The sequence below is a fragment of the Oncorhynchus clarkii genome, chromosome 16 (assembly GCF_045791955.1).
Source record: "Oncorhynchus clarkii lewisi isolate Uvic-CL-2024 chromosome 16, UVic_Ocla_1.0, whole genome shotgun sequence".
In the NCBI taxonomy this organism is placed as follows: Eukaryota; Metazoa; Chordata; class Actinopteri; order Salmoniformes; family Salmonidae; genus Oncorhynchus; species Oncorhynchus clarkii.
The window spans coordinates 22,832,934-22,905,022 of NC_092162.1; the positions used below are offsets into that span (position 1 = coordinate 22,832,934).

General features: G+C 43.3%; 2 protein-coding genes across 2 annotated transcripts; one reads left to right on the plus strand and one right to left on the minus strand.

The window, feature by feature from the left end:
- Positions 1 to 7,603: 7,603 nt before the first annotated feature.
- Positions 7,604 to 39,659, minus strand: LOC139367524 (protein phosphatase 1 regulatory subunit 1B-like). The gene is made up of 5 exons (XM_071105769.1): positions 39,241 to 39,659; positions 11,256 to 11,339; positions 9,975 to 10,047; positions 9,252 to 9,383; positions 7,604 to 8,856 (listed from the first exon to the last, which is right to left on the minus strand). Exons 1-5 carry the CDS (start codon positions 39,337 to 39,339, stop codon positions 8,717 to 8,719), a joined length of 528 nt encoding a protein of 175 aa, XP_070961870.1. The 5' UTR covers positions 39,340 to 39,659; the 3' UTR covers positions 7,604 to 8,716.
- Positions 39,660 to 47,543: 7,884 nt separating this feature from the next.
- LOC139367525 (neuronal differentiation 2) lies at positions 47,544 to 51,188 on the plus strand. Its single transcript, XM_071105771.1, has 2 exons — positions 47,544 to 47,770; positions 49,762 to 51,188. The coding sequence occupies exons 1-2, from the start codon at positions 47,544 to 47,546 to the stop codon at positions 50,849 to 50,851; spliced, it is 1,317 nt and encodes a 438-aa protein (XP_070961872.1). The 3' UTR covers positions 50,852 to 51,188.
- Positions 51,189 to 72,089: the final 20,901 nt, after the last annotated feature.

The following is a 72,089-nucleotide window of genomic DNA, read 5'->3' on the forward strand; positions in this document are numbered from 1 at the left end:
TCTATAGTGAAAAAGTATTTGTATGTTCTATCTATTATGGATCCCCATTAACTGCACCCAAGGCAGCAGCTACTCCTCCTGGGGTCCAGCAACATTAAGGAAGTTATGTACAATTTAGAATATTACATGACATGTCATAACACTGTGGGGTGCAATGCACATTTCTGTTGACCACTTAAATGCTTAGACAAAGCATAGAACTGGCTCTGCATCCTCACTGCCAGAGCCGCCCTGGCTCTGCATCCTCACTGACAGGGGCGGCAGGGTAGCCTAGTGGTTAGAGTGTTGCACTAATAACCGGAAGGTTGCAAGTTCAAATTCCCGAGCTGACAAGGTACAAATCTGTCCTTCTGCCCCTGAACAGGCAGTTAAACCACTGTTCCTAGGCCATCACTGAAAATAAGCTAATGTTCTTAACTGACTTGCCTAGTAAAATAAAACAGAGAAGATACACTGTCTTCTATCAAAGACTCCCCCCCCCAATGACGTAGCCAGAAATGTGTTAGTTGGGTGGGCCTGCAGAAATGTGTGTGGCTTTTATAGCTATCTACACATTTTGCCATTTAGGCTGAAATATAATGTTGCCATTTTTAAGCAAATGTCCTGCAATTCTACACATTTTTCCATGGGGCAGAGTGGAAAATGTACAGTTTTATTGCTCATCTCATGCTATTCTACACAATTTGCCATGAGGCTGAGTGAACATTTAGCATTTATAAAGCTAATTAAAGCTAAAATATACAGTAGGTGTGTTGACTGTGATACAGGCACTGGATTATGAGCTGTCTTGTTTGCTAAATGAACAAATGAAGTAGTCAGTGGCATGGTGCATATAGCCATAGGAGCACAGTGACATATGCCTTTCAGTTAGTTATTTTTGGCAACCCATCCAGTGAGAGTGAATGTCATTCCAGGTCATCTGTTCTGTTACATTTCATCAAGTCTGACTAACCCAGTGCACTGCTTGCTATGAATTCTATCTGATGGCTTTTAAATGTCTAGGTAAAAATACAAATAATGTCCTATTTGGAAAACTGACAAGTAAAGAGCATAACAGATGTCCAACTGAAAGTATTCATTATATTAAATATGTCCGCCGCATTTAACCCAACCCCTCTGAATGAAAGAGCTGCCTTCATTGAGATCCACAGCACTCAGGGAACAGTGGGTTATGCACCTTGCTCAGGAAAATAACGACAGATTCTTACCTTGTCAGCTCGGGGATTTGATCCAGCAACCTTCCGGTTCCTGGACCAATGCTCTAACCACTAGGCTAGTGTGTGTGCATGGAAGCTGCCACTTACCTGTCCTGTGGGTGCGAGATGAGGCTGAGGCTGTGCCAATGAATGCTATAGCTCCGACATCTCTCCCAGTCCTCCTGAACACTGCAGTCCAGCTCGGTCACCCGCACACTGCCCCCTGCCTTACCCATCAGCATGCTGACGCTCTGCATTCTCCCACTTCGTCTATCTGTCTGTCTCTGTCTGCCGGTCTGTCTGTCCGTCCGTCTCTGTCTGTCTGTCACAATGTCTGTCTGTCGCTCAGTCTGTTCGTCTGTCCTTCCTTACGTCTGTCTGTCTCTTTGTCTCTGTCTGTCGGTCTTTCCCTAGTTCTTGCTGGCCGGCTGGCTATATACCAATAAAATGCAAATTAATTACTTAAAAATAATACAATGTGATTTTCTGGATTTTGTTTTAGATTCCGTCTCTCACAGTTGAAGTGTACCTATGATGAAAAATGACAGACCTCTACATGCTTTGTAGGTAGGAAAACCTGCAAAATCGTCAGTGTATCAAATACTTGTTCTCCCCACTGTAGATGTGTGGATGGAGAACTTTGTCAGCTGTGTGTGTGTGTGTGTGCTAGCTATGAGTACTGAGAGGACTATATACCCCTCTGCTGCTATTTTAGAGGGGCACAATGCACACCCTGGGATTGGTGACACTGTACACCAATTTAAAAAGTTGGAACTCACACACCAGAGATAATAAGAGAGATGTCGGGGAAAGGGGAAACCAGCAAAGACGGAGATCTCGCTGTCATACGCACGCACACATGCACACACACACACACACACACACACACACACACACACACACACACACACACACACATGGGATGACAATGGGGGAGACCAAATCCTTCCAAAATACCCTCCAGCCACAGTACATTACAACTCTGCATTAGTGCCCTGTGGTATACGGTCTAATATACCACAGCTGTCAGCCAATCAGCCAACCAACCACCCAGTTTATAACAGACCGTATACCACAGGTATGACAAAACATGTATTTTTACTGCTCTAATTACATTGGTAACCAGTGTATGAAGCAATAAGACACTTTTGGGGTTTGTGGTTTATGGCCACTATACCACAGCTAAGGGCTGTTTCCAGGCACTCCGGGTTGCATTGTTCATAAGAACAGCCTTTAGCCATGGTATATTGACCATATACCACACCTCCTCGGGACTTATTGCTTAAAAATCCTATATATATATATAAATTGTTTTAATGGTCTGGCTCCCTAGTGGTTAGGGGCTCTACACACAGCGCCTAGTCTGCCTATAGGAAGAGGAGGCTCTGTGCACACGCACACACACACACAGAGCCAGGTACGAGTTGGGTTCCCCTTAGGACAGAGGGAGATGGAGAGATAGACAGTGAGCGGTAGGGAGGTAGAGAAAGGAGGAAGATAAGAAACAGGCAGACAATGATAATAGAGCAGAAATGGACAGATGAAAAAAAGAGGGCAGATAAAGAAATAATGGACGTTAATTAGACTCAATGACCTGAAAGCAGACGTCAAATTCATTTCTGAAAGGGATTGTGCAGCTCAATGACTTTGAAGTTACTTTGAGATGATTTGGGTATGAAACGTAACACATTCTCACTGGTGGGACATTGACTTAGTGCTTTTTGAATATTAGTTTTCCTAAATATTATCAGTTGCTGGCAGTTACTTGTTTTGCAAAACCAATTGCAGTCTCTCCCTGACTATAGGTAAGGAAACAAATCTGTAAATGTGTAATTTGGCTGAATTATTCCTTTAATATCAGGGATTGGCCAGATTCCAATCACATAGGCTGCTTTATACACGTGCAAGTTCAAGGTAAGGTTTTATTAGTCATAGTGTATGAGAGGCAGGCAGCCCAATTATTATATTTTACCACACTAACTGGTATTTTGACAAATCATATCAGATCTTTTTCAGAGCCGATCTGATTGGTCAAAAGGCCGATTTGTGAAAAAACATGTGAGAATTGGGCAGCCTGCGTGAACGCAGCCCTGGTGTCCCAGGTCTGAATCACTCCCTGATAAGAGAGAATAATGTCCCAGGCTGAAGTTTCCCCCATGTACAGATCTAGGATCAGCTTCCCCTCCACTATTCCTAACCTTAACCATTAGTGAAGTAAATGCAAAACTGACCCAAGATCAGTGTATAGGGGCAACTTCACCCTACACCGAAAAATCAGATGCAGAGACTTGAGAAGAGGGGGAGTAAAGTGTCAATTATTTGTCCTGCTACTAATGTAGACTGACATCTAGTGGCCAACAGTAGTATAATACAGACTGTGCTGGGAATGTAAAGCACCCACACCCACACACATTATAGTAACATAGAAATTGTATTGTTAACAGACATTGGAGTATCCATATACTTTAAATATGCAGACATGGTTAAACAAAACATGACTTTCACTTTTCTTCAGTACCATGCACAACACGCTAGGCTACATGCTAACTGTGCACAGAGCATGCACTGTGAGTTCAGTACCCCTTTCAACAAAGTTTAAAAAAAAATAAAGAATACAACTTCTACATATCAAAGCAGATGAAACTAGCCCTCAATGTAATGGTCGCGATCCAGGCCATGTTTATTGCATATGCACTGTGCAGAAAATCAGAACTCACAAAGCCTGGAGAAGGGTCTTTCTTGAATTGCGTCAGGCATATGTGTCCCCCGCGTTTGCAACCATGAAAAACACTTTAAAAATGTCAAATAGTTACACATCATACATGTTTTTTTTTGTTTATCACGAGCTGTTTATCAATGATAAACATATACTGCATTCGGAAAGTATTCAGACCCCTTGACTTTTTCCACAGTGTTATGTTACAGCCTTATTCTAAAATGGATTAAATAAAAACAATTCCTCTTCAAACTACACACAATACTCCATAATGACACAGCGAAAACAGGTTTTAGACATTTTTGCAAATGTATAATTAAAAAAACAGAAATACCATATTTAAATAAGTTTTTGGACTCTTTGCCATGAGACTCGAAATTGAGCTCAAGTGCATCCTGTTTCCATTGATCATCCTTGAGATGCTCCTTGATTGAGTCAATCCTTGATTGAGTCAACCTGTGGTAAATTCAATTGATGATTTGGAAAGGCACACACTTGTCAATATAAGGTCCCACATTTGAGAGTGCATGTCAGAGCAAAACAGATCTGGGGAAGGGTACCAAAATATGTCTGCAGTATTGAAGCTCACTAAGATTGGCCTCCATCATTCTTTTTTTTTGGTCCTTTTTCTCCCCAATTTCATGGTATCCAATTGTTTTTTTAGTTGCTACTATGTTGTCTCATCGCTACAACTCCCGTACGGGCTCGGGAGAGACGAAGGTTGAAAGTCATGCGTCCTCCGATACACAACCCAACCAAGCCGCACTGCTTCTTAACACAGCGCGCATTCAACCAGGAATCCAGCCAGTTACGACAGAGTCTGGGCGCGAACCCAGGGTCTCTGGTGGCACAGCTGGCGCTGCAGTACAGCGCCCTTAACCACTGCACCACCCGGGAGGCTGGCCTCCATCATTCTTAAAGAAGTTTGGAACCACCAAGGCTCTTCCTAGAGCTGGCCGCTCGGCCAAACTGAGTAATCTGGGGAGGAAGGTCTTGGTCAGGGAGGTGACCACCGGTAACTCTGACAGAGCTCCAGAGTTCCTCCGTGGAGATGGGAGAACCATCCAGACGGACAACTATCTCTACAGCACTCCACCAATCAGGCCTTTATGGTAGAGTGGCCAGACGGAAGCCACTCCTCAGTAAAAAGCCGATGACAGCCCGCTTGGAGTTGCCAAAAGGCACCTAAAGGACTCTCAGACCACGAGTAGCAAGATTCTCTGCTCTGATGAAACAAGATTGAACTCTTAGGTCTGAATGCCAAGCGTCATGTCTGGAGGAAACCTGCACCATCCGTACGATGAAGCATGGTGATGGCATCATGCTGTGGGGATGTTTTTCAGCGGCCGGGACTGGGAGACTAGTCCGGATCGAGGGAAAGATAAACGGAGCAAAGTACAGAGAGAGATCCTTGATGAAAACCTGCTCCAGAGTACTCAGAATCTCAGACTTTGGCAAAGGTTATCCTTCCAACAGGACAACGACCCTAAGCACACAGCCAAGACAATGCAGGAGTGGCTTCTGGACAAGTCTCTGAATGTCCTTGAGTGGCCCAGCCAGAGCCCGGATTTGAACCCGATCGTTCATCTCTGGAGAGACCTGAAAATAGCTGTGCTGTGATGCTCCCCATCCAACCTGACAGAGCTTGAGAGGATCTGCAGAGAATAATGGGAGAAAATCCACAAATACAAGTGTGCCAAGCTTGTACCCAAGCCGACTCGAGGCTGTAATCACTGCCAAAGGTGCTTCAAAAAAGTACTGAGTAAAGGGTTCGAATACTTATGTCAATGTCATATTTCAGTTTTTTATTTATAATACATTTGCAAAACTTCCTATAAAACAGTTTTTGCTTTGTCATTATGGGGTATTGTGTGTAGATTGGTGAGGGGAAAAAAATGATTTAATCCATTTTAGAATAAGGCTGTAATGTAACAAAATGTGGAAAAAGTCAAGGGGTCTGAATGCTTTCCCGAATGCCCTGTATGCATTGTTTAAAGTCGTTAGGGCAAGCAAATTGGCTTGTCCCAGTAGCGATAAGTAGAGTAGTAGTGACATGTTTTGGGGATTTAGAGATATCTATCAATTATTTTAAATGCTAGAAAGTAAACAAAATTATTTAAATATTGTATAGATCAATAAAAACAACGAATGCTATTAGAATACTTTTATAAGAATGATATTAAAACCAATATAATATGTGTCCCTAAGTTTTATTTCATTTGGTGTTACTGCCTTGAATATCACTCATTACAAAGATATACAAGAACCTTGAGCATTCCCTCCGGTGGCAAACTGTTATTGGGGGAGGGGTCTACATTAAATCAAATTATTAGTTAATCACACCCTTTTAGTATGTCATACATTTGAGGATTTCACTGATCATTTGGTGTGTCTAAATTCCAAGTGTCATTGGTGTTAGTAAATGTAAATAAAAACCTTTAATTGTCAGCCAAATTATTAACCTTACCACTTTAGCAAACAAGAATGATCTCCAGTGTTCTGCAACAGAACCGATACTTTCATCTCTTGAGAACCGGTTATTATTTTTTGTTCCAAATAGAGTATATTCCTAATGTCTAGTGTAGAACTCGTAAGTCAGTGAAGTGATGATGCCTGTCATAGACTAAACACAATCCTATTCACTGTCATGTCATGATGTTCAGTGCTTCAAGCAAAACCCCCTCCATGTCCACCCTTTTCTCTCGCTCCCTCTCCCCACCCATGGAATATCAGTCACTTCTCGTGCCTGCACTTAACAATCAAACATGTAAACAACTAGTTTACCTGTTCCATTGCAAGCAGCTCAATCCCGTACTTATTGGTGGAGTAAATGAATGAGTGAAATTAATTGTGAATTATGGGCGTAACCCTGCCCCGGATTCAAACCTGTGTTCAGCGACTGTCAAGCCAACACCGTAACTGTTAAATTGTTGGCTTAACAATTGCTGGACCCGGGTTTGAGTCCCGGACTGGGCAACCCCTAAAATTGGCCCCAATATACTTCCATGGTTGGTTAAATTGACTACTTCCCTTAACTGACCAATTTTTAGCTACAACTTCCGAGTCCATTTGAGAGGATCAGCTTAAGCAAAGTGAGGTGTAGAATTACCGATCTACAAACAGTATTCCCTGACAAATAATAGGTTTTGTGTGATTGAGATTCGCAGAGCCACGCCTCCCCTGGCTCAGGCCATCCCCTGCCAAACACACATGCACAACCAGACATTGATTGGTTGATTGATTCGAGACAGCTTGTGTCAATTACAGAACATTTCCTAGGATTTTCTACCTGCAACAACTAGAGGATAATGCTGGGAATACCGGTCAAATCACAGTGCCTGCATTTCCACAACAAAAAGCATGGACCTAAGCATGAGACGCACAGCGCGCCTGCAGAAAAACCTACAATCTGGAACGTGCTCAATGATAAGCATCGTCTCCCCTCTGTGGCTGCACAGCCACCAAGACAGTTCCTCAGACAGTGAAGACTGTTCCTCAGACAGTGACGTCTGCAATCTGGAATTCATAAGGAAGTGCTGTCTGGAACACTACCATTCAGCTTAAACACTTTAGAACTCTCTCTTTTTCTCTCTCTCTCGTTTTATTTCTCTCCCACTGTGTCTCTCTCTTTCTCACATGCATACAAACAGACACACAAAGATAGGCATACATACACACACACACACACCAGTGGCGGTCAGTACCGTTTAAGATGAGGGAGGATTATTTATTTATATCACAGCATATTGGATGACTCTCGTTCATATTCCATTCACCTAGTTCAATGTAACAGCAATAGGTTTAGGCCACTACGTGATACTAGAATACTTTTCCCTATACCCATCATGACGTTGCTACAACCTAGCCTATGAATGAATGTTTATAACGTAGCTGCACACAGGTTGAGAGACAAATTTGAGGCAACAGACAGTGACATCAATACCACCTTGCACAATAACACCTATATCAGCATACCAGCTGATTTCAGCTGGTTCAGCTGTTTCAGTAGGCTAAATTAGCTAGCTGCATTTGCTAACTAAGTGAAATTGAAAGTGAACAAAAAATGACAAAATCTCTCTCTATTTCTCTTTTGCTTCTCCTTCATTTTAGAAGAAATACATATTTTCATACCTCTTCAACTATTGTATTTTCTCTCTATACACTGCAGTGCTAGCTAGCTGTAGCTTATGATTTCAGTACTAGATTAATTATCTGATTATTTTATTGGGTGGACAACATGTCAGTTCATGCTGCAAGAAATCTGATAGGCTGGAGGATGTCCTCCGGAAGTTGTCATAATTACTGTGTAAGTCTATGGATGGGTTGAGAACCTCGTGCCTCCTGGGTTTTGTATTGAAGTCAATGTACCTAGAGGAGGACTGAAGCTAGCTGTCCTCCGGCTACACCATGGTGCTACCCTACAGAGTGCTGTTGAGGCTACTGGAGACCTTCTTTGCAAAATAGTGTGTTTTAATCAATTGTTCGGTGACGTGATTGTATTTAGTATTGTTTTATCTAAAAATACTAACTTTTTGAATGTTTTACAATTTACATTTTTATGAAATTCACTGAGGAGGATGGTCCTCCCCTTACTCCTCTGAGGAGCCTCCACTGACACACACACACACACACGAATGCAAGCAAGCACACACACAACTGCACAAACGCACACACGCACGCACACACACGTATTTAGATATTTTCTCCACGCTCTTTATATAATAATTAGAAAACATCACTCTGGATCGTCAATCATCTTTTGCCACAGAATCTGAATCTCCTCTCTGTAACACACAGCGCTCTGTTATTCTCCCTTCTTCTTTGGCCTTCTTGGTCCACCTTTTCCCCTCTTCTCCTCATCATCCAGCTCCTCTTCCTCCTCTCCGTGTGGGACTCTCAGGTGAAGAAAGTGGGCAATTCTTCCCTCTGAATTGACCCTTGACCCTGGGAAGAGGAATTGGCTATTGTTAAAGGTGTACTGTCAAATGTTGTTTGTTTTGCTTCTTAGCCAAATGTTTTTGTAGTAACTAACAGATTGCACCTTCAAGAGTGAGTAAATGAGAGAGTGAGTGAGTGAGTGAGTGCATGCGTGCAAGCGAGCGATAGAGTATTTCTGCTGATACTCCTCTGCGTTCCAATTCTCTACCCTTCAGCCTTAAGTGTACACTTGTTCACTTGCTGCATTTAAAAATAAAGCACTGGTGTGGAAGTTGTGGAAACTCCCTCTATCCCATGCTTACACCAATCCAATGCTTTGAAATCGGCGAGTGTGGGGAGGGGTGCACAAGTGCACACTGCGTGGGACTTGGGACATAACACCCGTGTTGTGCTTCTCTCACCAGTGGTGGAGACAGGGGATATATCCAGGCTCTCCTCACAGTCCACGCTTTCCTCCCCAGAGAAGTCATCTGTCTCTTCGGGGCCACAGGTTCCCAGAGACTTCATGCGGGCTTGAGCCATCCTCTGTACAGCTGTGAAACCACACAGACAAACAGGCAGACAGACAGAACGACAGACAGACAGACAGGCACAGAAAAGAGGGTAATAGTTTTTAGAACCAAAACAGTTTTAAGATCAGCTATGCCAAAAATGCCAAATTGTACTTTAGTATGCAGCCACAGAAAGAAATGGACGGACAAACAGATCGGGACACGAGACTTAATGCACGGCTTCAGGTATTGCTAATAGTAAATATACTATATCATAAGGAACAGGTCATGTGAGAGTGTGTGCGATGTTGCCTGCACTGCAGCTGTGTGCCCCATCCTATAATCCTGGATGATCCAGAGCAGTGGAGACTCACAGCTGTCTCTGCCCCTAATCTCACAACACCCACACGTTCACACACACATTCACTTACACACACGCACACACACAAACTAACCCAACACACACACACCTCATGATTAAGCCATTTCCACTTAAAACCCTTTCAGTCAAGACAGATATAGACTAATCCCAGGCCAGAAAACATGGCTGCAGACAGGAAGTGGTTTCCTCAACTCTCCCAAATGCTTTATGGGTCACTGTTTACATAATAAGATGATGGATAGTCAACCTACCTTTGAGTGATGGAGGCTGGTACACATGCGCATTGATGTTCTTGGTGAGGACGCCATTTTCCCCAATGACCCACTATGCAGGTAAAGAGAAAAACAATGTCAAATCTACAAAGGCACACTATTCCCTATGTAAGGCACTACTGGCCAAAAGTAGTGTTGCATATAGGGATCAGGGTGCCATTTAGGCTGCATCAGACTAACTCACTGCACATCCAGCACATTGGCCTAAGAAAACGGTGCCTTGCTCTCAAATGAAAACTGAGACAACCACAACAGATTGTCACATCATGCAAGGGTCTTCACACCTGGTTCTTGAGAGCCACAAAGTGTGCAGATTTTAGTTACAGTCCAACACCTGATTCAAGTAATCAGTCTTGATAAGACATGTACAGATGTAGGATCTTCATTTGATCGCCCTGTTGCAGTAAAACCTTCCTGCAATGGAATATTAACACTGTGTAGTGTATTTGAAGTTTAAAAAGGCTTCTGACGTTTGCAATTTCCACTTTGAAATTTCAGACTTGATTTTCCCTTACGGTAAATGTATCAACCACCACAAAAATGTCCATAGAGTCGATGTGAGTGCTCACAGAAATCGAATTAGCATAATACAACAATCCCCATCAAAATCCGTTTTAAGATGCAGATGTTTTTTTGCATGATGTCCATCCGCCAATGCGGTGGTGGAAGGTGGCCGAACTACAGTGGTGTTTGTCAGACCTTGAGAAATATTCCCACGAAAACAAATGGTTAGGCCTGCAAAACTAATATGGCCAATATGGAAAGATAAGACTCTCACGAACACGATGGTGTCCATTTTGCTTGTCTGAAGGTAGCCCGGTACTAGTGTCAAACATTTATGGAAGTGTATATGGAAGTAGTTTAGTGCCCAAATGTTTTATTTTAATATGGGTAAAAAAAAATGTAAAAAATACTTCCCGATCTTTCTTATACCTCTCAGATATAGGACAGACACTTTAAAACATAACTTCTTTTGATGTATTTTTCCAGTATCTGTTATTCCATGTGTGAATCAGCTACTCAAAGTGTTTCTATGGGCTAAATGGGTCCTAAAATTCATAATCAAATAGCTAAAGGATCTTAAAACAATTCCATATGTTAGTTTAGAAAATCCTGCACAACCCATTGCTCTCCAGGACAAGAATTGGGGGACCACTGCTGACATAATGTAATTGAATGCTGTGGTTAGTACTTCAAGGACTGCATGTAGGTTTAGTGGTGTGATAGTACTTGCAGGCATTTCAGGTGGTGCTGTTTTACCTGGTGATTGTCGTTTTCCTCCTCGGGAGACGGTTGGTCTGTCAAACGGAATAGCGTAGCGGGTGTTGGTCTCCGCCTCCGAATCTGAACAAAAGTGAAAGCATTTGTTTGGATTCAATCTCTCAAACTGCTTATGGATGAATCCTAACTTCCACCTCATTCCAATTTTCATTTAATTGGCAATGCATGACCAAGTGAAAATTTGAGTGACCAACTACTGTAGTTCTGTAGTAGTGAACGAGACAAGGCATGCCAGCCCATGATGTAACACTATTCAGAAATTTGGGCCCTGGATTGTCCAAAATCAGGATTACATCATGTTGAAAATGCACGTCCTGGTTTATGAGTCTTGCTGGGATCGAGATAGCCGGATTACAGCTCCCTCCACTATTTTGCTTTATTTCCTTATCCTCAGCCTCTGTAATCTTGTGCTTTTTCCACCACAGCCTAATCCTGGCTGTTCCTTCCCTCCTCTGATGCACTTCCAGTTCTCTTCACAAATAGTCTTGGACAATCTTACAGCCTCTCCCCCTGTTCTTTAGTCAGACAGGCAGACAGATAGTCAGTCAACTCTCATCCACTCATTTCAAGTCCAGTCTACATCCATTGCTGTCTCACTTGCCTGCTCCATCTCCCTCCCTCATACATGCTGTATCCACTGACTCTCCTCCTGACCTGGCCCAGGGGAAGAGCTGGTGGAGGAAGGAGAGTACACATAAAATATACTTATACTATGGTCTAAATACTCTAGTGTTATTACATTTATATACTATAGTATTCATTGTAGTGTTTTTGCAGACATGACTGTAGTATACTACATTTACCCTAGTGTTTTTGCGGACATGACTAGTATACTGTAGTATTTACTGTAGTGTTTTTGCAGACATGACTGTAGTTTATGGTAGTGTTTGAAGACATTAATGTAGTATTTACTGTAGTGTTTTTGCAGACATGACTGTAGTATTTACACAGACATGACTAGAATACTGGAGTGTTTTTGCAGACATGACTGCAGTATTTACTAAAGTGTTTTTGCGGACATGAGTAGTATATTGTAGTAACACCTGCCGACTAGGGTTAGCTAAAATGGCACAACTACCAGACTAAGCCTACTGTTAAGTGAGTGAACACCTCAACCAGAATAGAAGACCGTTCGTGATAGACCGCCTATTGAGTTGGGTCAACAGTTCTGAGCAATGCAACAGACCAGACAACACATTAGCAAAAATATATATTTTTAACATCTAAACGTTACACAGGTTCTAGGCCCATTAAAGGGAAACTGTCATACCCTGATCTGTTTCACCTGTCTTTGTGCTTGTCTCTACCCCCCTCCAGGTGTCGTCCATCTTCCCCATTATCCCCAGTGCATTTATACCTGTGTTCTCTGTTTGTCTGTTGCCAGTTCGTCTTGTCTCGTCAAGCCTACCAGCGTGTTTCTTCTGTTCTCCCGTTTTTCCAAGTCTCTGTTTTCTAGCCCTCCCGGTTCCGACCTTTTCTGCCTGCCCTGACACTGAGCCCGCCTGCCGGACCATTCAGCCTGCCCTGACCTCAAGCTTGCCTGCCACCCTGTACCTTTCGGACTCCGATCTGGTTAATGAACTTTTGACTGTCCTCGACCTGCCTTTTGCCTGTCCCTTGTATTTTAATAAATATCAGAGACTCAAACCATCTCAAACCATCTGCCTCCTGCATCTGGGTCTCGCCCTGTGTCGTTATTGAAACAGCACAGAAGCAGATAAAGAACAAGCAGAGTTTATTAAAGTTTAGAGGATTAGGTTTGTGTGTTTGACAGATAACACACATTAACAAGCGTACACCAAAATTACTTCTTAGATCAGCTACTTTTACTAGATAGCTTTCTGAAAGTGCTTTCACAGAAATTCAGCTGACCAAGCTCACAAGATGACCAAAAGCTATGACAAATATTGCACTTCTGATGGTGGAAAAGAAAGAACAGTTAACCACCACATTTATTTTTTTACACTGCCGCTACTCGCTGTTTATTATCTATGCCTAGTCATGTACATATGCATGTACATATTACCTCAACTAACCTGTACTCCCATACATTGACTCTGTACCGGCGGTACCCCCTGTATATCGCACTACACTGGCTCTGACGCTCGTCGGATGTGGCAGGGCTTGCAAACCATTACACACTACAAAGGGAAGCACAGTCGAGAGCTGCCCAGTGACACAAGCCTACCAGACGAGGTAAACTCTTTCTATGCTCGCTTCGAGGCAAATAACACTGAAACATGCATGAGAGCATCAGTTGTTCTGGAAGACGGTGTGATCACGCTTTCCGCAGCTGATGTGAGTAAGACCTTCAAACAGGCCACAGGGCCAGATGGATTACCAGGACGTGTACTGCAAGCATGCGCTGACCAACTGGCAAGTGTCTTCAATTACATTTTCAACCTCTCCCTGTCCGAGTCTGTAATACCAACATGTTTCAAGCAGACCACCATAGTCCCTGTGCCCAGGCACACTAAGGTAACCTGCCTAAATGACTACTGACCCATAGCACTCACGTCTGTAGCCATGAAGTGCTTTGAAAGGCTGGTCACGGCTCACATCAACACCATCATCCCAGAAACCCTAGACCCACTCCAATTTGCATACAGCCCCAACAGATCTCAGATGATGCAATCTCTATTGCACTCCACACTGCCCTTTCCCACCTGGACAAAAGGAACACCTATGTGAGAATGCTATTCATTGACTACAGCTCAGTGTTCAACACCATAGTGCCCTCAAAGCTCATAAATAAGCTAAGGACCCTAGGACTAAACACCTCCCTCTGCAACTGGATCCTGGACTTCCTGATGGGCCAACCCCAGGTGGTAAGGGTAGGTAACAACACATCCGTCACGCCGATCCTGAACACAGGGACCCCTCAGGGGTGTGTGCTCAGCCCCGTCCTGCACTCCCTGTTCACTCATGACTGCACGGCTAGGCACGACTCCAACACCCTCATTAAGTTTGCCGATGACAGAACAGTGGTAGGCCTGATCACCGACAACACAACAACAAGACAGCCTACAGGGAGGAGGTCAGAGACCTGGCCGTGTGGTGCCAGGATAACATCCTCTCCCTCAGCGTGATCAAGACAAAGGAGATGATTGTGGACTACAGGAAAAAGAAAGACCGAGCACGCCCTCATTCTCATTGACGTGGAGCAGGTTGAGAGCTTCAAGTTGTTTGGTCATCACCAACAAAGGAAGAAGGTCTATGCACACCAATACAGTCGTGAAGAGGGCACAAAAAGATTTGGCATGGGTCCTCAGATCCTCAAAAGGTTTTACAGCTGCACCATCGAGAGCATCCTGCGGTAGCAGAGAGAACAGTATTACTGCCCCTCCCCCCCCTCTACACTGTTATGATAACTGCTCGGCCTCCGACCTCAAGGCGCTACAGAGGGTAGTGCGAACGGCCCAGTACAACATTGGGGCCAAGCTTCCTGCCATCCAGGACTTCTATACCAGCCAGTGTCAGAGGAAGGCCCTAAAAATTGTCAAAGACTCCAGCCACCCTAGTCATAGACTGTTCTCTCTGCTACCGCACAGCAAGCGGTACAGGAGCGCCAAGTCTAGGTCCAAGAGGCTTCTAAACAGCTTCTTCCCCCAAGTCATATGTCTCCTGAACATCTAGTCAAACGGCTACCCAGACTATTTGCAGTTCCCCCCCCTCTCACCCCCTCTTTAAACCGTTGCTACTCTCTGTTGTCATCTATGCATAGTCACTTTAATAACTCTACCTACATGTACATACTACCTCAACTAACCAGTGCCCCTGCACATTGACTCTGTATTGGTTCCCCCCTGTATATAGTCTCGCTACTGTTATTTTACTGCCACTCTTTAATTACTTGTTACTTTTATCTCTTATTCTTATCTGTATTTTTTTGAAACTGCACTGTTGGTTAGGGGCTCGTAAGTAAGCATTTCACATCATCAAAATGTGATTTGATATAGGCTCGTTGTTGTTTTATTGTGTTACTTTTTCTACTTTAGTTTATTTATTTAGTAAATATTTTCTTAAAACTGCATTGTTGGTTAAGGGCTTGTAAGTAAACATTTCATAAACATTTCACACACACACACACACACACACACACACACACACACACACACACACACACACACACACACACACACACACACACACACACACACACACACACACACACACACACACACACACACACACACACACACACACACACGGCCTTCCATGTACAAAGCCCTCACTTGAACATGACAAACGGGTGCTTTTATACATTTCCTGCATGTCCTCCCCTAATAAGGGTGCTCAGGGAAACACTGACCAAAAGTTTGTTTCCTAGCCTGTCACACAATATTTTTCAATTACAAGATTGTAACTGATTGAGGTTTAGGTTGTGGTGATGCCCATCTACTGTGGGAATCCAGTTAAAGTGCAGGCGGAGTCTTTATAGAGTCTTTATAGATTCAGGTAATGGAGATGATACATAGCAGGGAATGATTGACAGTTGACATGAAACTTGTCTTGAATTGGAACTTGATTGGCTTTGTATGGAGTAGGGTTTATCTAAAAGGAGACACAGAAAGGTGAAGATAACAGTCAAAAACATCAATGAATATATTTAATGGAAATAATCAATGTCAAAATGCAAATGAAATAAGCACATAAATGGGTAAAGCTATATAGCAGGTGTTACTACAATACACTAGTCATGTCCACAAAAAACGTAGTTTACTACAGTCATGTCCGGAAAAATAGTACAATTGTCACGTTCACTGTCTTCAAACTCCCTGTCATAGATGAGCCAAGGCGCAGCGTGCATGTAATTCCACATATTTTAATAAAGTGAAACCTTCACAAAAAACAGGTAAACAGAAACCAAACATGACGCAACCGTGGTGCACACAAACACTCACAGAAAATAAATAATTAACCACAACATAGGTGGGAAAATGGCTGCCTAAGTATGATTCCCAATCAGAGACAACGATAGACAGCTGCCTCTGATTGGGAACCACACTTGGCCAAAAACAAAGAAATAGAAAACATTGAATGCCCACCCAAATCACACCCTGACCTAACCAAATAGAGCAATAAAACGTCTCTCTAAGGTCAGGGCGTGACAACAATGAATACTACCGTATACTAGACATGCCCGCAAAAACAATGAATGAGTATATAGTATGTTAGACACGCCTGCAAAAACACTACAGTGAATACTACAATAAAGTCAGCAGAGACACTACAATGATTACTATACATTTACTTTGACCATAGTATATGTTTGTATTTCTTCATGTGGGTTAGCTGTAAATGTGTAACATGTTTAAACTAGGACCAAAATGGTAATTATTCTCAACAAATGTCTAAATGTCTAAATGCATTGTATCCACATTGTATCCACATTTGTGGAATAAATCAAGGGATACTACAGTGTGGAGTATACTTTATACTTTAACATAAGCACTTCACAATTGAAGGGGAACGTCAGGAAATCCTTGGCAGGAGCTCCCCAAGGACAGTACATTAAAATCAAAACAGCATTGACAGTCCAATCGATCAAAAAAAGTCTAAAGTAAGCATTACAGTGTGTAGTATAGTATTCTACACAGTATACTTTCTAAAGTAAGCACTACATGATCAAGGGATATTACAGTGTAGTATAGTATTCTACAGTATACTAAAAAATATTATAGTAAGCACTACACGATCAAGTGATATAAAGTGTGGAGTGTATAAGTATCCAATATACTACAAAATTCTATAGCAAGCACTACATGATCAAGGGGGATATTACAGTGTGTAATATAGTTGTAACGATGTGCGCTGAGAAACACAAACAACACACTGACATGAAACAGTCAATAACACCTGAGGAAAGAACCAAGGGGAGTGACAGATATAGGGTAGATAATCAAGGAGGTGATGGAGTCCAGGTGCGTGTGACAGGTGTGCACAATAATCAGCAGCCTGGTGACCTGGATGCCAGAGAGGGAACACACGTGACAGTACTCCCTCCCTGACGTGCGACTCCAGCCGCAGGACGCCGACCAAAGGGACGATCCCAGGGATCAGGAGTGGACCGGTCGCTTCCACCGAGGCTCAGAAACTTGACCGGGGCGTGAGAGGCGTCTCACGAACCTGGCCGGGGCGTGAGAGGCGTCTCACGAATCTGGCCTGGGCGTGAGAGCCGGACGAACCTGGCCGGGGCGTGAGAGCCCGACGAACCTGGCCTGGGGCGTGAGAGCCCGACGAACCTGGCCTGGGGCGTGAGAGCCCGACGAACCTGGCCTGGGGCGTGAGAGCCCGACGAGCCGGCTGAGGCCTCCCTGGTAGCTCTGGTACTGACAGCTGGACCAGACATACCTTCCAACACAAAAAAAAACACTCCCTCCCTTCCCTTAGGTGATGTGTTATTCTGTAACGATGTACACTGAGAGTTGGGAAGCAAGTTCAGGGAGTGAGTGTTTAATAAATGGTACATAAAAACAAGAAACACAAACAACGCACTGACATAAAACAGAGTCAATAGCACCTGAGGAAAGAACCAAGAGGAGCGACAAATATAGGGAAGGTAATCAAGGAGGTGATGGAGTCCAGGTGAGTGTCATGAGGCGCAGGTGCGCGTGACGATGGTGACAGGTGTGCTTAATGATCAGCAGCCTGGTGACCTAGAGGCCGGAGAGGGAGCACACGTGACAATAGTATTTTACATTATACTACAAAATTCTAAAGTTAGAATGATCAAGGGATAGTACAGTGTGTAGTATGGTATTCTACAGTATACTTCAAAAGTCTATAGTAAGCACTACACGATAGAGGGATACTACAGTGTTGAGTATAAGATTCTACAGTTTACTACAGAATTCTATATCATTCTATAGTAAGTACTATAGTAATCTATGGTAAACTTTACTATTCTTTTTTTATGGGTAGGAGGCCAGAACTGAAGGGCATCAATTTTAACTCCCCTCCTTCTCCTCACAACTAGTCTGCAGTCTACAGTCATGGTAGCCTCGAGAGCCCAGGTTTCAGATGGCCATGCAAGACAACTGTCAAGATGACGTGCAATTCCACCAATATTGCTACGTCGATATGTGTTAAGTGGTAGTAATATAATATACTGCAGCGGGCTTATTGAAGCTAATTGGAGTTACTTTGAAGTTACTAAAATGATACAGATGTTATTCAGTTATTGGATTGACTATACAATTCCTATTGGTTCATTGACAGAGCATGTGACTTTATTTTAGCATATTTAAACCCCCTGTTTTTGTGTTCCAGGAGGCCAACCACAGGAAGTGAATGCAGTAGGTGGCATCTTGTGTGTGAGAGCGTGTAGCCAATATGTTTGGTGAGCACACATGGTTAATGGAGTTGTGCTGTAGTGAATACATTCTGAGAAAATAAAATGATACATGCCTGCCGGACTAAGTTGCTTCCTGTATCCCTTTGTTTGGTTTGTATATTTGTCCTGTAATTTTAAGTAGCATGGTTTTAAGAGTAAAAAAAAAAAAAATCAAGAAATTGATATGGGGATGAAGCGTAACAATTGTGGAACTGAATTGAGAAATGGCTGAAACGAAATGCGCTGATGCTATGATGTAAACCATGCCTTACAAAATAAATGTTAAATGGTATTTTGGGCAATGCCTCTGCTTCACGCTGCCTGCTCAATCACAAACCTATAACCTGTCCTTATCCACCTTGTGACACTTGCATTCAGCAACATTTCCAAGGGAACACATTCACTACCCATGTGTCAATTGAAACATTGGCCTACTATAATAGAAATAACGATAGAATGGTTATCCACTGTTCATGTCTATAAATGCCATTTTAGTGTATTTTTGTAAGGTTTTATTTATTCCTCACAAAAAGAAAACAAGTGAAATACTAAACAGTACTTTGTTTTTTTAAATGCTAAAACATTGCAGGTGAGTTGGAAACCCTAAAGGGATTAAATGAAAACCACACAAAAAGTTTTAAAGTGTTCAAATGTAACACTTTAAGTATGTGTACCTCACATACTCAGTATACATAAAATAAAACACATTTGATTATGTGTGTGGAGACTTGGAGACTACTGGGTAGTTTGGTTTATCAGGATGACCCCTAGTCTACGTATGAAGTTGAGGGATGTTTTGGCCATGTGAAGATAGGAATTCCAGAGTATGGAACCTCATATCTGAAAGAGAATTGACTATGTGGCAATGGGGAAGGTGAAGGTTATAACAGTGTCTTGATTTTTTTTCGCGTTATTTGTAAATTATTTTGGACATAATGTTTCTGCCACCGTCTCTTAGGACCGACAAGAGCTTCTGGATCTCAGGATAGCAATTACTTACCTCGTAGTGGACAAAGATTTTTCCCTATCATTCCCATGAAGAAGAGAAGGAGATATCGGGGGTGTAGGTTGGGGTGCCTTGTAGGGATCCGACTGCGAGTGAGGAATCCCCCTCTACCATCAGTCCTATTAGCCAACGTGGAATCATTGGATAACAAAATGGATGAGCTCCGTTCACGACTATCCTACCAACGGGTCATTAAAAATGGTAATATCTTATGTTTCACCGAGTCATGGCTAAACAACTTGGATAGATAGAATCTGCCTCCAGGTGGAAGTGGCAGTCTGTGTCTATTTGTAAATGCCAGCTGGTGCACGAAATCTAATACTAAGAAAGTCTCTAGGTTTTGTTCGCCTAAGGTAGAGTATCTCATGATAAGCTGTAGACCACACTATTTACCAAGACCAATCTATATTTTTCGAAGCTGTCTATTTACCACCACAAAGAGATGCTGGCAATAAGACGGCACTCAACAAGCTGTACAGGAGGCGGCGCTCCTACTGTCCGGGAACTTTAATGCAGGGAAACTGAAATCGGTTTTACCTCATTTCTACCAGCATGTTAAATGTGTAACCAGAGGGAAAAAAACTCTAGACCACTTTGACTCCACACACAGAGTACAAGGCTCTCCCTCGCCCTCCATTTGGCAAATCTGACCATAACTCTATCCTCCTGATTCCTGCATACAAGCTAAAACTAAAGCAGGAAGTACCAGTGACTTGCTTGATAAGGAAGTGGTCAGATGACACAGATGCTAAGCTACAGGACTGTTTTACTAGCACAGACTGGAATATGTTCCGGGATTCTTCCGATGGCATTGAGGAGTACACCACATAAGTCACTGGCTTCATCAATAAGTGCATCGATGACATTGTCCCCATAGTGACCATACGTACATACCCCAACCAGAAGTCATGGATTACAGGCAACATCCGCACTGAGCTAAAGGTTAGAGCTGCCGCTTCAAGGTGCGGGACATTAACCCAGACGCTTATTAGAAATCCTGCTATGTCCTCCGACGAACCATCCAACAGGCAAAGCGTCAATACAGGACTAAGATTGAATCGTACTGCACAGGCTCTGACGCTCGTCGGATGTGGCAGGGCTTGCAAACTATTACGGACTACAAAGGGAAACCACAGCCGCGAGCTGTCCAGTGACACAAGCCTACCAGATGAGCTAAATTACTTCTATGCTCGCCTCGAGGCAAGCAACACTGACGCATGCATGAGAGCATCAGCTGTTCCGGGTGACTGTGTGATCACGCTCTCCGTAGCTGATGTGAGTAAGACCTTTAAACAGGTCAACATTCACAAGGCGGACAGATTAGACGGATTACCAGGACGTGTACTCCGAGCATGCACTGACCAACTGGCAAGTGTCTTCAATTACATTTTCAACCTGTCCCTGATCGAGTTTGTAATTCCAACATGTTTCAAGCAGACAACCATAGTCCCTGTGCCCAATAACACTAAGGTAACCTGCCTAAATGACTACCGACCCGTAGCACTCACATCTGTAGCCATGAAGTGCTTTGAAAGGCTGATCATGGCTCACAACACCATCATCCCAGAAACCCTAGACCCACTCCAATTTGCATACCACCTCAACGGATGCACAGATGACGCCACACTGCCCTTTCCCACCTGGACAAAAGGAACACCCACGTAAGAATGCTATTCATTGACCATAGTTCAACACCATAGTGCCCTTTAAGCTCATAAGAACCCTGGGACTACAATTCCCTGTGCAACTGGATCAACGACTTCCTGGAGGGCTGCCCCCAGGTGGTAAGGGTAGATAACAACACGTCTGTCACGCTGATCATCAACACAGGGGCCCCTCAGGGGTGCATGCTCAGTCCCCTCCTGTACTCCCTGTTCACCCATGACTGCATGGCCAGGCATGACTCCAACACCATCGTTAAGTTTGCCGGCGACACAACTTAGCCTGATCACCGACAACAATGAAACAGCCTACGGGGAGGAGGTCAGAGACCTGGCAGTGTGTTGCTAGGATATCAACCTCTCCCTCGATGTGATCAAGATAGAGGAGATGATTGTGGACTACAGAAAATGGAGGACAGAGTACACCCCCATTCTCATCACCAACAAACTATCATGGTCCAAACACACCAAGACAGTCGTGAAGAGGGCATGACAACACCTATTCCCCCTCAGGAGACTGAAAAGATTTGGCATGGGTCCTCAGATCCTCAAAAACATCTACAGCTGCACCATCGAGGGCATCCTGACTGGTTGCATCACAGCCTGGTATTGCAACTGCTCAGCCTCCGACTGCAAGGCACTACAGATGGTAGTGCGTAGTGGGCCAAGATTCCTGCCATCCAGGACCTCTATACCAGGCGGTGTCAGAGGAAGGCCCAAAAAATAGCCAAAGACTCCAGCCACCCTAGTCATAGACTGTTCTCTTTGCTATCGCACGTCAAGCGGTACTGAAGCGCCAAGTCTAGGTCCAAAAGGCTTCTTAACAGCTTCTAGCCCCAATCCATAAGACTCCTGAACAGCTAATCAAATGGCTACCTGGACTATTTGCATTGTCCCTCCCCCCATTTTCATGCTGCTGCTACTCTCTGTTTATTATCCATGCATATTCACTTTACCTCTACCTAAATGTACATATTACCTCAATTACCTCGATTAACCGGTGCCCCCGCACATTGTCTTTGTACCGGTACCCCCTGTATATAGCCTCGCTACTGTTACTATTGTTGCTCCTTAATGATTTTTAATTTTTTTATATAATATTTTTTACTTGAGTTTATATTAGGAAATACTTTCTAAACAATTTTTCTTAAAACTGCATTGCTGGTTAAGGGCTTGTAAGTAAGCGTTTCCGTGTAAGGTGAGTGAGTACCTGTTGTGTTCGGAGCATGTGACAAATACAATTTGATTTGATTTGATTTTGCCTTTTGTTGTATGCATGGATTTGAGAATTAACCAGGAGGAATCCATTGAAGGGTTTAGGTGGGCTATCTGGGAGGTATTGTATGTATATTTGTAGATAAAGGTGCATAATTGGACTATATTAATGTTGTAGATAGACAGTATATTGAGTTTCTTAAACAGAGGGGAAGATGGAGCCAAGAAGTTAGAGAAGGTGTAGCCACCTCTCATTATTCTTTGTGATGAGTCATTTGTGTAGGTAGGAAGAATACTGTGTGTACTGTCCCAGACAGTATTGCAGTAAATGAGATATGGCTAAATTAGGCTGTAGTATAGTGCTAGGAACCAAAGCAATAATCTTTCTGATGATACCAACGGACTTCATCACTTTGCTGCAGACAAAGTGAGCATGTTCTTTCCAGGACAACTTTTCATCAACTAGAACACCACGGTGTCTGATGGATGAAACCTGGTCCATTTCATTCCCACCAATTGAGATTCTGTCTGTTTTTCCCCCCTTCTTATTCTTACCACTTACCTTTCATCTTCTGCAAATTCTACCATTCACGTGTTTAATTGCTATATTGTAATTACTTCGCCACCACGGCCTATGTATTGCTTTACCTCTCTTATCCTACCTCATTTGCACACGCTGTATATCGATTTTTCTACTGTATTATTGACTCTGTGTTTCTTTATTCCGTGTGTAACTCTGTGTTGTTGTATGTGTCGAACTGCTTTGCTTTATCTTGGCCAGGTCGCAGTTGCAAATGAGAACTTGTTCTCAACTAAATAAAAGTTTAAAGAAATCAAATAAATAAAACCAGCAGGGTAAGTTGGCTAGCTTATTTACAGATATCGACACAAGCGCATCAGTCATCACCAGTGGGAAGCCTATTCTTCATCTTCATCATTGAGTGAGTCAGTGTCCTTGGAACGTTTATTTTGTAGCCAACTGTAGCCGATACGATACACTGAGTGTGTACAAAACATTAGGAACACGTTCTGAAAATGTAGTTGCACCCCCTTTTGCCTTCAGAAGAGCCTCAATTTGTCGGGGCGTGGACTCTACAAGGTGTCGAAAGTGTTCCACAGCGGCGCTGCATGTTGACTCCAATGCTTCCCACGGTTGGGTCAAGTTGGCTGGATGTCCCTTGGGTGGTGGACCATTGTCGATGCACACAGGAAACTGTTGAGCATGAAAAACCCAGCAGCGTTGCAGTTCTTTACACATTCAAACCAGTGCGCCTGGCACCTACTACCATATTCTGAATGGCACACATTCACAATTCATGTCTCAATTGTCTCAAGGCTTGAAAATCCTTCTTTAACCTGTCTCCTCCCCTTCATCTACACTGATTAAAGAGAATTTAACAAGTGACATCAATAAGGGATCATAGCTTTCACCTGGATTCACCTGGCTAGTCTATGTCATGGAAAGAGCAGGTGTTCCTAATGTCTTGTACACTCAGTGTATACTATATAACAGGGTTTCTGTCAGGAAAATTTGGCACCGGACAAGTGACTGGGAAGATTGACATTTATCGGACATTTGAGAAATGCACCAGTCATCCATATGTATTGGGTGCGTAACCCATTGGGGCAGCCATGCGGCCAGCACCATGCAGCACCCATGCAGCCAGCACCATCAATAAACGAGGGATATTGGCCAAATGAGCCACAAGAAGAAGCTTAGGCCTAACCCCAAAGAGAGAGAGAGAGAGGGAGAGAGAGAGAGACAGAGAGAGAGAGAGAGACAGAGAGAGAGAGAGAGAGAGAGACAGAGAGAGAGAGAGAGACAGAGAGAGAGAGAGAGAGAGAGAGAGAGAGAGAGAGAGAGAGAGACAGAGAGGGACAGAGAGGGAGAGAGGGAGAGAGGGAGAGAGAGAGAGACAGAGAGAGAGAGAGAGAGAGAGAGAGAGAGAGAGAGAGAGAGAGAGAGAGAGAGAGAGGGGGAGAGAGAGAGAGAGAGAGAGGGAGAGAGAGAGAGAGAGAGAGAGAGAGAGAGAGAGAGGGAGATATGTCGGTGGCATGCAATTACATCACCATGCATTTCTTTATTCCTATCAGATAGGCTACTGAGTCAGCTATATAGCAGTGGCAGTCGGTGCCATTTAAGATGAGGGAGGACGATAATGTATTTTTATTGCCTTATTTCTATTACAGCATTATTGGATGGCGGTCATTCATATTCCATTCTCCCAGCTCAATGTAAGGTTGATAAGTTTAGGCTACTACATGATACTCAAATCTTCCCTACACCCATCATGAGGTTGCTACAACCTGGCCTTCGAATGAAAGTTTACCACGTAGATCAACCTGACAGACATTGACGCATTCAATACCACCTTGCACAATCTTGCCTGCATCTAGCTGATCTAGAGTGTAATCATTAGTCCAACAGTTGCAAACGAGAGTTTCTATTGGACAAATCCAGGTATGTTTATCCCCGTTTCGTTCCATTTGCTTCCGTTTAAGAAATGTTTTTCAACAGAATCGGCAGAATGAGTACACCTCTGCTCACTGGCAACACAGTTCACTTTCATAGCAGTCACATAGAAACAGCACGATCCCTATGACTGTTGTATAATTCCTCCTCTCACCTTTTTCCTTTGCTTGTGGACTTTAGTGCACAACACATCAGCTGTCTGTGACCTACCAAAAAAAAACTTTCCAAGCCAAACCTTCATATTATAACTGCTAACCGCTACATACAGCCTTCATCATTGTCACCATATTAGCTAACGTCAAGTCAACATAGCTACTAGAACTAACGCGTCAGTAAACCCGCTACAGTCATGTAGTACAGTGTACGGTTAGCAAGCAATTTTGCAGTTACATCGGCGGGCCCAGGTCAGGTGGCAATAATCTCATAAAACCAAAAGCACACCTTGACTTGGGAGTTCCAGTGTTGGGTATCGATAGCCTGCTTGGTAGCACAGCATCCCTCTCTGTTTAAGGCGTGTGCTTGAGTAGGCTAAATTGGCTAGCTGCATTGGCAAGCTAAGTAAGTGAAAGTGAAAACAATACAAACATATAGCTTTCTCTCTCTCTTGCTTCGCCTTCATTTTTGAAGAAATGAATTTGTTTAAAACTGTTCAACTATTGTCTTTCTCTCTCATTGAGTCAACTACTTACCACATTTTATGCACTGCAGCGCTATCTAGCTGTAGCTTATGCTTCAGTGCTAGATTCATTTTCAGATCCATTGATTGGGTGGAAAACATGTCAGTTCATGCTGCAATAGCTCTGATAGGTTGGAGGTGGTCCTCCGGAAGTCTATAGAAGGGGGTGAGCACCTCGAGCCTCCTGGGTTTGTATTGAAGTCAAAGTACCCAGAGGAGGACAGAAACTAGCTGTCCTCTGGCTACACCATGGTGCTACCCTATAGAGTACTGTTGAGGCTACTGTAGATCTTCATTGCAAAACAGTGTATTGTTCTATCAGAATCTTTTTAAATAAAGATAAGTATTATAATGTTAGATTATAAGAGTGACTGCGGTAGGCCTAAAACATTCTTCCTCACCTCAAGTTCAACTGAAAGAGTCAGCTGGAGCACGCACTGGTGCGCACTGCCTTCATAACATAGGCCTTCAGTATAAAAGGCTAACAGCCACACCACACCAAGCCTTCACAAAAGTTTCAAAACTTTATTAGGGTAATATCAAAAGTATCAAGCCATTGTTGATAAGGAAAATACAAGCAAGATATTATGTCGCAGCAAACACAACATTATAGTTGGAATTTAATTTGGCCAAATATTTTTTCTTTAAATAATGTTTCTACCTGAATAGCTAGTTGCAACTTGTGTGGTATTAAACATATTCTGCTAATGTCTTCTATCATGTAAATTACGTCACATTGCATGAAATCTGTTTATAAAAGGCCCATTTTCCCTCATGACCCTGCTAAAAAAATATCCCCATGTGTGTAAATCCTAAAAACGTGTCTGCTCAACTGTATGCCACTTCACAAATGCGATTATAGATGCATGCAATTCTTAATTATAAAGGGACCCCCCCCCCCCAACTCAAAATGTCAAACATCCCATTCCAAAATCATGGGCATTAATATGAAGTTTGGTCCCTTTGCTGCTATAACAGCCTCCACTCTTCTGGGAAGGTTTTCCACTAGATGTTGGAACATTGCTGCGGGGACTTGCTTCCATTCAGCGATAAAAGTATTAGTGAGGTCGGGCATGAATGTTGGGTGATTAGGCCTGGCTCGCAGTCGGCATTCCTATTCATCCCAAAGGTGTTTGATGGAGTTGAGGTCAGGGCTCTGTGAAGGCCAGTCAAGTTCTTCCACACCGATCTCAGCAAATAATTTCTGTATGGACCTCGCTTTGTGCACGGGGGCATTGTCATGCTGAAACAGGAAAGGGCCTTCCCCAAACTTTTGCCACAAAGTTGAATGCACAGAATCATCTAGAAGGTCATTCATTGTATGCTGTAGCGTTAAGATTTCACTTCACAGGAACTAAGGGGCCTAGCCCAAACCATGAAAAACAGCCCAGACCATTATTCCTCCTCTACCAAACTTTACAGTTAGTAATATGCATTCGAGCAGATTCTTCTCCTGGCATCCACCAAACCCATATTGGTCCGTCGTACTGCCAGACGTGAAGTGTGATTCATCACTCCAGAGAATGTTTCCACTGCTCCAGAGTTCAATGGAGGCGAGCTTTACATCACTCCAGCAGACGCTTGGCATTGCTCATGGTGATCTTAGGCTTGTGTGCGACTGCTCGGCTATGAAAACCCATTCATGAAGTTCCCGATGACCAGTTCTTGTGCTGACGTTGCTTCCAGAGGCAGCTTGGAACTCTGTAGTGAGTGATGCAACCAAGGATAGGCAATTTTTACTCGTGGTCACATTCTGTGAGCTTGTGTTGCCTACCACTTTGCAGCTTAGCCGTTGATGCTCCTAGATGTTTCCACTTCACAATAACAGCACTTACAGTTGAGAAGGGCAGCTCTAGCAGGGCAGAAAGCTTACAAAATGAATTGTTGGGAAGGTGGCATCCTATGACAGTGCCACGCTGAATATCACTGAGCTCTTCAGTAAGGCCAATGTATTGCCAGTGTTTGTCTATGGAGATTGCATGGCTGTGTGCTCTATTTTATACACCTATCAGCAACAGGTGTGGATGACATATCCAAATCCACTAATTTGAAGGTGTGTCCACATACTTTTGTATATATAGTGTATGTCTATGGATATACCTGAGCCACTCTCTGAGTTTGCAAGGTCCCCAAAAAGTGATGGAGACAAGACATACGTCCTCTGATCATTGATCTTAATGACCCATATACATAATTACCCTATAAAACAAGGGTTGTGTTCATTAGGGCACACAACGGAAAACCTTTTCAAACATTCTGCAACAGAAAATGGAAATGAGTGTTTCTAGTTGAGCCAAGTCCAAGGTAGTCCCTCCCTGTTTCAGCACATTTGAACACGGTTCGTTTGGTGCCCAATGAACACGGCCCTGCATTTTAACAACCTTTTTGAAATATTTTTTGGGGATTACTTATACATCATACAGAGGACAATATACAGTGCCTTGCGAAAGTATTCGGCCCCCTTGAACTTTGCAACCTTTTGCCAAATTTCAGGCTTCAAACATAAAGATATAAAACTGTATTTTTTTGTGAAGAATCAACAACAAGTGGGACACAATCATGAAGTGGAACGACATTTATTGGATATTTAAAACTTTTTTAACAAATCAAAAACTGAAAAATTGGGCGTGCAAAATTATTCAGCCCCCTTAAGTTAATACTTTGTAGCGCCACCTTTTGCTGCGATTACAGCTGTAAGTCGCTTGGGGTATGTCTCTATCAGTTTTGCAAATCGAGAGACTGACATTTTTTCCCATTCCTCCTTGCAAAACAGCTCGAGCTCAGTGAGGTTGGATGGAGAGCATTTGTGAACAGCGGTTTTCAGTTCTTTCCACAGATTCTCGATTGGATTCAGGTCTGGACTTTGACTTGGCCATTCTAACACCTGGATATGTTTATTTTTGAACCATTCCATTGTAGATTTTGCTTTATGTTTTGGATCATTGTCTTGTTTGAAGACAAATCTCCGTCCCAGTCTCAGGTCTTTTGCAGACTCCATCAGGTTTTCTTCCAGAATGGTCCTGTATTTGGCTCCATCCATCTTCCCATCAATTTTAACCATCTTCCCTGTCCCTGCTGAAGAAAAGCAGGCCCAAACCATGATGCTGCCACCACCATGTTTGACAGTGGGGATGGTGTGTTCAGGGTGATGAGCTGTGTTGCTTTTACGCCAAACATAACGTTTTGCATTGTTGCCAAAAAGTTCAATTTTGGTTTCATCTGACCAGAGCACCTTCTTCCACATGTTTGGTGTGTCTCCCAGGTGGCTTGTGGCAAACTTTAAACAACACTTTTTATGGATATCTTTAAGAAATGGCTTTCTTCTTGCCACTCTTCCATAAAGGCCAGATTTGTGCAATATACGACTGATTGTTGTCCTATGGACAGAGTCTCCCACCTCAGCTGTAGATCTCTGCAGTTCATCCAGAGTGATCATGGGCCTCATGGCTGCATCTCTGATCAGTCTTCTCCTTGTATGAGCTGAAAGTTTAGAGGGACGGCCAGGTCTTGGTAGATTTGCAGTGGTCTGATACTCCTTCCATTTCAATATTATCGCTTGCACAGTGCTCCTTGGGATGTTTAAAGCTTGGGAAATCTTTTTGTATCCAAATCCGGCTTTAAACTTCTTCACAACAGTATCTCGGACCTGCCTGGTGTGTTCCTTGTTCTTCATGATGCTCTCTGCGCTTTTAACGGACCTCTGAGACTATCACAGTGCAGGTGCATTTATACGGAGACTTGATTACACACAGGTGGATTGTATTTATCATCATTAGTCATTTAGGTCAACATTGGATCATTCAGAGATCCTCACTGAACTTCTGGAGAGAGTTTGCTGCACTGAAAGTAAAGGGGCTGAATAATTTTGCACGCCCAATTTTTCAGTTTTTGATTTGTTAAAAAAGTTTGAAATATCCAATAAATGTCGTTCCACTTCATGATTGTGTCCCACTTGTTGTTGATTCTTCACAAAAAAATACAGTTTTATATCTTTATGTTTGAAGCCTGAAATGTGGCAAAAGGTCGCAAAGTTCAAGGGGGCCGAATACTTTCGCAAGGCACTGTACATGTGTAAGTGATGAAAAACAGGTACGACATCGATGTTGTGTAGCCCTCCTTTTCTTGAGGCGGCGGTGGCTTGCTGTAGTCACCAATCAGCCAGAGTGGCCAGGGAGCCATTACATGAGGATGATTGATTGGGTAGATGGAATCTGGAGGGCCAGATTAGGTAACCCATGCGTCACGATGGAGAGGATCGGAGACGGTGTATAAGAGATGTAAGAACAGATTAAACTTTTATTCAAGCGACCAAGATTGTCATGAGAGGTCATGCCAGGTCGGAGACCACCGACTGAGTCCATAGGCCAAAACAAACAGTGAACATCTGTAGCCTGGTGCCAGATCTGTTTGTGCTCTATAATTAACTCCTATGGTTGTTGCCAAGACTGCAAAAATATATCTGGCAGGGGATTGATTGGGATTAAAAGGGGATGGACAACCTGCCAGGAAATAACTAAGAAAACTACAAATAATGTGTTCAAAAAAAAGAGGAAATAGCAAGCAAATTACCACTTTTTTCCTCAGTGCCCTGACTTTTGGAATCTGTTTAGGTTGCTCTGGCGTTCATTTGTTTGCATAAAAGTCTTATAATAACTTGTACTTATCATACTATTGAACTCCAGAAATATAGAACTTCAAAGTAATCTTCTGGCTTTGATCATAAGTAGTACAATAGGTGGCATTTCTTAAAATGCCAAAGATAATTTAATTAGGACAAGATGCTATTTGTTTCGCTTTTGCTGGTGACATTTTCCCAAAAGGGTCAAGTATAGACTCAACCCTGTACTAAAATGGAATTCTTTGGACTGCCATTTACAGTTATCATACCTCACATCGGATGAACTGATTCAATCACGATGTGAATGTAGATGTCAGAACATGATGGTGTGCAGTAGCAAATGAAACAGGGTGGCTTTTGTTGAAACACAGTATACTGTTGTGTGTACATGTTTACTCCATTTAGATATATTTATATCATAACTTCTGCCCCTCACAGTGTTGAGAAGGACCCACACACTCTCTCATACACTACACACTTATTTGCAATGTCGGCCTACCGGGGAACAGTGGTTCAACTGCCTTGTTCAGGGGCAGAATAACATATTTTCACCTTGTCAACTCTGGTATTCAATCCAGCAACCTTTCGGTTACAGGCCCAACGCTCTAACCCCTAGGCTACCTACCGCCCCAATAATGTCTCCACCCACTTGTTCACTAGTAACAACAGGTTGGCGAGCAACATGTTGAATGTATACATAATAATTACACCGGTCTGTTTCCTTTCTACCCCATGTTTCTATCGTATGCTTGCGAGGCCTGTGTGAGAGAGAGAAGTGCTTGCCAATCCAATCACGCACAGAACTGTAGGCGTGCGATGTGGGTGGCTTTTACGCTAGAGGAGCTCTTATCTGTTCAGGAACACACTGTGGATGGCATCTTAACACATACATTCAAATGACAGTCATTCATACAGTGACAATCTGAATGTGTAATGAGCGAGTCGCGCAAATTGAGGATGAACCCGGTATTCTCTGGCTGCAATTAATGGAGTATCTCAGCAATGGAATTGTTGTAGTCGCATGACTAAATTATCATAAAATCAGAATGTTTATCGACAACCAGACTGTGGTAGTCGTCACAATGACCACACGATGACCCCTTCACTTGTTAAATATGTGTGTTCATTTCATTCATTTAAGGGTTTATATATTGTATAGCGCATATAATACTAACGTGAGCATGACATAACCCTTGACAGCGGCTTTTTCCCCTCACAATCCCCTTATACGGTACATACGATCCCAACATAAAAAATCTATAGGTCTGAAGCTAAATCTATTGTCTGTAGTTTAGGGTCGGGGTCAATTCCATGTCAATCTAGAAGATTAATATCAATCCAATTCATGAATGAGAAATTTGCAAGTTGTTTTTAAATGTTATTTTGTGTCAATTGTAGACTGCGTTGTATCCACACTTGAGTGATGAATATCCCTGCCTGCAGACCAGAAGACTTGCATTAGCTCCCTAAGGTGATGCCTAGGCTTTAGCTCAGAGGACTGGCACAGACCTCACTATTCCATCATAATTTCATACACTCAAAACAAATCTACTTTTGATTGAATCTGTCCTTTTCCTCATTTGTTTTCTCCTTATTTGTTTGTCAGTCCCCAATAACCTCTCTTCTCTCTTTTATAATTTCCCACCGCCACACTATAAAGGTCATGCTTCTCTATCTACCTCAATCCCTCTCTCCTTCCCCTCTCTCCCTCACCTCCCTCCAAAATAGCAGACCACATCTCTATGCTAATGAGGTGTGGCCGTGTTTTTTTGTATAGTTGTACACAGGCCTTGGATGCTCCTCATGTGCAAATTTTATACATGTAGCTTTCAGATGGGTGTTCTGTGGTTTGGAGTGTTCCCATTGAAATTCATGAAGGGACTCTTCCCAAACGTTATGGTACATTACAGCGCCACTATACATCAGGTTTTAACCATCGTACGTCATCCTAAAAGAGGTGACCACCACCTTTTGACATCCTTTGCGGAGTTACACAGAACACCCCATTCATATGCTAATGGTTATTCTCCACACTGGACATTGCCTCGACAACAAACTACGTGCTAGACTCCAGATAAACAGCTCTCAAGCATTTCTGATGGCCTATGGATAAGGGCTAATAATGTCAGGGTGGTGGGGGGGCAGCTAGTTGTTTTGTAAAGCCTCGGGCGATCTGAACCGTAAACAGCAGATGTGTACAAATGTTTATGTTCCGGGAATTTCTGTTCCTGACATCATACCTAGTTAGTCATGCATGTCTACCCAGTGGATTCCCCACACAGCATAGACCAAATGGACATCTCTCACTGAACATCTGGGTGTAAATTAGTTCCGAAGATGACCCTTCGCTCAGAGCGAGAGGGCATCCAAGGAGAGGCGGAGAAGATTGGAGGAATACATCTTCTCCCTTGACTCCCGTATGTCAAAGGTAGAACAGGCTTTATTTATTCCCGTAATACTCCTAGCTGATGGTGAGAACTGGATTCTGAACGCTCTCTTAGCTCTCTCTCTTCTCCAACCATTTACTCCTAACGTCACGAGTCATCCTACATTTCGATGGTGTCATCTTTGACCTTTTTCCTTTCTCTTTCTCTCCCTCCCTCTCTTTCTCTTTTGTCTCTTCGACATTTTTCGGGGACATAGTTGCCTCGTCAGTTTCTGGGCACTGAACCTGCAGCTGTCAGCTAAAGTAGCAGCAGCACCTCAGTAACCCTCTGCCCAGCGGAAAAATATGCACACAATGAAAACAAAAAGTCATGCTCGCTCAGTTATATAACTGTCTGTCAACACACTGATATTATGATGGGCTATCTAGTAGCTAGACTACAGATACCAGGGGAAGAGACACAGTGAAATGTGTGTATTGAGGAAGGCATTGAGTGAGCATTGTGCTCTTGGTGTAAGGTACCCTGTTGTGGGTAAACAAACTAAGACAAATATGACTTGCTTTGATTAACTCTTTTGAACTTGAACAGCTCTCTCTCCCTCTCACTAGTCTAGCACATGTCATAATGCGATCATATAATAAGTTGCATGGACTCACTCTGTGTGCAATAATAGTGTTTAACATGATTTTTGATTGACTACCTCCTCTCTATGCCCCACACATACAGTGCATTTGGAAAGTACTCAGACCCCTTAACTTTTCCCACATTTTGTTAAGTTACAGCCTTATTCTAAAATGGATGACTTTTGAAATGGATTCAATTGTTTGTTTTTCTACACGCAATACTACGTAATGGCAAAGACAAAACAGTTTTTTAGAAAATGTTGCACATTTATTCAAAATAAAAAATGGAAATATTACATTTACATAAGTATTCAGACCCTTTTACTCAGTACGTTGTTGAAGCACCTTTGGCAACAATTACAGCCTCAAGTCTTCTTTGGTATGACGCTACAAACTTGGCACACCTGTATTTGAGGAGTTTCTCCCATTCTTCTCTGCAGATCCTCTCAAGCTCTGTCGGGTTGGATGGGGAGCGTTGCTGCACAGATATCTTCAGGTTTCTCCAGAGATGTATGATCGGGTTTAAGTCTGGGCTCCTCCTGCGTTGTCTTGGCTGTGTGCTTAAGGGAGTTGTCCATAATCATGGTCTCTAAACCTTCAAGCTGCATACTGGACCCTATTCCAACTAAACTACTGAAAGAGCTGCTTCCTGTGCTTGGCCCTCCTATGTTGAACATAATAAACGTCTCTCTATCCACCGGATGTGTACCAAATTCACTAAAAGTGGCAGTAATAAAGCCTCTCTTGAAAAAGCCAAACCTTGACCCAGAAAATACAAAAAACTATTGGCCTATATCGAATCTTCCATTCCTCTCAAAATTTTTAGAAAAGGCTGTTGCGCAGCAACTCACTGCCTTCCTGAAGACAAACAATGTATACGAAATGCTTCAGTCTGGTTTTAGACCCCATCATAGCACTGAGACTGCACTTGTGAAGGTGGTAAATTACCTTTTAATGGCATCAGACCGAGGCTCTGCATCTGTCCCTGTGCTCCTAGACCTTAGTGATGCTTTTGATACCATCGATCACCACATTCTTTTGGAGAGATTGGAAACCAAAATTGGTCTACACGGACAAGTTCTGGCCTGGTTTAGATCTTATCTGTCGGAAAGATATCAGTTTGTCTCTGTGAATGGCTTGTCCTCTGACAAATCAACTGTAAATGTCGGTGTTCCTCAAGGTTCCGTTTTAGGATCACTATTGTTTTCACTATATATTTTACCTCTTGGGGTTGTCATTCAAAACATAATGTTAACTTTCACTGCTATGCTGATGACACACAGCTGTACATTTCAATGAAACATGGTGAAGCCCCAAAATTGCCCTCGCTAGAAGCCTGTGTTTCAGACATAAGGAAGTGGATGGCTGCAAACGTTCTACTTTTAAACTCGGACAAAACAGAGATGCTTGTTCTAGGTCCCAAGAAACCAAGAGATATTCTGTTGAATCTGACAATTAATCTTAATGGTTGTACAGTCGTCTCAAGTAAAACTGTGAAGGACCTCGGCGTAACTCTGGACCCTGATCTCTCTTTTGACGAACATATCAAGACTGTTTCAAGGACATCTTTTTTCCATCTACGTAACATTGCAAAAATAAGAAACTTTCTGTCCAAAAATGATGCAGAAAAATGTATCCATGCTTTTGTTACTTCTAGGTTAGACTACTGCAATGCTCTACTTTCCGGCTACCCGGATAAAGCACTAAATAAACTTCAGTTAGTGCTAAATACGGCTGCTAGAATCCTAACTAGAACCAAAAAATGTGATCATATTACTCCAGTGCTAGCCTCCCTACACTGGCTTCCTGTCAAGGAAAGGGCTGATTTCAAGGTTTTACTGCTAACCTACAAAGCATTACATGGGCTTGCTCCTATCTATCTCTCTGATTTGGTCCTGCAGTACATACCTACACGTACGCTACGGTCACAAGACACAGGCCTCCTAATTGTCCCTAGAATTTCTAAGCAAACAGCTGGAGGCAGGGCTTTCTCCTATAGAGCTCCATTTTTATGGAATGGTCTGCATACCCATGTGAGAGACGCAAACTCGGTCTCAACCTTTAAGTCTTTCCTGAAGACTCATCTCTTCAGTGGGTCATATGATTGAGTGTAGTCTGGCCCAGGAGTGTGAAGGTGAACGGAAAGGCTCTGAAGCAACGAACCACCGTTGCTGTCTCTTCCTGGCCGGTTCCCCTCTTTCCACTGAGATTCTCTGCCTCTAACCCTATTACAGGGGCTGAGTCACTGGCTTACTGGTGCTCTTTCATGCCGTCCCTAGGAGGGGTGCGTCACTTGAGTGGGTTGAGTCACTGATGTGATCTTCCTGTCTGGGTTGGCGCCCCCCCCTTGGGTTGTGCCGTGGCGGAGATCTTTGTGGGCTATACTCGGCCTTGTCTCAGGATGGTAAGTTGGTGGTTGAAGATATCCCTCTAGTGGTGTGGGGGCTGTGCTTTGGCAAAGTGGGTGGGGTTATATCCTTCCTGTTTGGCCCTGTCCGGGTGTATCATCGGATGGGGCCACAGTGTCTCCTGACCCTTCCTGTCTCAGCCTCCAGTATTTATGTTGCAGTAGTTTGTGTCGGGGGGCTAGGGTCAGTTTGTTATATCTGGAGTACTTCTCCTGTCTTATCCGGTGTCCTGTGTGAATTTAAGTATGCTCTCTCTAATTCTCTCTTTCTCTCTTTCTTTCTCTCTCTCGGAGGACCTGAGCCCTAGGACCATGCGTCAGGACTACCTGGCATGATGACTCCTTGCTGTCCCCAGTCCACCTGGCCGTGCTGCTGCTTCAGTTTCAACTGTTCTGCCTGTGGCTATGGAATCCTGACCTGTTCACCGGACGTGCTACCTGTCCCAGACCTATTATTTGACCATGCTGGTCATTTATGAACATTTGAACATCTTGGCCATGTTCTGTTATAATCTCCACCCGGCACAGCCAGAAGAGGACTGGCCATCCCTCATAGCCTGGTTCCTCTCTAGGTTTTGGCCTTTCTAGGGAGTTTTTCCTAGCCAACGTGCTTCAACACCGCATTGCTTGCTGTTTGGAGTTTTAGGCTGGGTTTCTGTACAGCACTTTGAGATATCAGCTGATGTACGAAGGGCTATATAAATACATTTGATTTGATTTGATTTGTTCGGTTGGAAGGTGAACCTTCTCCCCAAGCACTCTGGAGCAGGTTTTCATCAAGCATCTCTCTGTACTTTGCTCCGTTCATCTTTCCTTCAATCCTGACTAGTCTTCCAGTCCCTGCCGCTGAAAAATCTCCACAGCATGATGTTGCCACCATCATGATCACAGTAGGGATGGTGCCAGATTTCCTCCAGATGTGTTGATTGGCAATCAGGCCAAAGAGTTCACTCTTGGTTTCATCAGACCAGAGAATCTTGTTTTTCATGGTCTGAGAGTCCTTTAGGTACCTTTTGGCAAACCCCAAATGGGCTGTCATCGGCCTTTTACTGAGGAGTGGCTTCCATCTGGCCACTCTACCATAAAGGCCTGATTGGTGGAGTGCTGTAGATGAACTCTGGAGCTCTGTCAGAGTGACCATCGGGTTCTTGGTAACCTCCCTGACCAAGGCCCTTCTCCCCCAATTGCTCAGTTTGGCCAGGCGGCCAGCCCTAGGAAGAGTCTTGGTGGTTCCAAACTTCTCCCATTTAAGTATGATGGAGGCCACTGTGTTTTGGGGACCTTCAATACTGCAGACATTTTTTGGTACCCTTCCCCAGATCTGTGCCTCGACACAATCCTGTCTCGGAGCTCTACGGACAATTCCTTCGACTTAATGCCCTGTTTTTTTCTCTGACATGCACTGTCAACTGTGGGACCTTATATAGACAGGTGTGTACCTTTCCAAAACGTATGTGTTATGGCTTTACACCCCCTTCTATATTGTGGATAAAGAGTTGCCTGTCTAACAGAACACAGAGGATGTTCTTTAATGGAAGCCTCTCCAACATAATCCAGATAGAATCAGGAATTCCCCAGGGCAGCTGTCTAGGGCCCTTGATTTTTTCAATCTTTACTAATGACATGCCACTTGCTTTGAGTAAAGCCAGTGTGTCTATGTATGCGGATAATTCAACCCTATACACATCAGCTACTACGGTGACTGAAATTGCTGCAACATTTAACAAAGAGCTGCAGATAGTTTCAGAGTGGGTGACAAGGAATAAGTTAATCCTAAATATTTATTCAACTAAAAGCATTGTATTTAAGACAAATCATTCACTAAACCCTAAACCTCAACTAAATCTTGTAATAAATCATGTGGAAAGTGAGCATGTTGAGGTGACTAAACTGCTTGGTGTAACCCTGGATTGTAAATTGTCATCTGTAATAAATACAAATACAAATGTCCAATTAATTGAATTTCCCACAGGTAGACTCCAATCAAATTGTAGAAACATCTCAAGGATGATCAACGGAAACAGGATGCACCTGAGCTCAATTTTGAGTCTCATAGCAAAGGGTCTGAATACTTATGTAAAGAAGCTATTTATTGTTTTAATACATTTGCAAACATTTGAATATACTTTTAAGCATGGTGAAGCTATTAATTAATATTGATTAATACAACCAGTCACTACAAATATATGGGTGTCCTTTCTAACTCAGTTGCCGGAGAGGAAGGAAACCGCTCAGGGATTTAACCATGTGGCCAATGGTGACTTTAAAACAGTTACAGAGTTTAATGGCTGCGACAGCATAAAACTGAGGATTGATCAACAACATTGCAGTTACTCCACAATGCTAACCTAATTGACAGTGAAAAGAGGGAAGCCTGTACAGAATAAAAATATTCCAAAACATGCATCCTGTTTGCAACAAGTCACTAAAGTAATACCGCACATAATGTAGCAAAGCAATTCACTTTTGGTCCTGAATACAAAGTATTATGTTTGGAGCAAATCCAATACAACACATTACTGAGTACCACTCTCCATATTTTCAAGCATAGTGGTGGCTGCATCATGGTATGGGTATGCTTGTAATCGTGAAGAATTGTTGATTTTTTCAGAATAAAAAAAGTAACGGAATGGAGCTGAGCACAGGCAAAATCCTAGAGGAAAATCTGGTTCAGTCTGCTTTCCACCAGACACTGGGAGATGAATTCACCTTTCAGCAGGACAATAACCTTAAACACAAGGCCAAATATACACTGGAGTTGCATAAAAAGACAACATTGAATCTTCCTGAGTGGCTTAGATCCTAACATGTATTGACTCAGGGGGTGTGAATACTTACATAAATGACATATTCCTCTATTTCATTTTTAATACATTTTCAAGATTTCTAAAACATGTTTTCACTTTGCCATTATGGGGTATTGTGTGTAGATGGGTGATAATAAAATATATTTAATAAATGTTCAATTCAGGCTGTAACACAACAAAATCAAGGGGTCAAGGAGTAGGAATACCTACTCAAGGCACTATATCTTAACTTTACTATTTTTATTTTAGAACATGTTTACTTATACTTCACTACACTCCTAAAGAAAATAATGTACTTTTTACTGCATGCATTTTCACAGACATCCAAAAGTACTCGTTACCGGAAAATGGTCCAATTCACACACTTATCAAGAGGACATCCCTTGTTATTCCTACCACCTCTGATCTTACGGACTCACTAAACACAAATTATTCATGTTTAAATTATGCTGAGTGTTGGAGTGTGCCCGTGGGTATCCGTTTTTTGTTTTTAAACATGACAATTTTACCATCTGGTTTGCTTAATCTAAGGAATGTGAAATTACTTTTACTTCTGATACTTAAGTATATTTGAGTAATTACATTTACTTTTGATGCTCAAGTAGGCTATGTTAAAAACCAAATACTTTTAGACTTTTCCTCAAGTTGCATTTCACTGGGTGACTTTCACTTTTACTTCTATTACGGTATCTTTAATTGAATTAAGTATGACAATTGGGTACTTTTTCCCCTCACACACACACACACACACTCACCATCTCCACCTGTCGCGGGTCCAGCTGAAGGGGCACAGCGGACGGGACTGAGAACTGGATCTTGGTTTTCCTCTCCTTGTCCTTGGCATCTGCGTCCATCTCTGCAGGCAGCACCGGGTCTTTTGCAGCTCTGACAGTCTGACCGTTCGACAAGGAGCCAAGCCACAGATGGCAAAGGTAGAACAACTTGGATGACTGCTCGCTTGTTCACTCCACTGTCAATTCACTGAATCCTGATGATATCCCTTGAGAAAACAAACGCAGGACTGCAAGTTTAATTGATCTCATTGACCATGCACTTGGCTTTGACTTTGAATTTTCCCTCCTCTCCTCTGCAACCGTTTTTCTCTTTTATTTGGGCGTGTGGTCTTTGGTGCTCCTTCTTTCGCGCTCCTTCCTGACTCGTGCTCACACGCTCTCTCTATTTGTCTGCCTGTGTTGAGGCTGTCAACTAGGTTTGCCTCTCTGTGAGTGGTTGGAGAGAGAGAGGGGGGGGGGGGGGGGATTGAGTGTGTGAGTGCGCGATGTTGAACTGAAGATGATTGGAGCTCAGTATAAAACATAATCTCGCCATGTGCTGCTGTAGTGTTTCGTGTCCTTGACCCTTGCTATTCAGTCTGTGTCTGTGTGTGTGCGTGTGCGCATGTGCGTTGCTCTGCGTGTATGTGTGTGTGTGTGTGTGTGTGTGTGTGTGTGTGTGTGTGCTGGAAAAGATGCATGTACTGTAGTGACGTAGGGAAAAAAACAAGCTTCCACGGCATATCTGATGAGGACCGTTAATGAAATACTAAAGTCAAAACACCACCTCAGTAATGTATCAAAAGTCCAACTTAAAAACTCTTCAGGAAACAAAACGTACATTGAGCCTGTCACTAAAGGACTAAGTTAAAATCCTGATACTGTTCAACATGCTACAGAATAACAGAATGTTGCCACTGGCTGATACAACATTGATGGAATTAGATTTAGTCTAAAGGTTTGAAATGTTCCCATTGCATGTATGTTGTGATAATGAAAATGTGAGCAGGGCACCTCAAACAAACCCTAGTCAATACATAAACCAATCATTTGATTCCGTTTTAAATCTTCATTGTCTTTTTTCAACCTTCAATCATTGCATTTCAAGAAATGCTGGACAAAATCCCTTATACACAGCATAGTAATAAAAAAATGGAATTGCAATGGAAAAACCTATTGCCATGGCAACTATTACTGTACACACTGTGTTGTGTATTAGTGTTACAGCGGCCAGTCCTAGTGCCCAGAGGGAGGGATGGAGGGAGGAAGGGAGATGGGGTGGAAAGGAGAGAGGGAGGGAATGGGGAAAACAGGGAGGGATGTATAGGAGACAGGGCGAAAGGATTGGAGGGCAGGTTCTGAGAGGGAGAACGGAAGGAGGAGGAGAGGAATCACAGCTCGCATGTAAACACAAACAGCTGTGTGCAGTTGGAGTGGCCTCGCCCTGTCTGTCTGTCTGTCTGTCTGTCTGTCTGTCTGTGTCTGTCTGTCTGAGCCTAGTGCCAGCCGGAGCTGGACAGGGCAGGGGGTCAGCAGGGCACTGGGCTGCTTAATGATGCGCAGGACTAGCTACACATAAAGTGAGCGAGGGAGGGAGTGGGAGGGAGGGACAGAGAGGTAAATGGAGGGAGGTGGAGAGTAGAAGAGAGAAGCAGGAAGGAGGGAGGAAAGAGAGGGGTGAAGAGAGGGAGGGATGGATGCAAAAAGGGAAAGAGAGGTGAAAAAATAAATGAGGGGGAGAGAGAGAGGGTGAGTGGGTGAGAGAGAAATAGTAATTATATGGGGGAGGGGTGATAAATTGTTAATACACTTGTAATTTAATGCAAATTAAAGCAGAATCTAGTGTTTTGACCTGCACTACATGCTGATAAATCACACAGGTAAAGATGCAGATGTGAACAGTTACTTGCTGGTAGAGGCTCCACCTGGGAAATAGGGTGTGAACACAGCCAGTGGACTTAACTGGGGCACCAGAGACTCCAAGAATGTACAATACTGTATTATTCCATCTGCAGTTTTCGGCTTCATCCGCTATAGGCTCTGGTCAAAAGTAATGCACTATGTAGGGGATAGGGCTCCATTTGGGACATAACCATCTTCTGCATCTCTACCAACGGCAGGTGATGGTAGCTGGGAGCAGCCTTCTGGTTGCCAGTTCACCTAACAGTACTATTGCCAGGCCGGGATTCAAGCTACTCCCATGGGATTGAGATGCACTGTGATTATTGCAGTTGCAAACACATTTCAAGGTGTCTTCATTTCTACAGTAAATGTGGAACGGACTGCCATGGGAAAAGCTGAAGAATTTGAGAGGATCGTGAAGCTATGCTACTGTAATATAGATGGCGCCCTCTACCTTTCAAGAGTAGAGGATTGCCATTTTCATAACTAAGATTGGCACAACACACATGCCAGGGCTAGGGGGGGGGGAAGGTGTGTACACCCAAACAATATGTAATAAGCATGCACACACACACACACACACCCCCCTCCCCCCTCCCTCCAAATAGCCCCTCCCCCCACCCCTCCTCCCTTAACCCACACCCAGGATATGACATAAGCTGATAAGAGCAGGCACGAGGTTAACGTGGGGGCACGATGAGCAGGTCTCTCTCATCACTCTAAACTAATGGCCAAATACAGAGATTACCCCACTGCTGCCACTGCTCCTCCTCCTCTGTCAGTCCTGTGATTATGATGGTTGTGTCCCAAATGGCACCCTATTCCCCATGAAGTGTTCTACTTCTGACCAGGTCCCATAGGGCTCAAGTCAAATTCAGTGCACTACATAGGGAATAGGGTGCCATTTGGGATGCAACCATGGTGATCTTCACAGATTCACAGACTCTGCTGAATGAGGACAGGAGAGGAGAGAGGCCACAAATTGATGGGATTAATCCACAGAGAGAAGGGGGGGGGGATAGGGAGAGATGGAAAGGGGGTGAAAGATAAGGGTTGGGAGAGAGAGGGGAGAGGGAGAGGGAGGGGGAGAGCGAGAGAGAGGAAAAGAGAGGAGAGAGAGAGAACAATGTTTAAAAATCATGTGTTCGGTTTGTGTTTATGAACATTTAGGCCTATACAATTCACCATGCAGAAAAATTGAACCGCTGTTGGTCATGGTCATGGTTGGGTTCAATTTCATTTCAATTCAGTCAATTCATGAAATAAACTGAAATTCCAATTCTAATTATCCTCAATGCTTCTGTATGACAAAAATGTGGAATTGCAATTTCAGTTAACCCCAACCCTGGTGGTGGTATCAACCAGTCTTGTTGCCAATGTAAAAAGGGCCTCACAGTGATGGATGTGTAGGTATACTACTAAAGTACCTGTATACGACCACTAGATGTCACCCATGCATCATATACAGAGTCAGTGCTCAAATGTGCTGATTTAAACACTGAGTGTACAAAACATTAAGAACACCTGCTCTTTCCACGACATAGAATGAACTGGTGAATCCAGGTGAAAGCTATCATCCCTTATTGATGTCACTTGTTAAATCCACTTCAATCAGTGTAAATGAAGGGGAGACAGGTTAAAGAAGTGCTTTTTAAGCCTTGAGACAATTGAGACGTGGATTGCCATTCAGAGGGTGAATGGGCAAGAATGGGCAAGACAAAACATTCAAGTGCCTTTGAACGGGGTATGGCTGTAAGTGACAGGAACACCGGTTTGTGTCAAGAACTGCAACGCTGCTGGGTTTTTCACACTCTACAGTTTCCAGGTGTGTATCAAGAATGGTCCACCACCCAAAGGACATCCAGCCAACTATATAACTGTGGGATAGCATTGGAGTCAACATGGGCCAGCATCCCTGTGGAACGGTTTTGACACCTTGTAGACCCCATGCTCTGACGAATTGTGACTGTTTTGAGGGCTAAAGGGGAGGGGCTCTGCAACTCAATATTAGGAAGGTGTTCTTAATGTTTGGTATACTCAGTGAACACCAACTGGCATATTACACTTTAATGCATTCATAGGCTATTAGAGTCATAGACTATTAGCGCCACATACAGTTGAAGTCAGAAGTTTACATACACTTAGATTGCATTCATTATAACTTGTTTTTCAACCACTCTACACATTTCTTGTTAACAATCTATAGTTTTGGCAAGTCGGTTAGGACATGTACTTTGTGCATGACACAAGTCATTTTTCCAACAATTGTTTACAGACAGATTATTTCACTTACAATTCACTGTATCACAATTCCAGTGGGTCAGAAGTTTGCATACACTAAGTTGACTGTGCCTTTAAACAGCTTGGAAAATTCCAGAAAATTATGTCATGGCTTTAGAAGCTTCAATTGGAGGTGTACCTGTGGATGTATTTTAAGGCCTACCTTCAAATTCTGTGCCTCTTTGCTTAACATCATGGGAAAATCAAAAGAAATCAGCCAAGACCTCAAAAAACAATTGGAGACATCCACAAGTCTGGTTCATCCTTGGGAGCAATTTCCAAATGCCTGAAGGTACCACGTTCATCTGTACAAACAATAGTACGCAAGTATAAACACCATGGGACCATGCAGCCGTCATACCACTCAGGAAGAAGACGTGTTCTGTCTCCTAGAGATGAACACACTTTGGTGCGAAAAGTGCAACTCAATCCCAGAACAACAGCAAAGGACTTTGTGAAGATGCTGGAGGAAACAGGTTCAAAAGTATCTATATCCACAATAAAACGAGTCCTATATCGACATAACCTGAAAGGCCGCTCAACAAGGATAAAAAAAAGCCAGACTACGGTTTGCAACTGCACATGGGGACAAAGATCGTACTTTTTGGAAAATGTCCTCTAGTCTGATGAAACAAAAATATAACTATTTGGCCATAATGACCATCGTTACATTTGGAGGGAAAAGGGGGAGGCTTGCAAGCCGAAGAACACCATCCCAACCGTGAAACACAGGGATGGGAGCATCCTGTTTTGGGGGTGCTTTGCTGCAGGAGGGACTGGTGCACTTCACAAAATAGATGGCATCATGAGGTAGGAAAATTATGTGGATATTTTGAAGCAACATCTCAAGACATCAGTCAGGAAGTTAAAGCTTGGTTGCAAATGGTTCATACAAAATGGACAATGACCCCAAGCATACTTCCAAAGTTGTGGAAAATGGCTTAAGGACAACAAAGTCAAGGTATTGGAGTGGCCATCACAAAGCCCCGACCTCATCCTATAGAAAATTTGTGGGCAGAACTGAAAAAGCGTGTGAAAGCAAGGAGGCCTACAAACCTGACTCAGTTACACCAGCTCTGTCAGGAGGAATGGGCCACAATTCACCCAACATATTGTGGGAAGCTTGTGGAAGGCTACCCAAAACGTTTGACCCAAGTTAAACAATTTAAAGGCAATGCTACTAAATACTAATTGAGTGTATGTAAACTTCTGAACTACTGGGAATGTGATGAAAGAAATCAAATCTGAAATAAATCATTCTCTCTATTATTATTCTGACATTTCACATTCTTAAAATAAAGTGGTGGTCGTAACTGATCTTAAACAGGGAATTTTTACTAGGATTATATGTCAGGAATTGTGAAAAACTGAGTTTAAATGTATTTGGCTACGGTGTATGTAAACTTCCGACATCAACTGTATCTTATTTTAGCATTGGTGATAATGGGTTTGCGGGATAGGTTCTCAACTAGGGGGCCTAGGATCCCAAGAGGGCCTCAGAGAGCTTTCAAGTGGTCTCTGAAAAGCCAGGTAGAAAACTAACAAGTAGAAAATAACAGCAGTAAGCCTGAGATATCTCACATTTGATAGGAGAGTACTGTTTAACAGGTATAACCAAATTAAAAGCAATGTTCATTTTGATATTTTGAGTATTGACAACGAATACCGAGCACAATTTACTCTTACATAAAAATGTCATCTCTGAAGTAGGGGTTCCCCAGATTTTCTGAAAGCATTTTATGAGGGCCTCGGAACAGAAAAGGTTGAGAACCACCTGCCAAGAGGTTAAGGGCCGAGCTTAAAAGCTGAACTCTGGGAACCTGAACCATGTCGCATCTCCTGCCGTGGTGGGCTTGAGCAAGGCACTTAAGCACCGAAACTGCTCTACATCCTTGAGTGCTGCTCTGTGGCTGACCCTGTGCCACCCCATGTGTGTATATTTGAGGAGGTTTGGTTATGCAGAAGACACATTTCTGTTTCTCAAATGGACAAGGAAGTATATATTCTAGTCTATTCTATTTTATTCTAAGAAAAAGTATCCTAAAGCTGGCAGCCGCAGAGTAATCCACTTTTGGGCAGACACTCCCCCCCCCCCCCCCCCCCCCCCCCACACACACACACACACACACACACACACAATGACAACCAGCAGAAATAGCCTAGAGGTGAATTGCACCTTGGTCATACCAGCATCTTGGCCATCTATTTAACTTTGCTCCCATCTTGCCCAAAACATAGGCTATAACTAAACTTAGTTCAGAATAATGACTAATTATTCATGAGGTGTTTCAATATTCAGCGTCATCTGTTGTAAGGGTAATGTAATAAAGCAAAAAGGAAGGTGTTTGGAACTTACAGGCAGACAGGTCTGGAGGATCTACAAAGAGATAACCCAATAAAAACGCAAGTATTGTAGACCCTCATCCATGGTCATCAAGAGCCGGAGTCATTTCCTGCAGGACATGAATCTATACCAGGACAGATATAGGCCTACCCCAAGTATCTAAAACAAGCACTCATCGTTTCATTTGATTTGAGTTATTTCGCCAGGATGGTCCACTCAGTAACAATCGCCACTGTTTTCCAGGGAGTCCTGGAGCATAAGAAATGCTCACTAGTCGTAAAAGACGATCAAGCTTGATTTCGCTTTATTTGGGTTCTTTCCCCATCGAAGAGTATAGATTAACAACATGTCACTTGTTTTCCATACTTAGTGATTCCTGCCAAAACCAGCATCTGGATCTAGACACACTGCTGTGGACAGGTTTCTCATTTTCTTTTCTTTTTTTGCTCTGGACTCCCAGCCTTGTGGTCTGCAGTACTGCTCTATGTCCTTATTGTCTGGTCGTTAATTGATTGATTTAATGTCTTTGATTGTCCACAGGGTTCACTCACCTGGTTTCCCATACAGGCCTGTATCAGTCCCATAATAGAGGGGAAGATTGAAAACCAGCAGTGCTGTGGACCTCAAAGCCTGTATCTGAGAATATTTGACAATAGCTATAAACCAGATCATTTTGGCATTCATATGATTTCCTTTGAAAATATTTCATGTCAACATTAGCGGAGCACTTCCTGAGTGTCCTGCATTGATGCTTCTTATTTATTATGCTCTGTGACATGCTATCATGAAAAGTATATAGGCCATGGCTATTACAACACAGCATATACAATATTATCACATTGAAATGAATAGAGCTATTGTTGCATTGTTTTTTCACTCACTACGCCATGCATGCTGCCACATATTGGACACCCGGGTCCGTATGTCTCCCTCTCCAATTCAAGATGGATGCCCTGCCCGGTTCAGAGTTTGAACGATCACAAAGAATGCGTGGCTATTGAAGATCTTAATCTTTTCTCAATATATATTCTTCAAATGAACTGCATTGGCGATGAGAAATTAAAGCCACACATCAGTCTCTAAGTGCCCTGTCATTGAGTGACAACGCTGACAGAATGGTCGACCTCTCGCTCTATGTCGGCTCAGTCTTCTTTTTGCCCCTCTTTCATTCCACCTTGTCCTCCATCTGCACTCTGGTGAGTCTGTCTGTGTCACCTTGGGCACCACCCATCAGTATCCATGCCCACTAGTCCTGCCAGGCGTGTGGGTATCTCTAAGCTAGGGGGCTCTCTCAGAGCACAGCCCTGATTATCTTGGTTCAATTGACTCATTTAAGTAATTGTACCTTGGTGGTCTTTATGGTTTACTCTTTGGTTTGGTGTGCAATTCACATTGATTCTATATTTTATCTGATTTTAAGAAGCAGTGATATATAAAATCCCTGTTATTTAGCCTAAATGCATAGCTAGGCCTAAATATATTCATAAATGGGTGTCCATTGTTATGCTGTGATAGAAGTGAAATCGGTCTTCAAAACGACATCAAACGAGAACATTTCCTTCCTTCTCTCTCTCCGTTTTTGTTACTATCTTTCTCCTTCCATTTTCATTGCCTCTCCTTCTCTTTCTGGCTGTGTGAGCGCGAGCGCAGTGACAGATGGCGAATCCCTCTTCCCTCGGGAATGCAATCTCTGTGAATGCGGGCGCATGTCAATCACCCGCGCTCATGTGATGGCTCTTGCCAATGACGTGCCAGCCATATGGCCTGGCATCATAACTGGTATGTAACCCACCCAGCCCTGGTAGAGGATGCCACACTACTGTCTCTGTGCGTTTGGGGTAGGGATAGCACAGCGAAGAAGCATCAAGCTAGGCTACAGCCGCACCTATTGGAGTGTCCGTGCAGGAGGGGTGTGGACTTGGACTGGCCACCCGGAGATGGTGTAAACAAACGCGCTTTCGCCCCTCACCGAGCTCCAAGACGGCGGTAGGTTGCATATTTTGGGATGGTCCGAAACGAATTATGGAATTAACACCAACGAGAGAATTTACACAAATGTCGAATGGAACATTTGTTATTTCATATAATTTATCGTTAGAGAAAAAACTGATTATCTTGGGCAATCATCGAATTATATTGTTCAGCGATATAAGGCTGCTCTCCTCGTTGTTTTATCTCCTATCTAGTGTGGCAGATCTAATCAAAGATACAATTTAATCCTGCTCCCAGCTCTTTATTGGAGCTATCATTTAATGCGAACACGGAAGGGGATTGATCCCACAGCGCGGAAGACTGTATTTAATAACCTAGCTAAGCATTTAATAAACTATCAATTCGACATACATTCTCCTAAAGATCTACACGCATTATTCTACTCATATCGCAGGCGTATCGATGGAGCAGTGTCATTTGCTTTGAGAGGGGGTTGGGACACTTTAAAGACCCTCAAATCTTATCTCCGTTTGAAATGGAGACATTTCGGGACAGAACCTAAAATCGAAATAAAAGGAAATCATGGTGTGTGTGTGTGTGTGTGTGTGTGTGTGTGTGCGTGCGTGCGTGCGTGTGTGTGTGTCCATGCAGAGCACTATGGGAGTGATTCTCTATAGAGTTACATGTAGGTTAATTGACAGGTATTGGTTTGCGTTAATTACATTGTACTTATATGATTAGAAAAATAAATCCACGCACTAACATGCACAGCTGGGCTCATTAATCTACAAGAGGCATTACGTGTTTCTTAACATGATCACAATATTTGGAACTCTAAAAGTGATTTAAGAACTATTTTCTAATATCAAGGTTGAATGATTTATCTAAAATAGATTGATAGATTAATGAATTTATTTGGCATGATGTATTGTGGACTTGGAGCCTGTTGTGCCAAGACCAATAGAATAAATCAAGTTGAAATGGAAGCTTCTTGTTTCGAAGTAGAATACTTCTCAGTCTATCAATTCATTGAGGAGCATCGTGATTTTCTATTTATTTCGATCAGTAGAAAATCTGTATTCTTACACATAATTAACCTGTTAATTGTAATTAGGCCTAACTCTTAGCGTAGTTTTCCCCAGCTGATTTTATCCTCTTTTTCCCAATCCTGATACCCTCCTCCACAAATCTTTTTGAAAACTGAATCTGCTTGATAGTCACATATGCGTGGAAATGGTTCTAACTCAATGCAAATAACAATTAAGTAAAGCGTGACTATTATCAGAAATTAGCGTTCATATATGAGTATATTTGAAAATTCCACAATTTATTCTGCCTGTGTTGGAATGTGGCCAGAAATAGTGGGGGGATGCGGAATGGGGTGAATGGGTCTACCCGACGGCCAATGTGCCCCGTGGGACCTTATAATAGGACCAGCACCGCAGAAACATGCTGTGAGAGGGCACGCCAAGGCACGTGCACGGGGAATTGGGGAAGAGCTTTCGTTGGGTCGCGTCTGTCGCCCCTCTATAGCAACAGAAACCCCCCAAATGTGTGAATGTAGGCTACAGCTGTTAGCCTACAACTTTAATTAGCCTACAGGACGAACAAAATTAATTAGGCAACTAAGATTGAAATATTTAATAATATGTTATTTTTGACGAGTAATCAAAGTAATTTTACACTTATGAATGAACAAGATGTCTAAAAGTATTGTTTTTATGCAAATACATTGTATTCTTATTATTACATTGGCATATTATATTACAGGCCTATAGAAGTTGGCTCAAGTGCACACTTAGGTCTAAAGGAATTTAGAACTTTGCATTCAACTATTATAGCTTATATGCCTATAACCCTTATTCTCTCACAGTATTTTTATTCAATCCATTTACTTTTTTTGTTGCATCTCGTCTGTCAATCAAAATCAACATTTGTATAAACAAAAATCTATATTCGGATAATACATAGCCTATACACCTATGCACTGTCTGAAACTGCTTCTCTAGGCCTTTAGTTCTCATCTGTCTTGCGATGTTTTCCAGTGCCACCATGTTGACAAGGCTATTCAGCGAGGTTCTGCCGGATGTCCAGAAGATCTCGGGTTGGGTGGACGACAGCGAGGGCGAGGACTCCAAAACCAAGGAGGACGACCTGGGTCACCTGGAAGACGACGACTTGGATGACGGCGACGCCAGAGAAGGAAGCAGCCGGGATCAGTCCGAGATGGCTGGGGATGACGACGACGACGACGATGACGTCGACGATGAGGACTGCGGGGATGAGAACGAGGGGGGAGACAAGCCCAAAAAGCGCGGCCCAAAGAAACGCAAGATGACGCCAGCAAGGATTGAGCGCTCCAAAGTGCGGCGTCAAAAAGCCAATGCACGAGAGAGAACGCGCATGCACGATTTAAACTCTGCACTGGACAATTTGCGTAAAGTAGTCCCATGTTATTCCAAAACGCAAAAACTCTCCAAGATAGAGACGCTGAGACTGGCTAAGAATTACATTTGGGCGCTCGGAGAGATATTGCGCAATGGTAAAAGGCCAGACGTGGTATCCTACGTGCAGACACTGTGCAAGGGCCTATCCCAGCCCACCACGAATCTAGTTGCTGGTTGTCTGCAGCTCAACTCTCGGAACTTCTTGACAGAGCAGTGTCCTGACGGGGCCCGGTTCCATGTCCCCAACTCCTCTTTCTCCGTGCACCCTTACTCCTACCCGTGTCCCCGTCTGTCTAGCCCTCAGTGCCAACCCGGCTCCAGTGGGCATATGAGGACCCATAACTACGGCTATGGCGACGCGGTCTACCCAGGGGCCGTCTCCCCGGAGTACAGCAGCCCTGACTACGAGGGCCATCACAGTCCGCCTGTGTGCGTCAACGGCAACTTTTCCGTGAGGCAACAGGAGTCTGTGTCACCGGATGCAGACAGGAACTATCACTATGCTATGCACTATTCTGGACTGTCTGCATCTCGGGCACCTGCTGCCCACGGCCTAGCGTTCGGCCCCTCAGGAGCGCGCAGCGGTTCCGCGCACTCTGAAAACGTGCCGCCGCCGTTTCATGACGTTCACTTACACCATGACAGGGCGCCCGTGTACGAGGAACTGAACGCCTTCTTTCACAACTGAATCCTCCAAAACCCGAACAAAACTAGCGGACCCCTAAATACCCAAATGACAATCCTAATGGTATAATAGTCTACCCATTTTGACACTGGATGAGGTTTTTAGAGGATGGGAGATGAGGTGGCAGGAATTGAGAGAAAAAGCCCTATATTGTCAATGTTGGTCCTCTGTTTTATTGATGTCATTCCTGAACTATCATCATGTACATTTTAAGGTGTGTCAGAAATCAATATCTCCAATCAAATGTCGACCTGTATGCAGAATATGAGTGCAATCAAAACAAATGATGTATAGGCCTACATGAACGAAACATGCTATGATGAAAAAAAAATAAAACGATATTTTATAACTGTCTGACATGCGGTGATTGACCAAATAAGTTATTTCTGACTTGATACATTGCGGGGTGGGGTAAACTGAAGGGCAAGGGCTCCATAATGGTATCGTCCCAAATAAATGATTTGGGGTACACAGGGTATTCCACGTGAGTAGGCTAATTCGTAAGAACTGAGTTAATCAAAACATTATTTCAGTGACAACAACCACTTTCTGCAGCAGATTCGTTTCCAAATCCATTATTGAAGGTAAATTTTCTTTGAACTCATTTTGGTACCAATTTTGAGCCACTCGCTGCATTCTAAATACGGCTAATCGCCAAATTGTATATGCCTATCCCTCTAAACTAGAGAAGCCATACTAAGTTACTTATAAGTTGACTGATGGAAATTTGACTAATGCTTAATTTAGGCTTTGAGTTCCAATATGATGATTATTTTAGAATCAATGTGTGTCTGGCTACACAATGATACGACATGGGATATAAATGATAGTAGCCTAGTAATCAGATAACACACATTTATGTTGGGAACAAAATAGAACAAGTACAATTTTTGGATCATTTAAGGAGAGGAAATGAAATAGGAAACTGATTGAGTCGGGGAAGAAAAATGTCTGATAGGCCTATGATATATACTTGGAGCCTAGTGTTAGACGAGACATTGCTACACTATTAGACCTACTGCAAAACAAACTCAACCCAATATTTATTTCTAAACGTTATCACATTACAATACTTGATCAGCTGCCTAATGCCCCCCTTCGCCTTTTTCATGTTTATCTTTTCCTTATCGGACATAAAGACATGTCGCAAATTGCTCTCAGCATATAGATGTGGAGAAATGTTACGCCTTTCCTCTACTATTTTTGGTTTAGGGATAAAAAATAAAAAAAATAAAAAAAACATGTTTAATATATTTCAAACAAACTTATTTCCCCAGTTAATTTAATATATGCAATTCATTGCAGACCTACGTTTATTTGCATATTTGAAAATAAGATGAGTCAAATCTAATCAACGTTTATTTGTCGCGTACACAGATCAGTAGATGTTAAAGCAGGTGCCGCGAAATGCTTGTATTTTATTGATTATATGTATTTTAACACTAGTTGTAACGAATAATTTTATTTGAACAAAATTAAACACCATGCTTAGCTTCTAAAAACGTAGCATTCTCGCCGAGTTAACAAATGCAAGACACATTTATGACAACATGTAGGCTATATCTTTCTTTAGAAATGTGGTGGCCAATGCGAATTATATAATATTGCTTACAATATTCCCATTTTACAGCATAGAACCATGTGTGTTTGTAGATGGTTAGTCCTTTATAAGCATGTTGGATTTAATATTATCAGTGGTGCTGACTTACTGAAAGGACCCGTCACTTTGGACCGCTGCCCCGGGACCCATATGTTCCACCGTCCGTCCGTATGATAAGCAGCGGGCACTGGGGAGCACGAAGAGGGGTCTGGCCCATCAAGGACTGCCCCTTAAACAAAAAGGGAATAATTAGCCTAATAGACTGTGTTGCACAGATATATTTCTTTGTAACTTATTTTCTGTTCAAAATCTAGCACCTAAAGTTTTTATTTCATTTGTTTATATCAAATACAATAGTCCGATTGCTCAGAATAGGCAGATAAATAGAGGTGATACATGCTAAAATAATGGCCTGAAATAACAGGCAAATGTGGGCCTGTTCAGGCATTAAAACGATCAAATAAGAAGTTCAATAGCCTTTAGCAGCCTATGTGTGAGAGCTCGCCTCGATCTACCTCTGGAAAATTATATTTGCCTGAAACAAAACATATATTTTTTCGTGCCTGATATTTTAGTGTTTTAACATCACAGGGGTCAAAGGCACTTTGGCGAGGCAAAGGCCCACCACATTCGAGAAAACAGCTTGCAATGCTACAACTTGGCAGGTCCTCAAATGTAAGTGTCTGGACCAAACAAAAATATTGCACTCCCACCAACAGATATGAATAGTAATTTAATTATATTCATTTACAATGACTTTATAGAATAACCATATTTACAGGCATACTTGTCGTCGATGTGCCTTTCACCTTTCACTAATGAGAAAAATTCACTGAACGTCCTCAACAATGAGAAGGGCGTGCGGCGGGCCACAGGTTGCACGCTGATTAGGTCGCGAATGAAAGGGTGTGATTTCAATAGGCCTATCTAAAGTATGTTGTTATCTTTATACATTCCCAAACTTACAGTCGTATAAAGTGAAAAAATATAAAACTGCGATGAATTACAACAATATTGCAGCCTAATGACCTGGGCCTCCTTTCCCAGTTGCGATGTAAGCATTATGATGATCGTACCAGTTGCTTCGTTAATTACGAAGTGTTAAATGTCGAAGTGTTTCTCAAACAAGCACGTCGAGAGAGAGAGAGAGAGAGAGAGAGAGAGACGTTCTCTTAAGTGCGTCTTTACACCATGTGTCGATTCTGATAGGATCGAAAGAAAATAAAATCTTACCAGAACACTATTTATTCCAGAATACTGACGACGGATCAGCTCCTAGAGAGACATAACCACCTATGGCTGCAAATATTGAGGCGTCTTATTATGCTTACCTAATTTTAGGGCACTAAATCACAGATTTGTCATATTATTACGCAGATAGTGTCACACATCATGAAACATATTGATTAAAAAATGACAGAGAGTAGCCTACTGGCAAAATCTAACAATATGATTGAAATACACATTCCCATGTTGCCTATTTATCTTTGAAAACAGTCATATCGGTTTTCATTTGAAGCTTCGTTGTATCTTTCACTTGTTTGTAAGATTGGCAAACTCTCTGGCAACTTTTTATTTGTTGTCAACTTCCTTGTGAAGTTATCAGCGGTCAGTCACATGAATACCAGCCTAAACATCTCGATTCTATGTTTAGCAGAGATCTTCTGTGAATAAAAAGACGCGGAATGGCAAAAAAAAAAAACGATGCACTTTGGCTGGTCTAGGACTGGTCTGGATCACTCGTAGATGTGCTAAGGTTTTTAAGAGCAACGTTAATGACGAAAGCTCTGGGAAACAGATCCGCCAGGCCACTAATGATACACCACAAGACGGTTCTAACGATCTTAACGATATGATATGGCTCTGGGAAAAGAGGCCCCGACCAATTTGAATCTAAACTTGAGGCCTATCCTATGGGCTAAATGCTGAACTCAACTATCATTTCGATAGCCACCGCAACCTATAGGCCTATGCCTGGGGCTAGCTTTCAACAAATACTCTAAAACGGTCTCATCATTTGGAATTCAGTGAAGTGAAGTTTCATTCCACGGTCGAGGGTGAAGGTCGGGCCATATAGGACACATAAAGAAAGAGCGGGGCGTGCACCCCTTTTTGTGCTATCCCTTCACTTTAACTGTAATGGTAGGATACAGTTTTGGGGGCGGGTGGTTGGCATTTGGTGGTGGCGACCGCTGCCAAAACGCTAAATGTCTCAGCACCAGTAGGCTAAGCACGGGAAGAGGAGCCCGCCCTCGCTCTGCCAGCTGTGCCACGTGCCAGCCAGCGCGCCCGGCCAAAGTGGTACTTCTGGGAGGGGCGAGTATTTCTTTCCTAATTCAGGGGCATCTGTTCATTATTCTCAAACGTTATAGGCTTTAAGAATGGTTCATGTGCGCGTTCCCGAACAAAAGTGACCTTAATTTTAATTTTTAATTATAAAAAAAATAAAAATATGACGTCCTTGCACCTTTTACTGTAAACAGCAGAATAGTTGTCTGGGAATTTCTGAAAGGGAGAAAGAGATGTGTTCCGTAGCCATATGGGGTTCTCTCAGTAGGCCTATGGGGCCTGATAAAAATACAACCAACCCCATTTTGCTGTGCATAGCCTTCATGACAGGTTAACATAACCAAAATATCAAGTTAATTTTTTAAAATACATAAATTAGACCTACATTAACTGATATTAATGTTAAAGTGATATAAACAAGGAACCCGGAAGATTTGCAGAGAAACAGATCAAATACAAATAGGATACTCATAATGATTAAAATAATAATACATTATTGCTGACATCCAATATTGTAATATGATTATTATATTTGCTATTAATTATCAACTATATTGATTTTGGTGTAGATCTAGGCCCACCAATAAAACGTATATGGTCATTATAAAATCATTCATTTGTTTTTAACCAGCCCTTGTGGGCACCAAATTAGATGTTATAATTACTTTAAGCAAACGTGTATCGCATCCTGCTTATAACTAAAGGTATGAAATATAATACCAAACCAGTAATGTATATATATAGTTATAAGCAGGATGCGATACACTTTTGAGAGGAGATAACTAAGAAAATGTGAGTGGACAGACTACAAGGTAACTAAGCTTACTTTATTCTAGTTCCAGAGAATATTGATTAATGGAATGACAAATCTCTAGTAGCCTAATCCTTATACTAAATAAACGTGTTTTTAGTTTTACACCTGAAGCCAGATGACAGACAAATAACCCAAACGAAAATGCCTATACATGTACAGGCATAAGTAACTGTGTGCTTGTATAATTTCGTTTAAATTGTCATTATCCAGAAACAAAACGTATTAATTTCAGCGAATAGACCTGTTTTAATCTGGCCTAACTAACTATTTTGCAACTGCTGCCAATTTTCACTAATCGGTCACTCTATCCGTGATCCACTGAAATTACGCCACGTGAGGATTGGGACACTGCGTTCCAAATTGGATTTAAAATGCACACTCCCCATCTGTGTAGTTTTATTTCAATTTATCAGATTAAACATTTGTCGGATTAATGTCTTAATTATTTTGGGATTAAATAATCTCTGCGCTAAATTATCACTATGGTTAATCATTTTCATAATACCTTCGAAGCACAAAACATCTATCCCACATTTAGCTTGCTATGTAAAAGAGCAGTCGTCATAATGAAGAGGCATATGCTAGGTTACATATGCAGCACATGCCTCTGGTTTCTAAAACGGATAAGTAGTCGAAATCACCATTTCAATAGTAAAAGGTGAGTGACAATATCTTGTCGTGAGACCATCATCACTCAAGCAATGCCTCCTGTGGATACTCCGGCCCATATGCCCCTCCTGTGTGAGACTGACACACACGCACACACACACACACACACACACACACACACACACACACACACACACACACACACACACACACACACACACACACACACACACACACACACACACACACACACACACACACACACACACACACAAATAAACTGTCTAAAGTTAGTACGAAGTATTAAACCAATATAAACGACATGGGCACTGCATTGAGACTGACTACACCCACAGAGGTCAGTTTCCTCCGCAGTGGGTACTGGCTGCCACCTCAGCTCTGCCCATCCGCCTGCCCGGCCATCTCACTCTGCCAGACTGTACGCCACGCCCAGTGCCCAGTGCCCAGTGAGGAACAGAATTCCACTGCATCAGTGCACAATGGAGGTGTGTGACTCTCAAATGCTCAAATGCTCACAGGAGACAAAGCGGGGGGGGGGGGGGGGTTCTCTCATGTGTGTGGTCCTGTATGCTACAGTATACCATACCATGTGTGCTTCAACATTAGTGTGCCACTTCACCTCAGTCTGCATATCTCAGATACCCAATACAGTCCGATTAAGCTGTCAATATCGTAGATCCATGTAAGTTCATTCTGTCAAGTGTCTTCGTATTGATGAGGTGGACACGTGTGGACCATATCGCAGGTGCGTGTGCCTGCGATATTTGTGTGTGTTTATACATCAGGAGTGTGTGTATACAGTGTATTATGTGCATGGGAGGGTATAGAATAGAGGTTGTTGCTGGTCTGCACAGATGGTGGGAGTGATTTTTCGGGGGGGGGGGGGGGGGTAGAGGAGAGGGGTGGGCAGCTCTGACGAAGCCATGCCACGGTGGTCACGCAGGCAGCCAGTAATTGGCCCCCATATTGACCAGTTTGTGGTGCTGTGGGGCGGGCAGCCTCCCAGCTGGACCTGTCAGATGGCATCGCATCCAGCTCATTGCCCTCTCCTATCCTCTCTTACTCTCCCCCTCTTCCGTCTCTTCCGTCTCTTTCTCTCTCTTTCTGTCTTTCTTTCTCGGTCGGCCTCGCTCACACGTGCACGTATGCAGATATGCACATCGTATGCACGCACACACTCCCACACACTTTCTCTCTCGCTGGCTCTTAACTGGAACATTAGCCTATGACATGAATAATATGTTTTAACGCTATTCTTACATCCTCTGATTTGTTATTTTTTCAATCTACTATAAATCTATGTTCATGAGTTTTCATGTATTATCTATGCCAAGGTTTCAGCCTGTAATTATGCAAGGTATCAATAAACATCACATCACAGATTATCATGGCCTCTGACTGAGGCCGTTTGAACTCTTTTGTTGATTTAACCTTTAATTCAAATGGCAAAGCAATTAAGAATAGATTTTATATTTGCGACGATGAACTGTCGGAGTAGTATGTCCAGATGAGCATATCCTTCGTTTGAATTGTTAAGAAGACTTCCCGAATGTCAGCCAGAAACATTCCAACCTGGCAACGTGTGGCTCCTAGGAGGAACATTGTGAGACAACATCAGAGGAACATTGCTGAAGTGAAATGAGAGGGGTTAGATAGAATGTGTCAAAAAATGATCTAATGCATTGTTTTTGTTCTCTGTAAGAGCAGGTGGTTGCCAAGTCAGGGTTCAGCCAAACAGTCTCAGGAATAAATGAATGTGCGTTTGTGTATGTGTGCGTGCGTGCGTGTATGTGTGTTCGTGGGTGCGCATGTGTGTGCATGCATGTGCATGTGTGTGTGTGTGTGCATGCATGTGCATGTGTGTGTGTGTGACAGGGTTGGGGCAGAGTAAGTGTGTATGTGTTGAAATTCAGTGGCAGCTGTTCATTAGTACATTACAACCACACTCTGGTTATTTCCGAAACAGGCAGACACACAACCAGATCGCCAGACTGGCCTACTGGCAGCACCACTGGGTATAATGGAATGGCCTGTTTCCTCAATGAATGAAACGAGGAAACAATGGACGCAAAAAGAGGAAGACTGACGCTGTCCACTATCCTCTGATTCTGAATGTCCCCAATGCTTTGTTGACTTTAGCATTGGAACTTTTACTCCTGTGACAAAGTCACCTCAAGTACCCCCCCAGCCCAGAACTACCACACTCAATTAAACTATTACACGGCTTTAGTGACATGTTGATTGGTTGAATCAGGTGTGCTAGTAGTTCTGGGCTAGAACAACAGAGGGATTAGGTCTAATTAATTGAAATTGCCATTTTATTATCATTATCAAGTCCTTGGCCCGAGCCAGAATGACCCACAAGGCAGGCAGCTTGATGTACATGTCCACCCCCTGGAGAGGACGTAAATCTATCGCAAGGCTGCTAGTCTATTTTATCATCATACAATGGCATAGTTGAGATTATTATTTATTTATTTATATTTTTTTAATGCGGAAACAACAAATAAAAGACCACAGAAGAGCAGAATGGGAACGTCCACACGGTGTATTTGGCATAGCTTTCAGTTTTGAATGTGCACTCAGGGTGTTGAGCCCATATGGCCCGGTGGATGCTTCAATTTCTATGAGCTGTAAATTAGACTTAAACACCTGGCTGTACCTGCAGTTTCACTAGCACTTCCCTGCAGTGTGTCTTCGGTAGGGTAACGGTTAGCACGCTAGTTCCTGCAGTACCGAGACGTTGTTGGCAAGGGTTCGCGTCCTGGGTTGGCTCTGGGACGTCAAACTGGCGCATACAGTGCTTTCCCTATCCCTCACCCTCCATCTCTCTTGGACCCTCACCTCTCTTTCAGTGCTCTCCTTCTCTATCTTTCCCCTTACCTGCCTGTTGTCATCTCTCTCTTCATTTCTCTCGTGACACCACAAGAGGCGCAAACACACCCATGTGTGTGTCCCTGCCTTCCATTCTCTCTCCGCCTGTCTTTACTCACCACCCCATGTCTCTCTCCCCCCTGGTCTTCCCCTCTCTCATCTCTGTCTTTTCTCGCCTGCATAAAGAGGAGTAAACACATCAACGTGTGTGTCCTGATGCGAGGCTTGAGATGCTCGAGATGGAGTGTTGACACAGCAGGCTCTGTTGCTTTTCTCCATCGCCCCCCAGATTAAAAGAGATTAGGACGGGAACGAGCTAGAAGTCTCACGTCAGGAGAGAATCATGGGTCGTGCTCAACACGAAACGGAAGAAAATTGGCCGAAACCGAGGAGGCATTATCTGAACTTGTCCAATAAGAAACATTCATTTACGTTTTCCTATCACAACATTTTTTTAAACGTTTTGCGACATTGTGCCCCAATGAATTTACGGCCCAGATTTGAACCTCTGTATTTGATTTCCTGTTCTTTTAAGTAATGCAGACAAAGAGCGAAGATAAAGGAAACAAATTCACGCTAGCATGTAGGCTACACGAGGCCTCTGCAGTAACATTTTGTGGGGCAGGTACTCAGTCTAAAAAGGAAGTCAAAGATCAGGAAGATGTATGTTTGCATCACTGAGCAGTGCCCAATAAATAATTAAATCAAATTGTTCATTGCTACCACCTCCCTCCAAATCAAAACCAAACATGGATTCCATGTTGTGTTCCCACTTTGTTCGCACACCTGTCTGTGTTTCACACCTGTTTGTCCTAGCTAATCAGCCTCGTAGACAAGGAAGCGCCACTCAGCGATGCAAACAACGCATTCTTTATCAGAGCTGTCCGAATATACCCTCCGAAGTGGGAAAAGCGTCACCAAACAGGCAAAGACACGAGTTGGTAAATAAGTTGCACTGTGGGCTAGTTTTATACTGCTAGAAGGAGATCCAATCGAGACACTGGGCTAGTCTTAGAAATCGCCTTCCAAACTTTAATCCTTAGAAGTCAACTAGACTCTTATAAGTCTTTTAGACCATTAAAGTCAGCAACAAAAGCTCTAACGGAATAACTAATATATCTTAACACCACGTTGTCGGGTAGAGATTTTTTTATCATGTTCAACGATGCCAAGCTCGGGGTTCCGAGCTCTTCACCACACCTTCCATCTCATTTAACTCGCCCTCATTCCCTGTCCCCTCATTCCGTTTGCACTCGACATCCCATCTCGATTTTTAACGCCGTCTTCCTCAGATTCAAATCCGACCTCTGCTTTCCTCATTCTCTTCACACCTCCTCTGCCTCTTTTTCCGCCCCCCCATTGCCCCTCAGAAATCCACGTTTCTGTGACCCTGTCCCAATATTCCTGTTCTTGTTCCATGATTCCCTCTATGACCTCCTGCAGACATGTCTCTCCCTGGGCTTCTCCTCCTGCCTTGCTCTATGATCACAGTCATTGCTATTAATGAACTCAAAAGCATTTTCTAAAATCTTCCAATCATGGAACCTTGTGGGTTACACTTTAGTTATTTTAGTTACACTGCAGCACTTCTGCAATGTGCAGTTGCCAGATACATTTTTTGGACTTTCAAATTAGCGATGTGATTTTTGAAGAATATAACTTACTCTCCACTGGGCGAAAACTGGTTGTATCAATGTCGTTTCGACGTCATTTCAACCAAAAAAAAGGCATCAACGTATGGGAATTTCATTTCGCACAGCTTTTAACCTAAATCCAATGACATTGTGAAATGGTTGGTTGATTTCACGTTGAACTCACGTTAGTTGACAACTCAACCAAATGTAAATCAAAACTAGACGTGTGCTCAGTGGGTCGGTGAGCTAAATTCATCTGTCGTACCCCATCAGAACTCAAATTATAAACTGTTTTACCCCTCTGTTTATAAACAATGTAATTGTAAACAAACACGGTATAGCCTCAAAACATGTTTCAAACTATAATTTTGATATCATGGATGGTCAGTCCTTGTATCCAGAGCTCTGCCCATGACTTTCAGTGGTTACATTTCTACAGCCCTATCCCTCAGCTGTAGACCAAATCAGTGGCTTGGTGTCCACTTTGTTATTGTTCAAAAGGCAGATTGCCCCTGATAAGGATCACTTTACTTGAAACAAATTTGGGTGCAAATGTCATCATCATCCCAGTTTTTTGCTCTGGGCTCTATCTTGAAAACTTGACTGCTGACAATCACCATTTTTTGGGGGGACTAATGAACAAAATAATAAAATATCGTTTTTGAGTGAACTATCACTTTAATTTAAAGGAGGATCACCCCAAAAAATATAGGAAGGACAAACACGAAAAATCACAACTCATAACAGTCAGAATTGATCAGGCGCATCATTGCATTTCCAAACCCACATCACAGTGAATGGGAGAGTGAATCAACATCCACAACAATGAATAAATCAACCAGATTCCTGTGAATTAATCTCTCTTAAGTTTGTATTTCATTGCAAATGTGCTCAGACATCGCCATGGTAACAGGAATTCCATGAGCATTCCCAAGTGCATTGGCAACTCACTACAGACGGTCGGTGTGACATGCACTGCGAATATACACCCACACACACACACACACTTTGCAAAGATGTGTTTGGACACACACACACGCACACACGCGCACACACACATACACATGATTTTAGTATACATAGTGTTGGAATCAACTCTACACAGTCACAGCCCCACCATCCACCAAATACTTCACCAGATTGTCATTTTATGACACACAAACCATCTAGGTCATACTAACCTTGTGTCATTCATACAGACAATATAATATGCAAATTATTTTGTTAACTGTTCAACAGCAGTTTCACAGTATGACAGCCTTCCCTGTACCCCTCAAAGAGGGAACCAAAGTGTGATGTACAGTACACACACTTTACACACGTCTCACACACGTCTCACACACACACACACACACACACACACACACACACACACACACACACACACACACACACACACACACACACACACACACACACACACACACACACACACACACACACATGAATACGTAGACCTACAGCACACTATACAATACAGAGGTCTGGGTTTTCCTAGTTTTCCCGATTCCTGTATGGCTTTCCACTCGGCAGCTGGCAGACGCGCCAGAGTTGGCACAGTCGGAGCGGCAGTGCCAGGGGGAATGGAGTGCCACATGGCACACCCGTGCAGGGCCAGCTCGGGGGGAGAGGTAGAAGGTGGGGACTGAGGGGAGGAGGGAGGGGACTTGTGCATCTTAAATTCCACAACATCTGTTCGGTAGGCACTGGCACCATAGTATAGTGAGGATGCTGGTGGGTTTGCAGGCGAGCACTTTCATTGGGGGTTGGTTTATGTGTGTGTGTGTGTGTGTGAGTGTGTTTGTTGGTGTGTGCATTGAGGGATGGCCGTGTGTGTGAGGAGGGGTGGTTTGAGGATGTAAGGCAATTTTTAAAACATTTTTTGGCCCTGAAATCTTTACCGTGTTAAAAATGGTCTTGAACAAGTGGAAGAAAATCTCTGCATTAGACTTTTTTTGCATGGAAGGCATGGCCATTTCTACAGGAATAAGCCTACCAATGAAATCTGACACCGACATCGCAATTGTTAATGCAATATAACTACTAGGGTGAGAGTGATTTCAATAAAAGCTGAGTATGGTTCATTTCCCATAGAAAGTGGCAACATTCTTGCATTGTTGTTTAAGGGGTCATGGTTTTCATCTCTTGTCCACTTGTTCGGATACCGTCAAAGGCCCAAACACTCTTCTTGACTTGAATTTTTGAAGGGAGGGGAGGGCAGGGCATGGGGGCAATGAAGCTTCGACCCTCTCACCCCCCCCCCTTCTCATGCCTGCTGGCACTATGGGGAAAAGTACCCCCCCATTTATCTGTGTGCCCCCCTACCCCCCCCCCCCCCCTCCGATGCCAGCCGACGGCCCTCGCAGCGTGGTGTGCCATCTGCTGCATCCCCCCCTCCTCTCCCTAAACTCCTCAGCATCCTACCCATAAGCCACCTCTCTAGCCCCGGCTCTGGGCGGCACCAAACAGGAGGCTTTAGTGCGGATCACTTCATCCTCAATACTCCCGCCAGCCAGCACACACGAGCAGGGAGAGAGAGGACCAAATACACACATAGACACAGACGTACACACGCACGCACGCACGCACGCACGCACACACACACACACACACACACACACACACACACACACACACGTCTACATGAACACACATGCACAGACAATATAATACACAAAGTTGTATCCAAACCCGTCCGCGCGCACACACACACACACAAACACAGCATGACACAAAACTAAGACTTAATACAAGAACACGTATGCCTTCATACACAATGTATATAGTACACACACACACACGCACACGCACACACACAACAGACAACACTGTGTACATTACAACCAAAATGTAAACCGTACATTTTGACCGTCTACCCCTCTGACTTTGCACACCATCCTATTGTCTTTTAAAAGCCACATATGTAATGTATTATAAACCCAGAGTAGAACATGCATGTGGTGTTAGGTGTTGATCAGTCTCATGAATGTTTAATCTGGTAAGCTCTGCTCTAATAAGGGTGCGGTCTTTCAAACCCCCCCCCCCCCCCCCCCTAACACCTTGGGGGTAAAAGTGAAGCCGTGCCAAAAGGGTAATTAAATGTTTTTAAACCTGTCCCCTTGGAGGACCCACAGAATGGTGCCGGAGAAATGCATGAGAAATACAGCTAATGTAAGTGTGAGGGATGTGTTACGTGCGAGGGTTGGGCCTCAAATGTAGCCTTCAAATCAGTCAATTAAGGTGAACTGAAATTCAGAAATAATGTGAAAACCAATCAGGGCGCAAGCTCGACATCTTACCAAATAATCTGAATATCTCCCCGTATGTTTCAATGAGAGTAAGCACCAATTGCTTGGCCAGACCACTGGGTACATACTGTAGCTCGCTTTGTGCGCGTGTGGACGTCTGACAAGGTTGGAAAGGTCATATTCATTTTCCTGCACTAATCCTCAACGCATACAGCATGTGGATGGACTCATCTCGCTGCGTCCTTGTGCTGTGCTGCCTATCCAGCTGTGTTCAGATGGTCATGACAGAAGGGAATGAGGAAAGGAAGCGAAGCAAGACTATTGGGATGGAGCCTCGATTTCCGTGGCAACCAGCACGTTGTCGGGGCGCAAAGGCTCTTGGGAAGACAGGCTGGCTATGTCGGAAGAGGAGGGGGGGTTAGTGAGAGAAAGAGAGACAGAGAAAGAGAGACAGAGAAAGGGAGAGAGAACGAGAGAGAACGAGAGAGAGACAGAACGAGATCGAGAGAGAGAGAGAGAGAGAGAGAGAAAGAGAGAGGGGGCAACCCTACAGGACCATTTGTGATGAAGCTCATTTGCACAACAGCACTTAATTGGCTACAACAATTAATTAATGTGTTGGAAAGTTGGCACAAAAAGTTCATTTAAGAGGGTTTTAATAAGCAATTAGGGGGATATAGCCAGCAAGAGACTAGAGACAATAACCAAAAAGAACTCACTGAATGAATGCTTGAAGGTTTAGTATTTTAGTATTTTTTGTATTTTTAGGGAATATTTTACTTGGTTGATATTGTAAATATCAAGTTACTTTGCTGTTGATTAGTATCACTATATACTGTACTATCTATCCCCTACTTTTCCAATCTCCCGTTTCCCAGACCCCCCCACCAAAAAATCTCTCTCTCTCTCTCCCTCTCCCTCTCCCTCTCCCTCTCCCTCTCCCTATCCCTCTCTCTCTCTCTCTCTCTCTCTCTCTCTCTCTCTCTCTCTCTCTCTCTCTCTCTCTCTCTCTCTCTCTCTCTCTCTCTCTCTCTCTCTCTCTCTGTCTCTCGGCCTCCCTTTCTCTCTCTTTCCATCCCTCTCTCCCTGCGTATGAAATATCGCATGACTAATGAGCGGAGCAGGTTGGAATCCTGGGGAAGATGTCCTTGGAAGACGAATGCATTTTCAGCAGAATAATTAAGTTAATTAACAAATTCTCATGCATATTCATCAGCCTATTAATGTCTCCTCCGCGCGGCTTGATGAGCAGTGGGGTAATAACCATCTCATTTGCATACGGCATTCACACAACTCTCCGTTAAAAAGAGTGGGGAGAGAGGAAAATGCTAGGGAGAGAAAAAAAAAAACCAAACAAAAACAAAACACGAGGAGACGTGAGAGGAACGCAGCGGGAAAATGACGCTAAGGTGAGGGGGTGATGCCCGTGACACCGTGTGACACGGACCGGTATAAGGCGCGACGGCAATGACGGATGGGTGACATTAGGAGGGACGGTCCACATGAGCCCCCCCCCGACAGATTGACTTTCTGAGACATCTCTGCTGTCGTCTTCTCTCTCCCTCAGTGCTTCTGTCTCTCTCTCTCTCCTCTCTTTCCTTCTTTCCCCTCCTACACCTCCCACCCACTCGCTGTCTTGTCTCTGTCACATTGGCACACCCACTTTGTCTCCCTCTCTCTCTCTGCATGTCATATTTCATTTTTTTCTCTCTTTTCTCTGTATGTTTCTCTACCCCTTCCACTGTTCCGGATATGCGTATCGGATGAAAAACATGTAATCACGTGAGGGTGTAGGAGTCGTTTCATTATTCTCTCTCTCTCTCTCTCTCTCTCTCTCTCTCTCTCTCTCTCTCTCTCTCTCTCTCTCTCTCTCTCTCTCTCTCTCTCTCTCTCTCTCTCCCATTTACTATTTTTTCTCTCTTTCTTTCTCTCTTCTGCTCTCCATCCCTCCATCTCTCTCCGGGGACTCTGTTGGCAAACTGGCTCTGCTAGCAACGCCACCTCTCCTTCACACTCCCCTCCTGAACACTAACACACACGCACAGACACACACATGGGCTGAGAAATGAGAAATCCTATCTCACACAGAAACACATCCTCTCTCACACACACACACACACACACACACACACACACACACACACACACACACACACACACACACACACACACACACACACACACACACACACACACACACGGAGTTCTGGCTGTGGATTGTATAGGCTGCTACCTGGTAGTGTTGTCATTGGTAGTGACTTAGCACCTGGGCAAGTGGGGACCATCGGAGCTGTGCAGTCTGGCGGCGTAGAGTAGTGTTGGCGATCAGGGATGCGGGGACGCAGCGATTGAGATATAGAGCATTAGCCGGTGTCAGGAGGAAATTAAAGGCCAGATCGCTTTCTTAATCAGAGCACAAGCACTGTGTTAGAGGAATTAGGTTGACAGCTGCTGAGTTTCACTCTCTCTCATTCTCTCTCTACCTCTCTTGACTCTCACCACTACACCATCACCTCACTCACTCATCCTCTCTCACCCCCTCCCACTTTTCTCTAATGAGGGAACGACACTCTATGTGTCCCACTGTTTCCGTTACTCTCTTTTATGTTCGGTCAACAACATCCGTTTCTCTCAAACATCATCCCTTACTCTCCATTTCGCTCTCGCCCTCCTGTGTCATCCCCTTTCTTTCTTTCTTTCTTTCTTTCTTTCTTTCTTTCTTTCTTTCTTTCTTTCTTTCTTTCTTTCTTTCTTTCTTTCTTTCTTTCTCCCTCATTGCTGTCCTCCCTCTTTCATCCCTCTCTTCCTCTCATTCCCCCCCCCTCTCTGTATTTCTCTCCCTCTTTGTCTGCCATCCTCTTCCCCCCTCAAGACGATTTGAGGATCCCCCTCTCTCATATTATGTACTTTACAGGTCATTCAAACTTGATCCTTTTTTTTTTGCCAGGCTTCTTGTTTTTGAGAACGGTTTTATCTCAGAGTTGAGAGTTTCTGTAGCCAAGTCTCATAGCTACAGCTGTAGTGTTTATAGTATACATATTTGTCTCTTCAGCTATGGAAGATTTATGGAAAAGGGGAAAAAATAATATCATTTTTGAACATTTAGGAAAATCGATGCTGGTGGGTGTTGTTTAGTCTTTTCTTTTATAGTTGGGGGAGGTGTTATGGTAGGGGGGGTTAGTTTAGTGTTAGCACATAGATGGACAGCACACTTTCACTACCACATCCCACCCGCAGACTGCAGCAGACACCGGGTCCAGGTGCTGTGCCAGTGCCTTGATAGGATAATCAGGACGATCGACATTCAATGAGGGAGAGGAGGCTAGGAGCCTCCCGCACGGACAGTGTTTGTTTTGTGTTAGTTAACCTCTTTAGTTTAGGCATGCCTTTTTGTATTTCCCCTTTTCAATATAATATGCACGTATTTGGGTTCGGGTACACTAACCCAAACAAATAATAATCCGCTTGGGCTGGCCGACCATAAGGAGTCCTGCCTCAGCTGGCCTGTTGACCTAGGTACGGTTGCTGTCTCCTGGAAACATGCACAGAATACGGTCCGCACACAATTTGACTTCTCATGTAAACATGCACATGAAATCAGGTTACAGACCATTTAGCTAGGCCTTGGTACCCTGTACATAACCGAGTGTGGCTAAATCAGGTTACAGACCATTTAGCTAGGCCTTGGTACCCTGTACATAACCGAGTGTGGCTAAATCAGGTTACAGACCATTTAGCTAGGCCTTGGTACCCTGTACATAACCGAGTGTGGCTAAATCAGGTTACAGACCATTTAGCTAGGCCTTGGTACCCTGTACATAACCGAGTGTGGCTAAATCAGGTTACAGGCCATTTAGCTAGGCCTTGGTACCCTGTACATAACCGAGTGTGGCTAAATCAGTAGGGCTAGCAAGTCAGTTTCGTAACATGTCTCTCCCGACGTGATGTTCATCCAATTTCATGACTGTGGGTCAAAATATTGCTGTATTTTGCTGTTTCCTTAGTGGGCTGTAACGCGATCAAGTGGCTTGACGCAGCCCGTCTATGAACACAGCGCTTACAGTGACTCATGCTTTGGGGGATGAAATTGATCAGGTATTTGTCTCCTTATTGATGCAAAAGTGACATTGCTAACTGTCAAAATGGAGAGACTTCATTTATGATACCAGGCTGCACCTGCACACACACACACACACACACACACACACACACACACACACACACTGCTGTGTCTAAGTCCTATCTTATCCTATGTTAATAGAGGGATCGCATTGAACAACCCGGACCGCCAGATTTGTCAACACAGAAAAAGACAGAGGGAGGCTAAGAAAGAGCGGGTGATGTGGCAATAACTGGAAAGGAGGGAAGAGGAAAGATGGAGGGGTGAATGGTGAATGTGAGGTTTTGGTCTGGCTCCAAGTGTGCAGTGCCACCCATGGCTAATGGATGAGCTGTCAGTGGTTAGACCTCCACATCAACCAGAGATGAATGGAGAAACAGCAGTAGCTCTTTCTCCATCTATCTATCATCCCACTTTATTTCACACTTTCCCCTTTTCCCCTCTCTCTCTCTCTCTCGTTCACTCGCTGTCTCTCTCTCTCTTATGCATTTTGCATTCGCTCTCTTGCTTTTTCCAACAAAAAAAGAAATATTTTATTTAGAAATGGTTAACATCACAGTCTTGTGCAATGTTTCTCAACATATGGTCCGTGGACTGGTGTCTGTCCGTGAGACACAAACGGACACTAATTGAGTCTGCTTTACGGTGAAGTTGTAACAGAGATAAGAAAGTGCTGTAAACTCACTCCACAGCTAGCTTGAAATGGCGCTATCGAACTGAATCCTTTTCCACAGCTCAACTGGTCGGTACGCTGTCAAGGAGGACGGTCACTTGTGTTTGCGAGCAGAGGACCACTAGTTTGAGCCCAGTAAGAGGACAGGTACAGTGGAGGAAGCTATAGTGTTGGCAGCACACGGACGTCAGTTTGACTAGTTATAATGTAAGTGGTCCCCCAAAATAACTTGCCAGTCCCTGGTATAAAACTGTGCTCTAGGATGGCGGGAGGTTTTTATTTCATAAATTGAACCTTTATTTAACTAGGTAAGTCAGTTAAGAACGAATTCTTACTTACAATGACGACCTGCCCCGGCCAAACCCTAACAACACTGGGCCAATTGTGCGCCGCCCTACGGGACTCCCTATCACTGCCGGTTGTGAAACAGCCTGGAATCGAACCAGGGTCTGTAGTGATGCCTCTAGCACTTAGATGCAGTGCCTTAGACCGCTGCGCCACTCGAGGTTGAGTGGGTCACGGGTGTCTGACTAAAAAACAAAAAAGATAGAGAGTGTGTATACGTGATAATGAACTTACATTTTATAATACTTTTAAATAATCTCTGAAATGTTTTTCTTCAATCACAGTATTTTCAATATAGAGCTATTAGCAGCACTATTTTGGTTGATTTTGTGGTCTCAAGCCAGTGAGTTTATTAACATTCTTCATCAAGAATATAGGAAAATGTCATTATTGACAATGAAAGAGGTGGGAATGCTGTTCCCTTATCATATAATTGATACATTTACAATCAATTTAGGATTAAGAATAGTTTTGCTGATTTGTTTTTCGCGTTGCAAATATTGGGTCGCAAGTGAGACAACCTGGTTCAATTTGGGTCCCGAAGGAAAAAAACAGTTCAGAACCACTGCTCGAGTGTCACCATCCTTGAAACTAGCTAGAATCGGATAACTAGCTTCCACTTCCACTTTTTTTCAGTTTATAAATTGTTTTCTTTGAAAAACATAAAACAAATACATTTTTATAAATATTTTCACACAGACAGAGGCCGATCTAGCAGAAAAATTTCCAACTAGCCCTCTTTGCAGTGGTTCCCAACATTTTGTTCAACCGTGGCACACCTTCATGGGATATAAAAATTATGCGGCACACCTAAGATTTCCCTACTAATTTATTTAATAGGGAAATCGGATCCATACTACAAACTATCTATTTTCTGTGACAAACTTTTTTTAATAGATTAAATTGGGTTTATTTAAAATATTTTCATAGTTCCCTACTCATGATGGTTCATTTGTGTGTACCCCTTGAAGAGCGTCCCACAAATCTGCACCAGAAATAAGAAAATGTAACTAGTAAAATAGGTATTTTGTTTTTACAGTTTGGGCTATAGACGAGTGCTTTTCTGCATTGTAAAGTTACAACCACAGACACAAAGCCATGCTCCGTTTGTTTTTATGACAGAGGCTGTGGTATAGCTAAGCCAGATCCAAAATATAAATGCAACATGCATCAGTTTGACTGAGATACAGTTAATTTAAGGAAATCAATGAATTTATATAAATTCATTAGGTCCTATTCTATGGATTTCACATGGCTGGTCAGGGGCGCAGTCATGGGTGAGCCTGGGAGGGCATAGGCCCACCCACTTGGAAGCCAGACCCACCCACTGGGGAGTCAGGCCCAGCCAATCAGAATTAGTTTTCCCCCACAAAGGGGCTTTATTTTATACAGAAATACTCCTCCGTTTCATCAGCTGTCCGATTGGCTGGTCTCAGACGATTCCTCAGGTGAAAAAGCCGGATATGGAGGGCCTGGGCTGGAGTGGTTACACGTGGTCTGCGATTGTTAGGCCAGTTAGACGTACTGCCAAATTCTCTAAAGCGACGTGGGAGACGGTTTATGGTAGAGAAATGAACATTCAATTCTCTGGCAAAAGCTCTGGTGGACATTCCTGATGTCAGCATGCCAATTGTATGCTCCTTCAAAACATGAGACATCTGTGGCCTTGTGTTGTGTGACAAAACTGCATATTTTACAGTGGCCTTTTATTGTCCCCAGCACAATGTGCACCTGTGTAATGATCATGCTGTTTAATCAGCTTCTTGGTATGCCATAACTGTCAAGGGGATGGATTATCTTGGCAAAGGAGAAATGCTCACTCGCAGGGATGCAAACCAATTTGAGCACAAAATTTGAGAGAAATAAGCTGAGAGTTCCTCAAGGCACGCCAGTTGGGAACCACTACTCAATTGAGAGTGCTGTGCCTTACCATCCAAAGAAAACACTACATCTTCACAATTGAAAAAAGTCAGACTCGCTCAATTCATTTATCCATCAATCATTGTTTGACCTTTATTTATCCAGATGATTCATATTCTTATTTTCAGAAATGTATGCAAAAAGGTTTGAATTTGGCTCATTGAAAGATTGCTGACCGGCTGCTCAGCTCACACAGGTATATATACGAGTACAATGCAATACATACTATTATGTACAAAATAAATAAAAGAAAACGGATAACAGTACACCACGTTGTAAATACCTGGGGCTAGAAAAATGATAGGCCTACCACAAAACAAAGAGAATAAGTTAAGAATGGAGATTTCTTAAATTGCTGATGTTACTGCAAAGCCGTGAAAAAGGCATTTCTACAGCTGGAGTACTAACAACAAAACGTCTCAATTTTATCCCCTTGTCTTTGCTCCTCTACAGCATAAAAAACAAATGGCAAGGACGACAACAAACAGGACATTGTCTCAAAATGGCGGTGGATCGCCGACTGCCGTACTGTACCCACTCTGTGCCTGCATGCCCACTTGCCACGCTACTCGGTGGCAGTGATACATTGACTAGGAGGTTTAGGGAGGGCTTACCAACTGTGCCAGGCTTACCCCCTCTACCCGTCAGCTCAGAGGGGGTCCCCGCTGGCATGGCAGGGTGAACTACCCCCTGATTGATGGCACGGTTTCAGACCAGTCTGCCCGAGTGGTGCAGCGGCCCACTCCCCAAGGCCCAGGCCTCCCTTTATCCCGCTGCTGTCTTGGCACCGGGTGCCCATCTCTCCCCTCCCTCTTTCCTCCCCCCATCCCCCTGCCAGCCAGCTAGCTCCTGGTGGGCACATCAATTACAAGCACTGCACATCCCCTCCTCCTCAGTCTGTCTGTCTTCTGTCTACTGTCTCGGACTATGCCAATCTGTTCTCTTCTCTGTTATCCTCTCTCTGTGTGCATCTCTTTCTCTCTCTCTCTCGTTGTCTCGTCTTTCATTTTCTTTGTCTCCGTTTGCTACAGCCCATTCTCAGTTGTCTTTTGCTGTTGCTGATCAGTGTCTAACCATAAATTGCAATATCACAA

What these genes read in the sequence shown, in the direction of transcription:
- LOC139367525 (XM_071105771.1), top strand. Translation starts at nt 47,544, where the DNA reads ATGGCCTGGCATCATAACTGGTATGTAACCCACCCAGCCCTGGTAGAG. An exon ending in CACCGAGCTCCAAGACGGCG is followed by an intron (nt 47,771 to 49,761) that starts GTAGGTTGCATA and finishes GATGTTTTCCAG; the next exon opens with TGCCACCATGTTGACAAGGC.
- LOC139367524 (XM_071105769.1), bottom strand. Translation starts at nt 39,339, where the DNA reads ATGGACGCAGATGCCAAGGACAAGGAGAGGAAAACCAAGATCCAGTTC. An exon ending in ACCCGCGACAGGTGGAGATG is followed by an intron (nt 11,340 to 39,240) that starts GTGAGTGTGTGT and finishes ACTTTTGTTCAG; the next exon opens with ATTCGGAGGCGGAGACCAAC. An exon ending in ATCCCCTGTCTCCACCACTG is followed by an intron (nt 8,857 to 9,251) that starts GTGAGAGAAGCA and finishes TCCTCTTCCCAG; the next exon opens with GGTCAAGGGTCAATTCAGAG.